The 60,948-nt window shown below is 38.5% G+C and overlaps 4 protein-coding genes across 10 annotated transcripts; 1 reads left to right on the top strand and 3 right to left on the bottom strand.

Moving 5' to 3' along the window:
• Window positions 1-610: 610 nt before the first annotated feature.
• Window positions 611-5,426, bottom strand: ppil3 (peptidylprolyl isomerase (cyclophilin)-like 3). 2 transcript variants are annotated; one of them, XM_048998539.1, is made up of 7 exons: window positions 5,322-5,426; window positions 4,981-5,055; window positions 4,797-4,890; window positions 3,054-3,121; window positions 2,789-2,907; window positions 1,510-1,671; window positions 611-1,247 (listed from the first exon to the last, which is right to left on the bottom strand). In XM_048998539.1, the coding sequence occupies exons 1-6, from the start codon at window positions 5,424-5,426 to the stop codon at window positions 1,545-1,547; spliced, it is 588 nt and encodes a 195-aa protein (XP_048854496.1). In that variant the 3' UTR covers window positions 611-1,247; window positions 1,510-1,544. The 2 variants fall into 2 exon arrangements, with proteins under 2 accessions (XP_048854496.1, XP_048854488.1); XM_048998531.1 differs by having other exon boundaries at window positions 1,515-1,671.
• Window positions 4,625-17,730, top strand: pomt1 (protein-O-mannosyltransferase 1). Of its 3 annotated transcripts, none has more exons than XM_048998520.1 (20): window positions 4,625-4,775; window positions 5,644-5,787; window positions 5,938-6,044; window positions 6,126-6,176; window positions 6,396-6,542; window positions 6,770-6,881; window positions 8,391-8,456; window positions 9,494-9,587; window positions 10,158-10,313; window positions 10,434-10,564; window positions 11,800-11,895; window positions 12,157-12,249; window positions 13,626-13,722; window positions 14,038-14,130; window positions 15,138-15,258; window positions 15,590-15,687; window positions 15,892-16,005; window positions 16,211-16,337; window positions 16,734-16,911; window positions 17,228-17,730. In XM_048998520.1, the coding sequence occupies exons 2-20, from the start codon at window positions 5,666-5,668 to the stop codon at window positions 17,400-17,402; spliced, it is 2,178 nt and encodes a 725-aa protein (XP_048854477.1). In that variant the 5' UTR covers window positions 4,625-4,775; window positions 5,644-5,665; the 3' UTR covers window positions 17,403-17,730. The 3 variants fall into 3 exon arrangements, 2 of the variants coding, with proteins under 2 accessions (XP_048854477.1, XP_048854467.1); XM_048998510.1 differs by lacking the exon at window positions 4,625-4,775 and adding an exon at window positions 5,382-5,521; XR_007386341.1 differs by lacking the exons at window positions 4,625-4,775; window positions 16,211-16,337 and adding an exon at window positions 5,382-5,521 and having other exon boundaries at window positions 17,228-17,364.
• A 6,771-nt stretch (window positions 17,731-24,501) lies between these two features.
• On the bottom strand, window positions 24,502-31,976 carry fgf5 (fibroblast growth factor 5). 2 transcript variants are annotated; one of them, XM_049004858.1, is made up of 3 exons: window positions 31,664-31,976; window positions 28,896-28,999; window positions 24,502-25,780 (listed from the first exon to the last, which is right to left on the bottom strand). In XM_049004858.1, exons 1-3 carry the CDS (start codon window positions 31,878-31,880, stop codon window positions 25,415-25,417), a joined length of 687 nt encoding a protein of 228 aa, XP_048860815.1. In that variant the 5' UTR covers window positions 31,881-31,976; the 3' UTR covers window positions 24,502-25,414. The 2 variants fall into 2 exon arrangements, with proteins under 2 accessions (XP_048860815.1, XP_048860824.1); XM_049004867.1 differs by having other exon boundaries at window positions 28,896-28,978.
• Window positions 31,977-38,043: 6,067 nt separating this feature from the next.
• On the bottom strand, window positions 38,044-42,567 carry LOC125727851 (PR domain zinc finger protein 8-like). 3 transcript variants are annotated; one of them, XM_049004838.1, is made up of 5 exons: window positions 42,328-42,567; window positions 41,922-42,003; window positions 40,437-40,664; window positions 39,914-40,145; window positions 38,044-39,404 (listed from the first exon to the last, which is right to left on the bottom strand). In XM_049004838.1, exons 3-5 carry the CDS (start codon window positions 40,653-40,655, stop codon window positions 38,158-38,160), a joined length of 1,698 nt encoding a protein of 565 aa, XP_048860795.1. In that variant the 5' UTR covers window positions 40,656-40,664; window positions 41,922-42,003; window positions 42,328-42,567; the 3' UTR covers window positions 38,044-38,157. The 3 variants fall into 3 exon arrangements, with proteins under 3 accessions (XP_048860795.1, XP_048860789.1, XP_048860803.1); XM_049004832.1 differs by lacking the exon at window positions 41,922-42,003; XM_049004846.1 differs by lacking the exons at window positions 40,437-40,664; window positions 41,922-42,003.
• Between the last annotated feature and the right edge of the window lie 18,381 nt (window positions 42,568-60,948).

The following is a 60,948-nucleotide window of genomic DNA, read 5'->3' as shown; positions in this document are numbered from 1 at the left end:
GAGATACCGGACACTGGAAATAATTTATTAATGTATATTTCTTGTATGTAATCCATATAGTTACATTATGGGTGACTGGTATTACTGCTTTTATTATTTATTTCATTTTGTTTGGCCTAAATTACTAAGTCACATTCCCCAAACTCTATGAGTGATCTAAAACAACTAAAATAAGTTGTACTGGGTGTGATGGATTCACGATCGTCCGACTCGCACATTTGATGCTACGTTGATTGGCAGCTACTGTACAGCATAGTCAAGTGACTATGGATAATGCTGTGGAGAATCTCAACTCAAATCTCCTATTTTTCATACTCTCATATTTTAATGTACACTGTTAGTGAACCTGAGGTTTTTCAGGAATACATTAATCTCATAAGGATGCCACCAGTTTGCCTCCCAAGGAGGCTGCTCAGGGCATATCTGAGTAAGAAAGAAGTCTTGTCCAGGGTGCTGCCATGGTGACAAATGGCGTGAACTTAGTTTCAACATTGGTAGAGACCAAATCAGCCGCAAACCCCCCACACCCCTAGACACCAATAATATTGATAGGGACATGCCCATACTATCTGTACCCAAATCTTCATAATTGATTACGCTCACCAGGAAATGTAGAAAAGGATTACCTTTATTTACATACATAGTGATACAAAGGCTGTCAGTTGCCACAAATATGCACAATGGTCTGTATGTATTGATGAAACAGTTATTGGCATTACAGAAATTGTGATAGGAAAAGGGGAAATTATACATCCCACTGGCAAATTAAGTACTATGCCCAGTGTCTGGATTTGTTTGTCAATTACGCAAAGTAACAGTGGTTTCTGATTTTGAATGATGAGTGACACATACAGTTGTTTGAAATAGGATTCACACCTTTTCCTGCATTTTTCATGAATTTGCATGTGTAATGTCTAAGACTTTGGCCTAGACAATCGGCATGAAGTTATCGATACATAGGTCCTACAAGGCAAGATCGAACAAATCCTGCAGGGAGAGGGTGGGGGCTGCCAATTCGGAAAATGGAAGCAATTTTTAAGACTGTCAAACCATACAGCCATCTTGTCTAATTCAAGAAAGGACAGCATCTTCATAGAAATGACGTTTTGGCAAGATCTCCCAGAGAACAGAATTTAAAAATAATCCATAAAGTCAATCCTAGATCGCCATCCAGAGATCTTTGGGTGTCTTGCTCTGCCTGTGGCCATCGCTTATGACGCCAAAATGGTAGGGACACTGGAAAAAAACTGCACATAAAGCAAAAAACAAGTCATACAAGTTAAGTTTTAGGCTACAAAGGGAACACAACAGGCAATATGAAGCACTTAATATTATTTAAAGTTACTTCTTGATTGATTCATGAATCTCTTAGAAGTAAGGCTTTAATATTTTGCCCACTCTGTATGGCAATCACCTTAAAACTACAGCAGCAAGCATGACAACGTCATTTTTTGTTTCAGGGTAACTGAAAGCAGCTAAATGTTCTGGCTTGTAACGACAGAGGTGTACCTTACTCTGCTATACAGAAGGAGTTTTGACCAGATCTAGGTGGCAAATGGGTTTGCATGCAGCGTCACATCTTTAATGATGACATCATTTAAAGGACGAAAGGTCTTCTCATTTACAGGCAGCTTCTCAAGTTCATCCAATGTCTCCAAACCATCTATTATCCTGTACAATCAAAAAAACAGCTTTCATTAGTTACGTGTATAGGAATAAAGAAATCTTCCACAAAGAAGTTTCATAAACACATTTTATCCTATGTAGACTAAATGCTTGAGCTTGGTTTTTAATTATCTGCAAAACATCAAATACCTGTGATGATTAATTCACAATTTTGGCCAGTCTGATCAAGAAACTATGAATAATTTAAAATGGCATATTCTGAATACCGATTTGCAAGTGCCGATTAAAAATATTTTAACCAACAAGAATGAGAAAATGCCAGTTGTCATGTAATGCCAACATTAATAAAATGTTTGATATCTTATCGGGCCTGCTCCTAACCACTATGCTGGTTACATCAGTCAGCACTCATGAATTAGGCTTCATTTAGCTATTAATGAGTCTGACCAATTCCCAAGATAAAAGATGGGTTTTTGCTTTACTAGTGGACGCTGTAAATAGCTATATTCTCCAAACCACCCCAGCCAAAGTGAAATTTCATTAGGGTAAATTTTCTTAACTGAGAAAAGCTTTTCATTTAATTTTAGTTCCAGAGGTGAGGGTTCCAATCCCCCCACTCCTCTCTGGGTAGGGTTTGCATGGTCACCCTGTTTATTCTTGGGTTTCTTCCCAAGGTACAAAAAGTTAAACTAGCATATTTAAATCATCCCTAATGTTTGAATGTGTATGTAATGGACTGTGGACAATATTACAACAGGAATGTTTCATCAAGCACGGACATATGCATAATTACAATGCTGTTTTCAATAGCTAAGCAAATTGAGTTTTACATTTCTCTTAATTATCCTGGACATGGTCTAATTCTACAGCCTCAAGTTAGTCTGTTGTTTCAAAGGCCATTTCCTTTACAGTGCTGTCTTTAAATATTAAATATTGATTTTGTTTTCATTGGTTTGATTGTTAGTCAAAAGACATACTAAATGAAAAAATGAAATCAGAAATAATTGAGAAGTAAAATTATGTACAGAGCCTACATGTTTCTGAAAACAACAGATTTAAACAATGCATTATTATTATTCTTCATTTCATGGAGATAGTGGAATGATTCCCTAAAGCACTGCTTTAGCCCCTTGAAGCTGTAGAAACAACGCTTATTACCTACTTTCCAAACACTGTATACTTCATATCCAGGTGAGGCTGTTTAGCATAGGTGAAGAAGAACTGGGATCCGTTGCTGTTTGAGCCATTGTTGGCCATTGAAACCACACCACGAGCATTGTGCTGCAATGACATGACGCAGAAGGAAGTTAGGCAAAGCTAAAAGCTCAAAAATGTCTGAAGCACAAAAGTTCACACTGATGTGGTTTTCTGTTTTACCATCAATAATTTATATATGGTAAGTCTGCAATAATTCCAATAGTACTTGCCTTGAAATGTTCACTGAATTCATCTTCGAACTTTCTCCCCCAAATACTTGTTCCTCCCTTCCCAGTACCTAGTAAAAAAGCATTTATAAAACTGTACTTTTTACTTGTAAAGTTAGTTCTCAGCTTCAATTCATTCCATAATATTGCTCATTAATTGAAAAGCCTTAAAGCAGGAGGTAATTCCCCATAGAAATGTTTTAAAAATGATGCCTTTGGTTATAGCCAAAAATATATATATATTTTTTTCTCAAATACACAAAAGAAACAGAAACGTATTACTACAAGTAACATTTAATAAAAAATAAATGCACATTTAAACAAAAAAATCCCTGAAGAAAAACAAAAAACATTTTGTTAAAACTGTAACATTTAAAGTCAATTTTGGTCACTCATTTTCTGCAGATGGGGTGTTTTTCTTTATGCATCCCATTCGGAGCTGGTGGAGATCACTTACGTACGTACGTACGTGAAATGAACTAGTAACGGGATCAGGCTGGGTTGTGAAACAAAGTGGTACAAATCGGACACCATCGTAAAATAGTCTGTAAAGCGTAATGCTGCGCATGCACAGACGTGTAGGTACAAAAAACGGACATGCGCAGTCAGATAATTCACACAGCAAGTTTATCTGAAAACTTCGGGTAAAGGGTTTTTGGCCAGCACGCCCAATGAGCCACCACAGAGCAGTCACCAAGTGTACTAATAATTACCTCCAGTTCAATTTAGCTGAAACATGAAAGAACATCACAGATTTTCAGCACTCACAGAATGCAAAATCCCATCTTCAACAATCAGCACGGAGCAATAAATGACTCATTTCAATTCCTGAGTGACTATATCTGCATATTAACAAAGCCACACAGACCACCTGATCATGCTTGGAGTCAGTAAAAAAACCTCACAGTCAAATTCTCCACAGCATTATCCATAGTCACTTGACTATGCTGTACAGTAGTTGCCAATCAACGTACCATCAAATGTGCGAGTCGGACGATCGTGGATCCATCACACCCAGTACAACTTATTTTAGTTGTTTTAGATCACTCATGTACAAAATCTCACAATATAAAAATGGCTCCTTCCTCATTGCTGTGGGGACACTCAACAATTAATGCATGAATTTGCTTTATGCCCTGTTATTCTGTCGGATTCATTTTGTTTCATTTGCCCAATGTCTATATTTATGAACCAATTATTCTTACTTTATTTCATATTCGAAGTGTAAAATGGCAAATCTGACATGTATAGTATTACGTTAATATAGAGATTTTTAGAAATCTTCTGTATTACATTTACACTGTAGCAACGATCCGTTATTTTATATTTAGTTTTGTGAGGTTATATCCCGATGTGCATTATTTATATCCTGCTGTCATTTTCTAACTGCTACTGTTACTTTATGTAGTCTGCTGTACAAACAAAAATTTCAAGCAGCACGGATGGAAAGACTCGGTTCTATACTTTCCAAAAAAATACAAAAAATATTAAATTCCAAAATGCTGTAGCGGACATAAGCTACGTATAAAACAGTAGTCTTCTTCCCAACTGAAAAGAAGGTTCCGGGTGTCTCCCGCATATTGACAGCAGTTCCCTGACTCCTGCGAATGATGCGCAATGTCCCGGAAATCTGTCGTTCATTTATTCAGCGTTGGTAAAATTACCCGACAAAATTTCTTATCGCTGCAGCCTCGCCCCAAATTTTACCACCAATCTCTAGCCCAGGTAAGCAAATTTTAAAATTACCTGTTGGGTCTCCGGTCTGCACCATAAACCCCTTGATGTTCCGATGAAAGATACAGCCATTATAGAAGCCGCTTGCGCAAAGAGCTAAGAAATTCTGCAATAAAACATAATCAATAACCATATTGTTAGTACTACTTTGAATGTACACTGCAACAGTGTAAGAATACTTAAACACAAGACTCACCTCACAAGACTTTGGAGCACGTTCACAAAACAGTTCAATTTTTATGTCCCCCAAGTCTGTATGTAGAGTCACTGCCTGTAAAACATGTGAACATTTACGTTATATGTAGCTTACTTTTTCTTGTATTATTATACTGCATTTAAGACGACATCATATTCCCCTGTTTCTCATGTAACTGGCAAGTATAAAAGAATAGTATTAATCGAACCCTGTTGGTTCATACGCTGTAAGAATAACGTGTAGAACAGATCTGATAAACTGAAAACGTGGAGAGGAAAAACAGGTATAGTGTTACGATACATGTATTTACTCAATAACTTTTTTGTAAATAAAAAGGTTACCATTATAAACGCGTGCAGTATAACCCGGAAGTATAACTCGATGAGTATTTGCGCGTGCGCAGTATAGGCACCGGTGAGTGACGTTGTGTGATGTGGGGTGCGCATGTGTGCTGCAAATCGTGCAGGAGCTGGAGATCGGGTCGTCAGAAATAAAAGTGATGCAGATCTTGTGCTTTCATATCCCTGTACTTTTGCAGTGGGTAGGTTAAGGAGCTTGTTTTGAAATCCATAGCATTTAAGTTTCATAGTAATATAGCATGTCAAAGCAGTCTCAAGTAACTGTGTTTATGCTAATTTATTTATGCTTTGTTCATGCTTACAGAACACGATATAAAAAGAAAATCATGCTTGAGTCCATAAAACTCCCCGTCATGGTGAAAGCCGAAGTGAACTTAGTGCTGGTTGCCTTGACACTTATGGGACTGGTAACGAGGCTCTGTGGGATTCATTTCCCGAAAGCTGTAGTGTATGAGCAATTTTTAAAATTATTTTTACTTATTTCTGTCTAGTCTAAAGTGTTGTATGAATTACTTTTTATATTTATTGTATTGCTACTGGAAAAGCAGTACTAACGCAGTTTGTCTTTATATGTGGTCTGTTGGTGTTTCTATTGTAGGTTTGATGAAGTTTACTATGGGCAGTTTGTCTCTCTCTACATGAAACAGCTATTTTTTATCGATGAGAGTGGCCCACCGTTAGGTCATATGATTTTAGCACTTGGAGGTGAGACCCTGCTGTTTAAAACCTTATTGATTTACTTTCCCAGTAAATCAATTTTAACGTGACTGAATCATTTTTATTTAGCATATCTTGGAGGATTTGATGGGAACTTTGTCTGGGACAGAATCGGTGCAGGTAGGGAACTGGATATAGATATTACACATTCTTCAGCTAAATCAGATTGACATTACAGTGTCCCCGAGACAGCTACATAGATTTTTCTCAGCAAACACGTTAAACAGTACAGTATATAACATATTATATTATCAGTAATGACCCAGTCATAAATTCAGAATTAAAAATAAATGCATGCATAATAATATGTACAACGTGCTGTTTTGCTTATTATGACAGAGTACACCAGCAATGTGCCAGTGTGGAGTCTGAGGGTGATCCCAGCATTGGCAGGGGCCCTCTGTGTGCCCCTTGGATATCAGGTGATGGTGGAACTGCGCTACTCCCACCTTACAGCAGTGGGCGCCACTCTGCTCCTCCTCTTAGGTATGCTTTCATAACACCAATGTCCTACACTTATCTCTAGATATTTAAAAAATATGTATACTTTTTTTGGAATGTATATACATTTTATGTGAGTATTTACTTTTAAAAATGCTTACCTTATTTTTATTGAATGCATTTTTGCATGCAATTTTTTTGTTCTTATTTGTTATTCTGGATGTGTCCTGTTCTGTATGTTATGGGTATTTCTGTGTCTGCTTCTAACACAGAGAATGCCCTGATTGTCCAGTCTCGCTTCATGTTATTGGAATCTTTGCTGATCTTCTTCCTGCTTGCGGCTGTACTGTTCTATCTGAGATTCCATAATGCTTACAGTTCCGGGTGAGTTTTTCCAAGACATGCAGTACAGTGGGGAAGCACATGGACTTCAGTTGTGGATGTTTCTCCGTACTCAGTGTATATACGAGGCACTTATTTTTCTAATAACTCAAGTTTTAATTTTTATTCACATGTTTAGTATTAGCCAGTAACATGAGGTTGTGTTGGTGTTTTTCCCCCATACCCATCATACAGTAATACAGGAAGTCCTTAGATTATGAATTCTACGTTGACTGACGGTGCCTGTGTGTGTGTTTGTCCATGTTGGGCATATTGTGGCCAGTGTTGTCATTGTAAACTAAAACTTAAAAAAAAAAACAACCAACGTCTTTTTACCATGTTTATCCACAATATCTCCTCATTGTTGAGCTGTCCCTTTTTTCACCATGGATTCAGCACTTATTGCTTCCATAATTTACCAAAACAGTCGCTTGTGCCGTGCTCCACCAATTTAATTTATTAAGCATAAGGATACTCCATATTTATACAGATTACTAGATTTTGCATCACGTTATACCTCTCATTAATATTTTAGGCTTACTACTAATATTTTTCATATCGTATTGTAACTTTCATAGAGTGCCGAAAAGCTGGCGTCCGTTATATAAAGCCCTTCAGCGGCATACAGTTTGTTGTTATCAAAACAAAGTTAGTTGAAATGAAACGTTCAATTTGATTTTCTGGAGCAAAATTAATTGTTTAGATTAATCGACTGATCGGTACAATAGTTGATAGATTAATTGATAGAAAAGCAGTCATCAGTGGCAGCCCTATTTGTTAGCAAAGAATATTGAGTGTATTTTTAGCAAATGTGAAGTGAGTAACATGCAAATGTACAAAAATCTCAGTATGTGTAAAAACGTTTTGGCTGGTTGTGTGTGTGTGTGTGTATATATATATGTATGTATATATATGTGTATGTGTATATATAATATATATATATATATATTAAAACCTTGGATTGCAAGTAACTTGGTTTGCGAATGTTTTGCAAGACATGCACAATTTTTCTATATATTTTAACTTGATAAACGACCAAGGTCTTGCAATACAAGTATTATGTATCTAGTGTTACGTGATCACAGCTGAGCCGATGGTTCTTCTCTCTTTCTTGCTGCGGGATTGTGGGTAATCGTCTCCCATGCTCGGTCTCAGTCAGCATCCCTCACTCGTATAGTCAAAATTCAGTAGAAAAGCGTCATCTGAATAAGGGTGTAGCAGTGCAAGCGATGAATCTGTTTAACGACACATTTCTGCAAAATTGAAAATGAGGCAAAAGCAGCTGTCTTTGAATAGGTTCCTTGTTAAAGCCGCACAAAAAGAAAGAGTCCAGTGAGCCAACAGATAGTAGTGATTCTGTTAGTTATAGTGAAAGTTGTCCTACAAAATAACCCTCCTCTCTCTCGTCTCTCTCACACCATCCACGATTCTTTTCAAAGGTAAAGTGCAGGTTAATTTGTTTTATGTATGTTTCTTTTTACTTTGTATTAATCATTTTTCCCTCTTGACCAGTGAGAGATCTCTTACTTTGTGGGTATGGCTGTTGATGTCGGGAGTCTCATGTGCCTGTGCAGTGGGGTAAGTGTAAAGCTCTATCTCAGGCTTGTACATCATTTGTACATGTGGTTGAAACTTTAAAAATGTTTTTTTTAAACTGCCTGTTACAGGGTGACATCTTTTGCTGGAGAGCTCTTGGGTGTTTTAGGCAAACAGATGCCTTTTAGTGTCTAGGATCATATAATCAAATTGCTTGAAGAGTAAAATCCATACTGACTTGCCATGCAGTTAGTTGTTTTCTTTAAGCAGTGGTGCTTTTCAATAATGGTAATTCTGATAAACACTTTGTACATTATAACTCACAAAATACCAAGAGGATTTAGGTTCCAGTAAAAATAGTCCTAAGTCCTTGAGGCAGGCAGGGTTCCGAATGCTTTTCAGCTAATGTGAACTTGTCATGGTTTATAAATAAGTAATAATTCCAGGGGAAACTTTGTCTGTGTGCCAAGATTTTGAAGGCAAAATCAATGACAAGGGCCTGATTTCAGTGTTTGATACTTTCAAAACCCCAAATATGATCAGCTGGTTCTATTTTATAAGTCTTATTTAACAAAGAGCAGTGGTAGCACCCTTCAGATGTAATGCGATGTAGTACCTTATTCTGTATTTGCATGCAGAAGTAGATATTCTACTTACTTTGTGGCATTTTCAGTGCTGAAAAGCTGTTGAACTGACAAATGAGTGATAAAATAGCTACATTTTTATTTCAAATACTATTGATGTTTTGGGTTACATTTTAGACTTAATGAAGAAAAACAAAAATGCTAATCTTTTATCAATATTTCGTCATTTTGTTGCCTGAAGTGCTTTAAAATGAGCTGGAATTTATCTTGATAGTTTATGAAGCCTCTTATATATATAATATATATATATATATATATATATATATATATATATATATATATATATATATATATATATATATATATATATATATATATATATATATATATATTAGTAAGAGAAAATACAAGTAATCTGAAAACAGGTGTTCAGTTTGTTAAATCGCAGTAAATTTGCAGTGGATAAGTTAAATTTGTGATTTTCTTACTGCGTAGGGTGAAGTATACGGGTGTCTTAACTTACATGCTTCTGCTGGGGATTGCAGTTTTTCACACCTGGCAGCTTATTGGAAACCAAACACTGAGCAATGTGAGTAGATGAAAGCTTATATATAGTATTGTGCAAAATTCAAGGGAAAATGCTTAAAGCAATTTGCCTGACTAGTAAGTGTATATTTGCTCAGGCAGGAAAAAGACACAATTTAACGTGACACAAATGAACAGTAACCAATAAAAACAATAATGTCCTCTGTTCTAGATGAACACCAGTTCAGTTCTTAAATCTCTCCTCTGGGCCACCCAGCCATTCCATGCTTTTGTTAATTAAGTGAGCTGATAGTGAAATTTAAGTTAAATAATTTAATGTGGTATAGATTACCCAGCTGGTGTGTGAGTGACTGACAGATGCATGTGTTTACGGGTAGTTACTGTAAATACTCGGGTGACTTTAGGAGAGATATTGAAGTTGACACACTTTGACAGACATAAAATCATGCACCAACATAATTTGCTTTAGTGGCTTAAAATTTTTTGCACTGTTTTCTCAGTTCTGTATTTCTGGCCAATTTTTTTCACATCTGATTGTTAAGAAACCTGTCGAATGTATTGTAATAGCTTCCCGCTGAACTTGGCATTTGTCGTGCTCTTGTTTTGCTTTCAGGCATTGGTGATGGTTCAAGTGACGGTTCGTTCTTTTGCACTCTTGATCCTACCTGTGTTATACTACTTTGGATTTTTCTATGTACACCTGAGCCTGCTGTGCCGCAGTGGACCCCATGATCCGATGATGAGCAGTGCGTTTCAGGCGAGCCTTGAGGTGACTTGGTGTATGGCATGCAGTGTCCAGATGTACTTCTGCAGTGTACAATTTTTAATGTTTTTTCTTTCTGTTCGTCCTGCGTCGTATTCTGTAAGTGATTTGTGTGCTGAATTTCAGGGTGGTTTGTCAAGGATCACACAGTGGCAGCCACTAGAGGTAGCTTATGGCTCCCAGGTGACATTGCGCAGTGTGTCCAGCAAACCTGTACCGTGCTGGCTTCACTCCCACAGGGTCAACTATCCTATAAGGTAAGTCGAGAGAGGCGCAATTCTTTCCTCATTGGATACTGAGATGTTGATATGATATTGAGGCCCATTTCAAATTTACACTCAGGTTTAACATGTGTGAAGTTACAACTGTTAATGCTTAAAATTTACACCACTATTCAAAGGTCTCAAAGAATGTTTTTGAAAGAAGTTTAAACTTTTTTTCGCAGTGGATTTTTTTTCCACGGACTATGGTCTTTGAGCCAGCGATTCAAAGAAAAATCCACATTTAAAATGAGCTCGGATAGCAAACTTCTGCCCTTTTCTAATAAAGATGAAATATGGAAGGCTGAATGGGGTGGAAATATTGATAGCAAGCTTTATGAAATCTGTCCAGTTTTTGGAAAGCTGACAAAAGTTAACTTTAACTGTTAAACATGATTTATTCTATTTTCCTTCTTTTAATTCCCGGCGGTGAAGTCACCATTTTACTGACCCTTCAAAAGAGATTTTTAGTAATGTCAAGCCAGGGGCTTTTTTAGATTTTTTTTATTTATTTGTGTAAATCTAATCGTAAGCTTGTTCTTTATATCGTTTTTACTGTTTACATGTTTTATCGTTATTTATGAAGCTGTTGCCTTTCTGGTTCTGTAATCAGTTTTATTACCCATATGCTCCTTCCATGAATATAGCCCTAGTTGCTGGTATTGCGTTAAGTATCAGCTTCACTAACTAACTTTGAAAATTAACAAACAAGAAGAAAATATTGAAATGGGCGAAAGAATAGCAAGGGCTGGGCGGTAGATGATTGGAAACATCTATTGTGGATGAATTTATCTAAGTTTGAGGTGTTTGATCAAAGAAAAGAATGTATTGGAGAGCATGGTGGAGGTGCTGTAAGAGCATGGGGCTGCTCTGGTGTACAAGGAGCACAGGGAACACCGAGCCAGCAAGCTCACCGCTGTATTACAAAGGCATGTTTCCTCATGCAGCTGGACAATCACCCCAACACTGATCTCTGTTATGATCATTTTTGATCAATTTAATGACTAATATTTTCAGTTATTTTCAGTGAAACATTGTTCATTATTCCAGACTTTTGAACAGTGGTATATAAATTAATAGTTAGTTTGATGACCTCTGTTCCTTCTGTGACAGTCGTATTGATGTATGATTTTTTTAAATGAAATTCCATCTTCATAATATTGATGAATGGCCTGCCTGGGGTCACCATGTGCTTGTTAGCCTGGCTTTAGACTGCCTGTGATGCTGTTCAGGTATGAAGATGGGCGTGGAAGTTCCCACCAACAGCAGATCACCTGCTATCCCTTCAAAGATGTCAATAACTGGTGGGTTATCAAAGATCCAGGCAGGTGAGTGTCACATGTGCTTTTATCTTCATTAGAACCAGGAATATCGAATTCGTAGGACCAGCACTGAGTAATGAAGCAGACTGATTTCCGTGGAACTTCTGGCTTATTATTTATTTGTTTGCCATTAGCTGTTCATAGCATTGAGTGTTAGCTTTACAATGCACTTGTTACATACAGTCAACATCTTGGATGTTGATGTTTTTTGAAAATGTTTATGTGAAAACACTTTTAACTGTTGTTAACTGAATTACTTTGCTTTAGGCAGGAACTGATAGTGAGCAGCCCACCCCAGACAGTTAAGCATGGTGACATCATCCAGCTGGTACATGGAATGACATCACGGTTCCTAAATACGTATGTACATTGCCTCAGCCACGGGAACTTTATAGTTTAGTTAAAATTGGATATTTTTGAATGTTTTAATGCAATATATGAGTGTTAATCTGCTAAGGAACAGTAATTGTTGTAAAGAAACATTATTGTAAAATGTTGAATAGATCAAAAGGAAAACGGGTTTGATAATATTTTGCTTGAAATGATCATATGTCTTCTGTGTCACCTTCCATCACTGTTCTGGGGTTTGTGTAATGAAGTAGGATTTCATGCTTAACCGGATAACTTGTCAGCTTTAAGGTAGCCTGGGCTAAATGGAAGTGAATGAAGATAAAATCCATTTACATCGGGGTACCTTAAATCTGACAAGTTATCCGGGTACGTAAGAAATCCTGCTTCATGATACAGGCCCCTGAAAGAGTCTCTTGGTATTAAAATCGTTTACCTATATGTGGCCATTTTTCCATGGATGTTTATTGGAAAAAATCGCTCAATTGCATCAGTCAATCATTGTCATTTTTAGTTAATTGAAAATGCCAGTGTTGGTGAACATTTGTTTGTTGATGTGCAAATATCGACGTACACTTCAAGCATGGTTATAATTAAATTCAGTCTATCAGCACTTTGGTTGTCTTTTCATTGCACAAGATGAAAGTGAATAGTGGCTATCCAAAAAAATGTGATTTAAGCAGTTTCAGAACCCTCACGGATCCGAAGACAGGTAAACGTTTGACACAGACGTGATAATACTGCCAACAAACAAAAAAATGCTTCACTTGAGATTTAAAAGGTGTTTTTTGGTTTAACTGAAAGTAATGTTTTGCAGTTGTAAATGTGCTGATTGGATGCTAAGAAAAATAAAAATACTGACACAAACACAATACTTCCTGTGATCATACAGTACTCCACAAAACATGAGCCTAAAGAATTCCTTATGTTGCCCAACACATTGAAATCAGTTTTAAACCAAATGGATTTAATGAAGGAAACTGGTATTTGTCTGTTAATCCATGGTTTGTGAACCACAGTAGTTGCTTAGTTGTTTCAGTGAGCTTTTCACCATTTATCAGAGTTGGAAACCACACCATTCTTTGTTTTAGTTAAATATGTTTTGTTTTATTTTTTTATATATTTTTTTTATATACCACTACACTCAACTGTGTCAGTCTGTAGTTTAATCTGCTACAACCTGCTTGTTCTTCCCTCCCCAAAACCATCTCACCAGCTAGATTAACCACCTAGCGAACCTTACCTTTTTCACGGTCCCTCAGCTCTTGCGTGTGCCTGAAGGTGCAGTGGCCATGCAGTGCTCAATATATGCAGGCATGATGCATCAGTGTGTTTTACCTTGAATTAACTAAGAATGACAATGACTGACTGATGTTTTTTGTCCACAGGCATGATGTTGCTGCTCCCGTGAGCCCTCACTTACAGGAGGTATCTGGCTACATTGATTTCAATGTATCAATGCCTTCCCAGAACCTTTGGAAAGTGGTGAGTTTTGTATTTTGGGAAATAGGCTCTTTGGTGCATATTTTGAATATGTCACAGTTGTTGCTTATATTTGCTTACTGTATAACTTCATTCATACATGAAGTAAATTCTAAGGCAAACTAAAGAAGTGTATTTCACAACCAGATAAATATGTGGGGATAAAATGGGTTTTAACCAACATCCAATCAAGTCATCCTTAAGCAGATGTGCAGTTAGGCGTTTATGTGCTTATCAGTTAATGATCCGGGTTCGAGCAGTGAATTCTGTTGTTCTGTTTTGCTTGCCAGGGAAATACTGACTGGTTGTCTTTTACAGGAAATACTCAACAGGGAGTCTGAGAGAGCAGTTTGGAAAACAATTTATTCAGAGGTGCAGCTTGTTCATGTGAACACCTCTGCAGTGCTCAAGGTTTGTAAAGTCTGGTTTGGCTGTACCAGTGCCTCTGATCCTCAGGAACCCCCATACAGTTCACATTTTTGTTCCCTGCTGGGGAGCAAAATTTGGACGGTCTGGCAGGGAGCTGGGAGGGAGCAAAAACATGAAATGTCTGGGTGTCCCCAAGGACTGGGTGGAGAGACACTAGGCTAGTCTGTTGTCTTCACATACAATAGCGACCAGTATTGATTCGTTCATATAATGGATATTGGAATAAGTCTATGTGGAAATTATGAAACTGTGAACAATGTGATATTTATGTTTTGGTTGAATTTGTACGGCAGAAAGAACGTGACAGCTGATTCTTTAAAAAAAAAATCATAACTGCAGAAGGAAGCTTAGCAACAACAGCAATTTTTTTATCAGATGATCTTCAAATATATAAGCATACAAATATGAAAATGATGGTTACGTATCCACTTGGCCAAATGAGGACTTAAAAATAGGCAGTTGAACACACTTCCAAAAATTACTCTGACACTCGCATAAGAGTACTACATGGGGTTGCTGCATCCACATAGCCTATGATGTCATAAATGATGGGGGCATAATGATTGTCTAGCATACTGTTTGAGTGAGAAGCTCTCAAAGGGGGGCGTAATGTAGAATTTTCAGGCATTTTCTTGGAAGAGTACATTAGGCACAGCTGATCTGATAACATTTTAGACTTTTACAGCCAATGTCTGCCCTCGTCTCAAAGCTGCAGGTGCCATATGAAAGTTTGGAAGTGGGACCCGAACGCTGAGTCGGCAAAATGCGTGAAGTTAATAAAAAGTTCTAAAGGCCATAGATACAGACGTAATACTTGAGATTTCTCCATAAGCTTGGTATAGGAGCGGTGGTGAATTTGAGAAGGTGACATGGGATTTTTTTCTCAAATTGGGTGATTTAATATGGAATGACACTATAATTGTTATATTTTGAGGAACTGCACATGCATGGTACCTTGAGAAAATGATTGTATTAATACTGTTATGCAGCTGAGTGGAGCATCTCTGCCAGACTGGGGCTTCAGGCAGTTGGAAGTTGTGGGGGACAAGCTGTCCAAGGGCTACCAGCAGAGGTGGGCTTGGAACGTGGAGGAACATCGCTATGGAAGGAGTAAGAGACCCCACTGATTGCTTTTAAATGTTCCTGTCACTCACTTTAATTTTATAAACTCCATTTTCTACATGATTAGTTAAAAATTATCTGAGTTCTTCATACTTATTGTATGATGTACATGCACAATGATATTCTAATTTAGAAAGGCACGTGCTAAAAAGGTGAACATTTCCGTTTTATCCAAGGGGAGAACTGTGCTTAAACGATACAGAAATGTAACCGGAGGGTTTCTACTGTAGCTTTGGGGCGAGACCTGACACCGTGTCCCTAAGCATCTTCAGAGTTATGCATTAATGTAATTGAATCACCACTGTGCCCCTGACTGCAGGCCTGGAGCAGAAAGAGAGGGAGCAGGAGCTGCATTCTCCCACTCACATTGACATCAGCCATAATCTCACCTTCATAGACAAGTTTCTGGAAGTACAGGTAGGGCAGCTATGAGTAGACCGGCCTTCTCAGGTGAGATGCTGTACATTTGAAGGTATACAACTACAATACCTGATGTATCGGGTCTCTTTTTGCAATGTAATTAAATCCTTCTGCTGTGGACTTGATGGGTGTTTGATGCCTAAATAGATCATTTTGGTATACAGTGACCATATTTGCATCTGTGATCTTCTACTTGTTTAGTTAAAGATGCTTACAATGAAAATTGAGGAGACGGAACACAAATACAGCTCCTCTCCTCTGGAATGGGTCACCATGGACACGAATATTGTGTACTGGCTTCATCCTTCCAGCAATGTAAGTTCTTCAAATCGATCAGTGACCTTGTACTGACTGATAATACAGTACAAAGTCCTTTTCCTTATTTGTTTCCTGCATGGTCTCTTACTTAATCGAAACTGTAGCAGAAATCCTGAGAATCCTGATGTCTTGCTAACTCTGCATGTTCTGCAAAAGCCCAGGATCTTCTCACCTTCTTATCTCTTATCTGTGTGGCCCTCAGGCTCAGATCCACTTGATTGGCAATATTGTCACGTGGACTTTTGCAAATCTGGGCCTTGCTTTGTTTTCTCTTCTGTTCATCTGGTACCTGCTGAGACGACGCCGCAATATACACGACATCCCAGAAGGTACTGGGGTCAGACTGTAATGCTGAAAGCTGCTTTTTACTCTTGGTGCAAGGCTCAAAAGGACACAAAACCTCCAAGATGTGTTTTAATCTGCAGCGTCACTATTAAGTACAATACCAGGAGGAAATTTAATTGGCCGCCTTTTCTGTGCTATAACCATATTTGTGCATGTCTATGTAAATAAAATACTAGTTGGTAATCATATGCAAAATTTTGTAAAAAGTTATCATGAACTGCTCCCAACAAATTGAACATTAATACCCAAAATTAACTTTTTCTGCATCAAAGAATATCAAAGAGCAGTGCCTCCTCATTGTAAGTGTTCAACCTAATAATAAATATTTGAGTAAAGATGCATTTTCTTTCTTTCTCTTTCCGATTATCATCTGGATTCAGAAACGTGGCATCAGTTTGTTCAAGCGGGTGCAGTATGTGCTGGTGGCTGGGTGGTGAACTATCTGCCCTTCTTCATGATGGAGAAGACACTCTTTTTGTACCATTACTTGCCAGCTCTCACCTTCAAGATCCTGTTGTTATCAGTGGTCATTGAGCATCTCCATGTTCACATCTTCAGGTAAATGGTAACAGGTGTCAGAATAGACATGGCAGGTTTCAGATTTAAAATATCAGGAGGAACTCAATGCCCAATCAACATTGCTCTGTTAAAATACATATGGCTGATAGGCTACTTTCGGTAAAAGCTCCTGCTGTGTTACAGTATGTGGCTAACATACCGCTGCATCTATACGTTTGGTATGGTAGAGGTCATCACTAAGTTGCTAGTGTTTAAAAATCACTTCAGTTGTTCAGTATAATTTAATCTCTATGTCATGTCTTCCTATTATTAACAGTTTTACTTATCCAGTTGCATTTTGACCTTTTGCCGCCAGGTCTTCTTTACAACGACGCTCTCTGGAGGGTGTCCTCCTTGCAGGACTGGTCCTGGTGTATGTATGTTATCACACCCTCAGTCCTTTCACCTATGGCTACCCAGAGCTTAGTTCTGAGGATATTTCCTTTCTGCGCTGGAGGGAAAGCTGGGACATCCTGATCCGGCAGCACTAACCAGTGGGGAGGTTGTATCTCCACTCTGAGGGCTGTGGCCTCATTTGGACTGCTGGGGCGTCACTGCCTTATGCACTGGCAGTATGATGTGGAAGGAGTTAAGGCAGAATTCCAGAGACTGTAGTAACTGATGCAGTGAAATGTTTTAATGTGACTGCAACTGTTTATTTAATTTTTTTCATGTTTTGCTAATTAGGTTTTGTGCTCATCACTCATAACAAAATGTGTGGCCATCAAATGGCTGTCTAAAAAATTAGCATTACTTTTTTTGTACAGGTAAAGTTATTTTTGTTTTGATCCTTTTAGGCAATAAAATTCACAAAAAGTATTTATTCATCTTCATTGTTCTTTTGGATAGATCTTCATACTACCAAATGTACAAATGAATCTGCTTCATTTTGCCAAGTATTTCATGTGAATTATGTCATTTCTCTTCTCATGTTTGGTCTTCAGAGGCACAGTGTCATAAGCCTCTCCTGCTAAAGTGTTTTCAGTTATAGAATTCTCACTGATTTTTATTTTATTTTTGTTATTTATTGCACCATTCACTGTATACTCTGTCTTGGGTGGGTGGCAATCCCAGGTATATGTGCATATTCCTCTGAGTTCAGGCTGCAGACAGCTGTCTGTGAAGGACATCTCCGCTGTGAAGGACATCTCCGCTGCCTCATGCATATTTTCATGGGACTGGCTGCATTCTGGTACATGCCTCTGCAAGGCTTGTGTTGGGCAGCCCGGCCTGCAGGATGTGCACAAGAGCAGGATCTCCCTCCCACACACGTGAGGTGTTCCTTTTTCTCTGGAGATCTCCATTAAAATCTGAGTAGCAGTGTATCTTTAGGAAAGAAGCAGCCACACTTATCGGAACATGGTGTGTATGTCACTGTAGATGGGCACCTTATGTGCTGAATTGGAGGAACTCTGCATGGATGGAGTAGTTCAAATTGTCACTCTGAATGAAGTGGAATGAACTGTTGAAATCTTAAATCCCTTTCCATTGTTCTGCACCAAGTCTGTTGTTCTACCTCTTCTGGTTACAATGTAACCAGAGTCCTCCAACTTCCCAGTATCCTTAATTGAATGGAATTGCAAAGGATCTTTTAGCAGCATGTATAGCCTGGGCATCCTTCTGCACAGAGTGTGAAGCAGGCTCTTTAGGCTTGCCTTCCAGACTAAACTGACAAGTTGCACTGTGTAGGGAGATGATGAGCGTTGCACTCATCATTCTGCAGTCCGGTTTTTATAAAATCATATATTTCTGCAGCAGTTACAAATGCAAGGTTTCATACAGGGATTGTGGAATTAGATAACGGCAATAAACAATAAAAAATTTGCTATCCAGACTATATGTCTATACATTCTGAAGTATTATGTTAGAAATATATTACATATACACAGGGGCAGTGCTAGGGTGCCCTGTTTGAGTTGGCACTTTCAGTCTGAAGAAATGTGGCTCCCACAATAAATAGGGTTTGCTGAGGGTTTGTGGGGTGGCCCTTGGTAGATTTTGCCCTGACAGTACATTTTGGGGCCCCATTAAAGCACTGGGCCCTCTGAGTCTTCCACTGTACATTTTGGGGCCCCATTAAAGCACTGGGCCCTCTGAGTCTGCCAGGGTACATTTTGGGGCCCCATTAAAGCACTGGGCCCTCTGAGTCTTCCACTGTACATTTTGGGGCCCCATTAAAGCACTATTTAAGCACTGCTGTGGTACAGTGTCTAAGAGACCCAGTGTAAGATTTTTAATGAAAAGTTCTTTACCTCTATAGAAAAGGTCGTCAGGCCTATCCTCCCTCATTACCCGGTAAGCCCAGTTCTCCTTTGTCCCCCTCTGGCCCCAAGGGCCCAGGTACACCTTGGGGTCCCTCCTTTTCAGGCCACCCACAATCTCCATTCCCCCTTCTGCCCTTCAGACCTGCAAGGTGTGGCTTTCCTGCAGGTCACAGGGACCAGCCAGGAGCTCTCCACACTACCTTATAGAATACACTCATCTCTCCTCAAAACACAAAATCTAAAAATCAAAAAAAAATCTGGAAAACGTACATTTTATGTGAGGTTCTTTAATAATAATATGTTTATCTGTAGTCATTCAGATATTTGTTGCAGAGTAACATTTTTCCCAATAGATACTATACTAGCAATTCTTATGTTTACCACAAGATGACAGCATGGTTTTGATTTCAGTTCAAATTCACAGAAAGTAAAAACTGTTCAGCTACTATATGTGTAAAATTACATTCATTCATTCATTTTAATTATTTTTTTTTTTACATTCTGCTAGAGGTTTGAAGTGCTAAATTTTACACAGGCACACATTACTTAAAAAATTAAGACAATGCAGTACGGTCCTTCTTAACGTGAGTTAGGTGGAAACAATTATGTTTCATGATGTATTGTTCTTGTATTTGCTTGTGTGTGGAGTTTGCATGTTCTCCCTGTGTCATCATGAGGCTTCCACCGGGTACTCCACTTTCCCCCCACAGTCCAAAAACATGCTGAGGTGAATTGGAGATTCCAAGTTGTGTGTGAGTGCCATGTGTTGGGTTGGCACCCCATCCTGGGTTGTTCTCTGCCTTGTGCCCATAGGCTACTGGATCCCCTGCAACCCTGAATAGGACAGTTACAGAAAATGGATGATCGCTAATTTATTGAAATGTTTTCTGCAAACACTGTAAAATACATACTTTTAATGTGCACTTTTGGGGATGCAGATCCATGTAGAAGACAGTTTACTTGTTTAAAAAGTCAGTTTTTAGTGTGACGGCAAAAAAATATATATTTATAAATATAAAAATAAACGGATACATATTATTTGAAACTTGTATCTACAATTCATTTAGTAAAAAGCAATTCACTTTAAATCTTAAAAATATGTATTTTTTTGTTTCCACAATGGAGTTTTGACTTTCCTTTGCACATTTTTCTTTTAATAGTGATGATAATGCACGGTACTGTATAAGACTCGTAAAATGAGAAGATATTTCTCCGTGCTCTATATACAAGCACATACAGTTCTTTAGTCTGTTGCCATGCTTTCATATATATGAGCACAGGTTGCACTGTAGTCTTCAGCAAATTAAATGCACTGCAGCAAGATCTGAGCCCACCATAACTTTTCTATTGAATCTTTATTGACTTGTCATGGGGTCAAATACAGTATAGCCCAGTCCCAATATCCCACCTAAGCCCTGAACCCTGACATATTTAATTGTTGTTCATCATTTACACTTCTGGGCTTCCTCTGGTAACCTGGTGTTTTACAGTACGTCACACAACTAAGAGCTGTGGGTAATTCCCACAGGTGAAGTCAGAAGAAAGGTGGACTTACGGAAAATGTGCATAAAAGGCTCGCAATGTCTATGAGAGAGCCCTTATGCACTTTACTATTTAACAGTGGGAGAGTCTAAGGTCCTCAAGGACTTAGTGGGAAAGCACCAAAATCTGTGAGTGCAGGAGTGTGGACATTGGCACTGGATCTATGTCTCGCTGCAACCTGCGGGCAGGAGTGGTTGGACATCCAACCCAGCCTACCGTACGTTACGTCACGAGCCAGTCAATCATGCCATTCATTCAAAAAGAACCTTGTGATGCTTGATTTACGCCAATATATTTACTTACTTCCATCCATCCATCCATTTTCCAAACCGCTTATCCTACTGGGTCGTGGGGAGTCTGGAGCCTATCCCAGAAGCAATGGGCACGAGGCAGGGAACAACCCAGGATGGGGGGCCAGCCCGTCGCAGGGCACACTCACACACCAGTCACTCACACATGGTACTCCTACGGGCAATTTAGCAACTCCAGTTAGCTTCAGCATGTTTTTGGACTGTGGGGGAAACCGGAGTACCCGGAGGAAACCCCACGATGACATGGGGAGAACATGCAAACACCACGCACATGTGACCGAGGCGGAGACTTGAACCCGGGTCCCAGAGGTGTGAGGCAACAGTGCTAATCACTGCACCACCATGCCGCCCCTTGATTGAATTGTAGTCTGGGGAATTTGAAGGCCAAGTCGACACCTTGATCATGTTAGAGATGCACTGATCTGATACCGATATTCGGTATCAGTCTGGTACTGACTCAAACAGCTGGATCAGGAATCTGTAATAATGGGATCGATCTATGGAACAGATTTATTGAATTCAGTTCTAAGTTATTGTATGTCTACGTCCGCAGTACACTGTAAACCCATGCATTTTTGCTACACGAAGAGATAACATCGCATGGAGGGAGCTAAGAAATCAGTACTGTGGCAGTATTGGTACGGCAAATTATAGGGCATTTCAACGGTATTTTAAAAAGCGACGCTATTGCAGTATTTTGAAAAACCCCAAGATACATTTTTGCTGAAAATAAATATCACAGTACGCTATGTTACCCTTATACCTAAATAGTAGTTCTACTAATAAACTCATCATCATGAAAAAAATGTCTTCAAGTACAAACATGTAAGCCAAATGTGTGATGACTGTGGTAATAGCGGGTTAATGCACTCCAAGACCCGCATAATACGGTGCAGTGCTTCTTAGGTAAAGAGATATATACTGATGTTGCTCCAGGATATCTTTGTACTCCGTCGAAACGCAATGACTAATATGGCAAAGCAGTCAGATACCTGGGTGTATCCAATGAAACAGGAAGCAGTGGTGATTTGAGGGGTGACTCAGATGCACCAGACAGGCAATGCACTTGTTGAAATCGTTCAATTTGGCAATGTATTTGTATTTGGATAAATTATTTATTCACGACCAAATGACCATTTCAGTTTTGTTCCTCGTTGGAGACTTTCAGGCTGAGAACTGAGAATCCTGATAAAATGACTGAGAGGTAAGGTAAATAAATATATTTATATAAATGTATTGAATTGTTATTTATCATTAAAATGCAATAACAAATAAAAATTCAGTAAATTTATATACAGCCTCTCCCCAGGTTACGACGGGGTTAAGTTCCGATAAACCTGTTGTAAGGCGAAAGTATCGTAAGGTGAAAATGCATTTTAATACGGCACACCTAACCTAACTAACATCATAGCCTAGCCTAGCCTACCTTAAACATGCTTAGAACACTTACATTAGCCTACTGTTGGGCAAAATCATTCTCACAAAACCTAATTTATGAAAAAGTTGAATATCTCATGCAATTTATTGAATGGGGGTGGCATGGTGGTGCAGTGGTTAGCACTGTTGCCTCACACCTCTGGGACCCGGGTTCGAGTCTCCGCCTGGGTCACATGTGCAGAGTTTGCATGTTCTCCCCATGTCATCGTGGGGTTTCCTCCGGGTACTCCGGTTTCCCCCCACAGTCCAAAAACATGCTGAGGCTAATTGGACTCGCTAAAATTGCCCGTAGGAATGCGTGTGTGAGTGAATGGTGTGTGAGTGAATGGTGTGTGAGTGTGCCCTGCGATGGGCTGGCCCCCCATCCTAGGTTGTTCCCAACCTTGTGCCCATTGCATTCTGGGATAGGCTTCAGAGCCCCCGCGACCCAGTAGGATAAGCTGTTTGGAAAATGGATGGATGGATGGATTTATTGAATGCTGTACTGAAAGTGAAAAATATTTATCCATCGTAAAGTCAAAATATTGTAACTCAGACCATTGTAACCTGAAGAGCATTTGTATATATATTTGTTGCATTTTGTTTTAGAAGTTAGGAGAGCAATGTTTAAGTCAAGCCTGATGTTGCCTTACACGTAAAAGAATTATCTCAGTCTCTTCCGCACAGTCCGGCATACAACTACTCGGCTACTCGGTACAATTCTGCTACTTGATATCAACCAAGAACAAAGAAGTTGGAATGGTACATCCTTAGTTCATGTTCCTCAAATCATTCCTGAACATTTTTTTGCAGTATTGCAGGGCACATTATCCTGCTGAAAGAGGCCACTGCCAGTGAGGAGTACCATTGCAATGAAGGGCTGTACTTGGTCTGCAGTACTGTTTCAGTAGATGCTACATTACAAAGTAACATCCATATCAATGCCATAAGCCAAGGTTTGCCAGCAGAACATTGCCCAGAACGTCACACTGCCTCCACCGACTTGCCTTCTTCCCATAGTGCGTCCTGATGTCATCTCTTCCACATGTTATCATGTTTGTGTTTCAGTATTGTTAAAATGATGATCTAATACTTGTCTGTCCAAATGTGTTGAAAAAGACTTAATTTTACATGTTGTGTACTTACTTTTTCACATGACTGTACTTCCCTTCAGTTGCAGTCTTTGAATAACAACAGTCCTACGTGCCTATTTTAGTCTAGCTTACCTCAAATAGCACTGTGGCTGCTTTTGCCCGTGCTGCTATATGTCTTTATGAATGCCAGTCATAGCTCAGCAGTAGGATATGCTCCTTCCTTTACCCCACACCAGACTGAACCTGGACCTTGGCCCCTAGACCAGTGGAGCCTGAGTTACCAAGGGCTGTAACATCTACTAACTCCACTGGCACAATGACACCCTAGGCTGATTCCACTCTAAATTTGAGTGCCAATAACATACATACTAAGTTTTGATGGAGGATGGGGGGAGGGGACATGGACCCCCAAAGTATTGTACCTATGACCTATAGATGGATAGGTTAATGGTCATTTCAATCTGTGATGCTAGTCTTGTAAAATCCTTTTAAGCGTGGTTTCAGTTTTGGGAAAGGTGTTATACTGTATGCAAGTACACCGAATTCCAAACAGTGTGTGTTATACCTGTTAAGGAACGTACAAATCCCAGACCATGGTCTCCAAAGGGAGAGTGATGCCACAAATTGTTATTCAGGAATTAGAATCTCTGATCTTGAGATAGCATGCGGTTACAACAGTAACCGGAAGTTCACCCATGAGGCGTCTGTAGGTCCCTTGGCCACCCACAAGAGTAATGACTGTAAAGTTAGTGCATGTGGTGTTCAGGATTCTCCTCAAACTCCCTGCTGCACAGAGAATCTTAGTCTGGGTCAAGAAGTCAAACTGAGATAATTGTTTGGGTCTTATAGAGGACAAAGTAGAAGCCAAGGAGAACACTGTCAATGTCAAAATGCCGTTGAACAATACACATCAAGAGCAAATGAAACAATGAAAATCGGAAAAATATGTACAGTACTGCAGTGTTCAGATTGATTGTTTATTTTATTAATCAAGTATACTGTCATCCTGGGTTGAAATAAAAGTGCATAATTTTCAGTTCTTGTGACAGGACGACTATTTTGGAAGTACAAAATTGCAGCATTTTTAAATGCATCGTTCATACAAAATAATACTCCTTCTGGCTAATATTCCAAGCCTACAGACAAAAACAATCCTCGCATAGCTGTATAAACACGATGTTTGATGTGCCAGCTATAGCACCACCTAGAATTAGTAGTGATACATTTAAGATGTTCATTAACAGTAAGAATGACAATAAACTTTAGCTGCCAGCTATTAATCCTGAACACCAGATCAGCAGCTTCCCTGTAGTTAATGCCCACAAGGTCACTCATAATGTGTTGAACGGTCAAATGGTTTTGGACCAAAGTAAAACAGGACTGATTAAGGAACAAAATGGTAATGCCTTTGAGGGGCAAAGACCTCAACTCTGAAAAAGCATGGCTGGACTTCAGTAAATCAGTGCTCCTTTAGAAATTAAACTCAGATTGATAGGCCTGTTGTGTGACTAGGAGCAGTCGAATTCTGCCACTATATATACATAAAATAACCACGTGAAAATATAAGTGGTAACAACGGGCTTTAAGCTCCTTATTCAATTTTGATATTTCAATTTTGCATTTTCATACATATATACATTTTTGTTGCTATGGTGGTTTATAAAAAAGAGATAAGAAGGTACTGACACAACAAAAACGCTGAAAAATTAGATGGTGAAGTGTGTTCATCAACAACAGGTACCTATGTGTTTGTAGTCCTTTTTTCTTCTTATTATAACAGCATATAGTTCCTGTCAAGAATAATGTATGGAATTCAATCTGCCCATTATAGCAATGTCCATGTATGTTATTCATAATGAATCCACAAACCACATTTTTACCCAAATCTAAATTTGGGCCAGTACTTCACTGTTCCCAAACGTTTCGGTCCGGAATTTATCCTAACTGCTGGTGAAAGGGGTACTGGCAGGACTGCTGGGGCTTTGGTCTTCTCTTTGCTATTTTCTGTGATGGTGAATCCTTGCTCACTTTTCTCCTGCAAGTTAAACCTGGGCAGGAAATGTGTGGACACATGCTGTGATTTCACACGGGTGCTGGAGCCCATTTTCGCCTTGCCCCGTTTGTTCAGTGCCACAAACCACTCGCGGCCACTCCGGCGGTTTCTGTGTGTTGCTGAGGCATATGTGTTATAGCTGTTCTCTTGAAATCTCTCCCTGAACTTGCAATCTTCTGTGAACTTTTCCTAAAAAGGTACAAAACAAGAGGAACACATAACTTTTAAGCAAAATAGCCGTTCACAGCCACGACTTTAAAATAATGTCATGGAGCACACAGGACAATGACCCTGACGTCTACACCAGGAGATGAAAGCCAAAACCTCGCACTGAATACTAGAAAGAAAGTGAATAAAAGAAGGGGAATGGTTCACCACTCAGTTGGTCTGCATCCCTTGTGTTTATGTAATAATGTTCTTACACAAAACAAATATGTCATCAAATGTACAGCAATAATTCATTCCACTATGGGTTTAATACAAGGCTGACAACATGAAAATTCTGACAAATTCTGAACAATAGACCAGATACTATTGTTTTACAATATTTCTTTAAGTAAGGAATTAGTCATCTGCCTAATTCTGCTAAGGTGCAAATGTGCTATTGGCAGAGGTTGAGGCTGTTCTCTGCTCTCTGGTTGCATTAATGACAGTCTGTCAGGAATCTTCATGTCACTGGCTGTCAGTGGTGGGGGTCGTGCCCATTCTCCGGATGCTGATGAATCATGCTACAGTGCACCAGCTTGTGTTTACTCAGCCGGGCTGAGGACCTTTTGAAACAACTCTGCCACAAAGTTGCTAATATATAAAACATCTACAAAGTAGTGGAGGTGCAAAGAAATATTTTAAAGGCATTAAATACCCCTTGGGGCAATAGTGCAATGGACAAAACACCACCCACAAAATGCTTAAAAGAAACCAGAGCCAGTCATAATGGGTTACATAATGAAATTTGCCTCCAGAAATACTGTAAACGGTACAAAGTTTGTTATCATAAGTAATTCAAACTACATGCTGAGGAAGATATATTTCAAGATATATTGCTTTGCTTTCAAAAATGTCACATTTACACAAAAAGAAATATTGCTTTAAGTTATTGTTTTAATTGGTGTGGGAATTTCGGACACATTTTTATTGTACACAATATTTCAGATAAAAGTTTTGTTCATAACATTGATTTTAAAAAGACCTTTGCCAAGTTCATTGCATCTAATTAGTTCTAAAGATATTTGTGGTGGAAAAACACACAAAAAAAATCTCTATGTTTCCTAAAATAGCCTTTAATTGCATTTATAATAAAAACAGTTACGCCTTGCTGACCAGTGCAACAAAGCGGAAAATGGTGGCATTATGGTACTTTTACAGCATCTCAGTTAGCTACTTGAGGGGACTCTGCATATATACTTGAAGGGGGATTTATTTGTTATTTGATTTACATTGTTCTCAATGTTTTTCTATCAATGCATGAGCAATTTATCTAGATTGTCTCCTGTTAATGATGGATACGTTCATTATAAAATATGAAGCATTACTATAATTTCCTGTAGAACGTGGATACGTACTTTTGAACTGTAGCCATTTACAGTACACCATAATCATTCACAGAAATATTGAGCAAATTCACTGTCCAGGTTTGCTTTCACAAATAAGTGGTCATGAAATATGCCAGGAACGAATGAGTTAGATGGTATCTGGATAAAAAGAACAATGAAATAATACATCTCTTTAAAAAATAGAAAAATGCATGTAGAAATTTCATTTGGTCTTTTTCTGGAAACCACAACCTCTGATCTGGCCTTCAGTGTAACACTCTTAGCCAGCAAGTTCTGAAACCCTTCAGGCACTTTTGAACAGTAGATGCATTAGTTTTATGGAAAGAAATTCAGAATATTTTGAATGATGGGAATGATGACAAACCTGATAAAGTGATGTTAAATGTAAGATCAACTGTGATCCTGCAGTTCCTCAACATTACTAAGCAAATTATTTTGTCTTTTTTTACATCGAATGTTGAATTTGTAATGTAATTCTTTCTTCCCAGGCTCCTAAAAAGTGTCCCTGTAGAAATGCCATCTTTCAGAGAGAAAAGGAGTAAAGTACAGACGTTCCCTGGGTTACGATGGGGTTTCATTCCGATAAATCTATTGTATGGTTAAAATATCATAAGGCAAAAATGCATTTTAATATGGTAAACCTAACCTAACAAACATCATAGCATAGCCTAGCCTGCCTTAAACATGCTTAGAACACTTACATTAGCCTTCAGTTGGGCAAAATCATGAACACAAAGCCTATTTTATAACAAACTGTTTAATATCTCATGTAATTTACATGCTGTGATTAATCATATGCATCGTAAAATAGAAATTTCGCAACACGGACCCCTGTAACCTGGCATAGTCTGTATATATACAGTAACAGTAGCAGCCTATTGAATACATACGACTTTTTTATCCAAAAAAATGTCATGAACGTTATGTTACCTTTGTTAAACTAACAATAAGACATTTTCTAACATATCACATTTTAATGTGGCTTTCGATTCTATCTAGCTATACATTATTAACCAATGATTTTATAGGCATGTCTTAGGGTGATATATGAATTAGAGCAGTAGTTCTCAACCTATTTGCACCGCGACCCAATTTTTACCATGCCAGCTCAGTCGCCACCCTATATCAAGCATAAGTTTAAATTAACGATATGATCAATCATGCAGTGCACTCTACAGTCTGATTGGATGTGCCAGTGAATTTTAAATTAAGCATCTGTGGTTTGGCTTCGTGGATAGGTTGAGTGTTCACTAGTTTTGCCCTAAGCATTTGCAGTCCCAAGACCTGTTTATATAGCTTAATTCTAGGATTGGGGCTGGGAAACCTGATCATGTATCAGCACAGCAGCTTCCTGGTTTTAAAATGCTTACATTTACATCACTGCCTTGTGGGTTAAAAATCGGCAAATTAGAGAGTATTCTGTAAAAGAAATGTGGTTATATCCCCTCACTAGTTCTTCAGTCTTGACTATGTGTTGACTGAAAATGGATGATTCAGTATATTTAATGATTCAGCTTTAAATTATAATAGTAGACCTACCTTTACGATTTTAGTGTGTCTATATTGGTAATGGAGTTAATGAGTATTACTCATATTATTTCAAACTAAATATCTGCTACCGTTACGTAGACACACATATATTGTTTACACAAATATTTAAAATTGTTGTTGAAGTAGCAATTGTTTCTATTTATTTGTGCATTATTTCCCAGTTTAAAGTGATTTCAGAATAATGGTATGCTCATACTTACAATAGCATGCAGTCTTCCCCGTTTATTCATTGCTAGATATCTCTTGCTGAAAACTCCTCGAATGCCAACAATGCCCTGAGAAACTGCAAAGAGTTCCAGCACACCTGGATAAGTAAGCACATTCCAAATCAACACAATTTAGTTAACTGGGGATGAACTGAGCATTTAAAAAGTGTGACTTAAATGGATGTAAAAGTGGCATTTCAGGAAGAAGTGTCAGCCATCAACTGAATTGCAATACTTATGCAATCATAAAACATTAAATGGCATCTACAGCAATAATAAATGAAATAGGAGAATATAAATTCCCAAACGGGAATGATTAACATGTACCATTTATACTTACCAGCATCACATATGCTTTACAATTCTTAAATCCACCCATCCATCCATCTCCATCCAACCATCTAGTTTCTGACTACTTATTTAGTAGAGGGTTCCCAGGAGCCCATACCATAGATGGATGGCTGGATGGATAAGGCAGGAGAATACCTTTGAAGGGATATATAGAAACTCCACACACACAGCATGGAGGTCTGATTCAAACCTTCAGCCCTGAATGCACATTATTAAAACCTGATAGACATCTGTGGGTAGCTCAGTGGGCTCATACCTCCAGGAGACGGATTTGGGTTTCTTCCTGCTCTGTTGGTGTGGAGTTTACCTGTACCTGCAGATACCCTAAATCCAAAAACATGCAGCTACAGTATATGAATAACTTGTCCTTAGCGTGTGCCCTGAGACGCACTGACATCCCACCCGCAAAGCCCCCTGCTTCCTGCTTCTGCCCTCTGCTTAATGTGATGGGTTCACCATCACCCTTTACTGAGTAAGTGCTTATGGAAAAAAGGATGTATGGTTCCTCTGCAGTCATACGGTACAGCAGAAGAACAAATGAATTTCCTTTTCATTTGCACTGTAATACTCAGGACAAACTAAGATCAAGAAGAGCTCAGATCAGTTCCCCTACTTAGCTCAGTGCCTTCAGTTTGTCCATCATTCAGAAAGGCCACAGGGTGGTGTAACACTTTCAGTGTTATTTTTTTATATATATATATATATAAATGAAGACACAAATATTTACTTTGTGTTCAACACTCCAAGTTTCAGGACCGGCTTTGGCATGATACAATAATAAAGCTGTCCCACCCGTACCTCTATAGTCCACCATCTTGTATTCCTATTTGGCTAATCATCCCTAGTCCTCTCCTTCCCCATCCACTTCAATGCGTCTCACTCCTGTAGAATCTTGGCTGGTAAAATATTCGTCTTTCTCCCCTTTCCACCAAAGTCGCAGGACCTGCTGTTCCTGACCGCTGTTGCGTTTCCTCTCGTGCTTCTGACACCAGTATTGTCAGTATTAACTAATGTCTAGGACTCCCCAGTAGAAGAATAGTCCTTACTTGGGGAACTCTTCTCCAGTTGTACATGACATCACTTTAAATTGTGAAAAATCACCTCAATCACAGCATGTATTTGTACATATAAAAGCCTGAATCAAAAGTATCCATTCGGTCCTAAATGAACTTTCTTTATTGAAGTCTCCATTTTAACTTCTTACTCTATGTCCATATCGCACAATTGCCGACTGCTGCCTACCAATACTTGTGCAGTAATAAGTATTGCAGTTCTGTGGGGGTTGTTCTTTGATAAGATAAAAGATTGGTGTGAAAAGCAAATTGTTGCTTTTTAGAGGAAGCTGACAGATCATTAATGTAGAGTGATTTGTTCCTACATAATAGCTTGGCATCAGTGCTGAACACTGGTGGTAGGTCTCAGGATGTAATGTATGCTTCATATCTATAAATGTGATTTATTCTATAACGTTCTTTTCAAGTATTATTGATTGTAAGTTTTCAAGAATGTATTTCACCTGACAGTATGATTTTATGGTATATTACATGTTTATCTAAGCTATTTTTCAAGCAACGTAAGAAATGAAGTGGCTGGTTCTTTAGTTTTGTTTTATCTCCTGCCCTGTCTTCGTGAGATCAGCATCCTCTCCCCTCGTTCATATGGATTTCTTGCCGAAATAGTGTCACTAAAGAGAGTGGTCATGGGGTTTTGTGTGCGATCCTGCCTGGGGGGGGGGTATGGGGGGGGCTTGCTTTGTTTCCTAACTTACAGGGATATGGTTCAGTCTCTCTGCATCACTGCTCTGGATAAGTGGTTGGAAGACATTGGAATGGATGGGTATTAATATAACATCAGGCAAAAATAAATAAATATACACTGCAGTAACTTGTTACACTATTGCACTGTTACAAGAAACTATAAGGATTATCTTCTCAGTACTTGCAACTGATGCTTGGTAGTAATACATACACAGTGTAGTGGGTATGAAGACCAGCAGGGCTACTTATAACGTCACTTTAGCCATAAGTATAACTGAATACATTAGTAAACACGGAAGTTTCTTTGTATAAAACCGTAACTTCATTCAATAATTCCCAAAGCAGAATTCTGTTTCCTCACATTTGCAGGCTATTTTACCTCAGTAAATATAACTGTATTTATTTCCAAATGGGCAGTAAAATTTAAAAATATATGAAGCGATATATTAATTTCGGTTATTGCCTTAGAACGATGAGTGTACATTCGATTGCTAAATGGCAATAAAACAGTATATGTAAATATGTCTACAATTAGGAAATTAGAGGGCGATCCGTGTTGATAATGATAATGATATTTTGACGAATAATATTTCTAATTGTTATTTTCTTAACAGACGCGATGGAAAAAAATGCAAGCCGTTTGTAGAAACTTACTCAAGTGGTCTGGCGCATGACTGCCGTTGATTCTACCATCCGGGTGAATTTGCAGATGAAAGCCAATGCCAACCCTACAGTACAGTGTGCCAGTCCTACGCCCCGGACTGCTACCTCCTTCAAGAAGTTTATCGTCCACCAAAACCTGTTCGGATTCAGCTGACGCGGCTGCACAAATCAAAAGTAAAACATGAATAAAGCAAAAATAAATGCTCATTCTTCCAAAACGGGACTCTTTGTCTGTTGCTAGAATGGCTCTAGCATGCTGTCGTTCACGTATTCCGTGCACGGGGGACTGTGTCTGCACAGATGTAGTTACAGCCCTTGATGGGTATAACCCGGGCTTCTGTAGCTGGAGTAGATCTGCTGGCACGAAGATATTTATAACACAAATGATCTCACTGCTTGATGCGTGCCTGAGTTTTCAAGGTCGCCGTCTCATCTAGATTTTTCGCTTTGAAAAGTCCTGCCTAAGACTGATTGCTATGTAAAAAACCAAAATAAGGAAACTAACAACACACATTACCTGGAGGTAACACGGAACAAGAACATGAAGTGTAAACTGATGGAAAAATTAAAGCCGAGTAATAAGTCCAATTTTAACAAACATGTTAAACATTTATTTCCAAAAGAATTATATATTCTACAATAATATCATATTCTTTATTTAATGGCAAAGATAATATGAATTACTTTGACACCAGGATATTCATGGATGCAAAAATTCGTAAAAACATTTAATAAAAATGATCACGTCTATTCTGTACACTTTGGGGAACACAGAACTAAGACCTACCGCGGCACTGATGTGAAATTGCCATGCAAGCACACATTTCTTAGTGTTAACGTTTTAGTAGCTTCCCCTAAAATACATTTATTTAAAAAGGATAGGGCAATCATTCACGTTCTCAAATAACCCCCAGCACGCTACTGCGGCAGCACCGTCAAAGCTTCGCTTGTTTACACACCATATCTCTCATTTCTTCTGACCAGGGTAAGGATTTTCAGATAACACGAGGACCCCGAGTGTTTTCAGCTTCATTTATGTTTGCAGAATTACATATATTCTTCATTTTAATGAATCTTCACTGAATAGGGTTTAAACCCGAAAATTAAGGAATAGAATTTTGTTTTTCAGTTGTGTTATTCAGTCAAAAATTGCTTTTCAACTTATCTTCAGTACAAAAGTTCTGCACGGCAGCTATTTTGTGATTAATGAATTTTGTACAGCATTGATATGCAGAACGGCGCAAACTCCACCAGCTCCCACACTATCAAAATATAGCAAGAAGAGCTTTTACTAAACATATCTTAGACATGGTGTGATATGTACACAGTATATGGTTTTTTTAAAAAAAAGTAATGAGGTGTCCTGTTTCGCATTTTTCTGTGAGTGTATGAAATATTGTCTATGTGTGTCTCTTCCTCATGATGGAACGCCATTCGATGCATGGCGTCCCTACTTTGTCCCCTTGTGCTTCCTGGGATAGGCTCCAGGCTACCTGCAACCCGCTCCTGGATAAGCAGTTATGGACTAGGGATGGATGGATGGATGGATGGATGGATGGATGGATGGATGGATGGATGGATGGATGGATGGAATATAGGCTGAAGGATTTTGCTTTTGACACCAAAAATAAACCCAAATGATGCATCTGCCTTTAGAAATAATATTACAAAATAATATTACAAATAAGCTGGTCAATCAGATATCATTGAGTAAAGATATTGTATAAAAACCAAATCTTTAATTTGAACATGATGCATTAATGGAATTTTAAAAGCAGAAGGCAGGAATGGCAGCCCTATGTGGGCCCAGTGCTTTTTTCATTCTTGTTCAGCACTTGATGTATTATCTTTAAACAATCATTGCTCTCACATTACATGTTTCTTCTGACCTGACACAAATGCAGCTTTATTGCCATCCATGGGCTAAAGCGCTTTATTCAGTCTTCACCGGCTGTGGGGTTCATCCAATCAACTGTTCAATCAAAGCTAATTAATTAAGAACTCAGCTGGAAGGAAAATCAGCCATCGAAAGCGGCTTTACTCTGAGACACATGTAACACATAATCAAGACAGGATTATGTTCAAGAGGAGCAGTGCATTCTTTATTTAAGACCTACTAAATTCCCCAAGGAGACATATAAAACACATTTATTTTACCTTCCATTATATATATATATATATATATTTTTTTTTTTTAAATTAAAGACTTTGAAAAAATGCCTTTATTGCTTTTGTCTATTCATGCTACTTTTGATTACTCATTTTACCACACTGTTCTGATTTCTTTTTCAGTGTATCATTATGCGATAAAATTATATTGCAGCTTTTAAAAATTATTTCAGTCCTAACCTTTCTATCCTGGACGTCCCAAGGTCTTTTAAGCAGAATTTCTCATAATTCTGCTTTATGGGAGAGAGACATCCCAGAATATGAGTGTTTTGTACAGTGGGAGAGTTTAGGTCATTCCACACATCAATGAAGCATTTAATCACTAAGCCAATCTAAACATTTTCTTAAGCAAGAAGTCTTGCCTTTAATTTGGGGGATAATGGTTCATTATTTTGCACGCTGGCCTCAGTCCATCTTGTGACAGACAAAGAAACTCTGGCTTTGGGTTTAGGGTAACCCTAACCTAACCCTAACCTAAGCCTAACACACAGAGACCATAACTACTGAAAACATTCCGTTAGCTGATTCTCTTGTATAATTCTTTTGTCTAAGGAAAATTAATTATCACATGCCTCAAGAAACTAAGGTTTCCAAACTACAGACGTTAATGCCCGTCATATTTTAACAATAAAATTACTCTGCACAGAGTACCTTTATGAAAGAATTAGTTATCATACTTTAAGACTTTTTGCTGCATTTCAGTGGAAAATGTGCTGCAGTTTTTACTACACTGTTTGGGGCAATAGGACGTCAGGTTACCTCCCGAGAGAGAGAGGGTCAGGTGACCAGCTTTATCTGTTTTGCCTGATACCACCTGTTTCCAGATCTCTGAAAATATATATTGTGATGCTCCCCTGTTTTCTTACTTTTTTGTTGTTAACCCAACTTCCGCATTTTGTGTTTATGCATGTGTCATGTTGGCCCCAGTCCTACCACATTTCCATCTGTCCCCGAAAAGGGAAATTGCTATAATAAACCATTCCTCACTGCCAAGTCTTCATGGCAAACGCTTCTGCTCGCCTTTCTGACCCGAAACTCTTCCACACGATTTCAGACTTCTTCTTCTCTGAAGGAGAGCGCATTTTCTTTAGCTTATTTTTTTTTTGGGGGGGGGGGGGGAAGGTTCATGCAACAGCTTGTACACCATATTCCATTCTCCTGATCTCACGTAAATTACTGCTCTCTCCAAATCACGTGAACATACATGAGCTTAAATTCTCAGCTTACATTCTTATACTTAAATTCTGATTTAATGGACAGCAAAGCATCCAATCGAAGTAACATTTTTTCATTGGAAGAAGACCTATAAAACAAACATTTATAGAAATGGTTCGATACATAATATTCGGCCCAAGATTTTTATTTGTTTTTATTATGCCAAGGAGTGCCGGTTGATGGTGTGGATAAGAAACATCCGGCCATTCGGACCTTGTGGGACTATGTGAATTGTGCTTACAGAAATAAAGTTAGAGGTGATAAAAAATGTAGGCATTTTTCCATTTCCATACGTATGTTATTTGTGCAATGCCGTTGGCTCATATTTAAAAGTTGTCATAATTTGTTATGGTAATGCCATTTATTTGCACAATCTTATGCCGAGATATATAAAATAATATGCGCTAAGTATGTAGAGGTATGATGTATGGTATGCTATTCTTATATATTTTTATACACAGAGACCTATACTGCATGTATACAGCTGTGGCAAAAATTAAGAGATGACAGCACATATTTTTGTTTTATTCATGTGTCAATTTATAGGTGTGTGTCTCTGAATAATATATATTTTTTTGCAAACTGCAGCCTGGTTCTTTTCTGTTTCTCATTAATGAAGGACTTCTAGCTTACTTTATGGGATTTGTGTCTTGAATCTACAGGAGTCTGATAACAACTGTCCTAGCAGTGCACTTCACACCTGCACTTAACGTTTCCCGTTCCTTTTGAAGGTCAATTGATGTCATCCTGCGATCCATGACGAACTATTGAATAAGTTTAACGGTCATCTCTGGACATCTAATGTCGCTTGCGCCTTCTTCCTGGCTGCTTTCTGGTGATATCCAGTGTCTCTTGCTTCACATTATTCTTGTGTACTGCTGTCTTAGAAAATGTGAGCCTTGAAGCAACCTGCTGCTCAGCGTGCCTTCTGCCAACAGAACCACGATTAAACCAGGATTTAAAAATGCAGATTTGCCTATTTTTTTCCGCGGCTGTATATATATATCCCAAAAATAAGTGCGTACATTTGAAATTGACTGATTCGCTGGGTTAATTTACAGTACATTCCAGTATCACGTACGGTCGAAATTACGCAAAACGAAAGCTTGGGGTCACTGTTTAGCTGTTTTTGGACAATGTTATCGATTTCCGCATTATCAGTGTTCATGTAGGGCATACGTAAGTAAACGTATTTAAAAACTAGATTAAATACTGTACGTACGGAGATACATGTAAATAGGCCTGTATATATATATATATATATATATATATATATATATATATATATATATATATATATATATATATATATATATGCATAAAGGTTTCAATTTCTGAATTATAAAAATTAAGATTTTAAAAGGGAATTCCGCGATATTTGTCACAATCGCCTCCAGTTCACTTGAATTAGTAGGGGTAAAGTGATTAATTGGATATATTTGTGTTTAAAATTTTTGTAGTGAATAAAAATAATAGTTCATGTTGAGGTGATAAGAATGAGCTGGCGAACAGCCAGACTGTTTAAAATGCGTTTGGCTGAAGTGCCAGGACGAAAACAAAAGGTAAGTATATATAGGCTGTCTACACGTGGTACTGGTGGATTACATTTAGATTCTGTTCATAAGAGAGATTGAAGTTATGTCATATTCGGCACGTTTGGCAGGTCTGTTAAATTGGTCAGATTAATTCCTCTGAAACGAGTCAGTGGATAGGCCTATATATTTTTTTTACATTATCATCTTCATCATCATCATCATCATCATCATCAACAACAACAACAATAATAACAATACTATTACTACTACTACTACTACTACTACTAATAATAATAATAATAATAATAATAATAATAATAATAATAATAATAATAATGGTTTCTCTCAGTTTCCATTTTCCGCTTCAGCGCGGTACTGCCAGTCGCCTTAGTCGCATTAATTTGTTCACGATCCAAACGAATTGTACTGAAAATTGTTCTGTTCAAAGAATTGATTTTATATTCGGATACAGGCCACACATGATTCGGTGATACAATTTATGTAGGTCAATGAAATGACAAATCAAATATGATATTTCATTTGAATATTGATCTGGGAGTCTAATCGCAACCTGGTTGAATTTTATTATTATTATTATTATTATTATTGTGCTTTGTAGACGGAAATATTTTGGTGAAGTTGAGCATGTTATTTGTGAAGTCAATATGGAATTTACTTTAGAGCAGTTAAACACTACCGCGAGGAAAAAGTTAAGCAGATATTATTGTTGTTTTCTGTATGATTCTAATATTATCGTTTAAAAACTCGCAGCTACTGAAGATGGTAGATGTGCCTTTATATGACATTTTATATATTGAAACATGTGAGCAACATCTAACTAAAACCGAACGTACAGCTTCTCCCCGCTGGATTTGCAGTCGTTAACCGATAATTTTGTTATTGCTTATCCTTCCATGGTGATTCGCGTGAGGAAAATGTTCCGGATGAGCAGTCAGACGAACAGTTCAGTTCAGTACAATTATTCAAAATTGATGAAAATAAAGCTATTTTATTGTGAAAGCATTCAACATGATTAGATAAAGTATCATGTAGTAAATTTCAGCAAAATGAAGAAACACTGAAACTATACCACACACACAAAATATTACACTTTATATTTGGAAAACAGGGAGAAAAACTGCTATTTACAATGTTTTTATAGACTGCATATTAAATCAACCTATTTAATATTACATGCACTCGCATATAATCAGACATCATAATCCAACATATTTCAATAATTAACCCTTAATTAATAACATGAAAAAATATCCAATTAAATGCACCTCCACTTTATTTATTTTCTGTAAATATAAAATACAACTTACATCTACATACATAATTAGCATCTCATTTATTCCCAAAGTAAGTGCTTAGTTTTTTTCCAGTGGTCAGAATGCTTTTGCATATGCTGAAAACATGACATTTGAGGGGGGGGGGGGGGGGGGGGGGGGAACCCAATATCCGTTTGAAATGAAGAAAATACTGTGACTCCATTTAAACAATAATCCCATTTTGATAGTAGCCGCGAATAATGTCACCGAATGAGCATTTCCACAAAAAAAGCTAGTTGTGAGACGTCATGTGTCGCGAGAGGTGGTGACGCTCCCTGAACGACTCGTTGCAGATGGGACACTTCAGCTTCTCCTCTCGTCGTCGCTTTATCAAGGGCTCCAAGGCGTATTCTTTTTTGTGATGGGACCTCATGTGGTAAACCAGGTCAGAGGTCATGCGGAAAGAAGCGTTACATTTGGCACACCAGTTCTGGGCAGGGAGGCAGAGCGAGGTGAAGGAGGGTGGGAGGAGAGTGAGAGCAGAAGTCATCTGCAACTGGATAGGTCCAGAGGTCTTTGGCCAAAACGCTGTTGCATAAAGAAAGGGGCTCTGTTTGGGGATACCAGCTGGAACCGGACAATTGCTGCCTAGCTCAGAGCTCTGGAGCTTAGCAGTCAGGTGTTCAGGCTGGTAGAGTCTGTTGGAGGAGATGGTGTCCTGAATGCTTGGGTGACAGTCCACAGGGGGGAGAAGCTTCGGTGTCATGACCAGGGGCGATAACTGCGAGAAGGATCGGGCTGGCTGGCTGAAAGCACTCTTCCTCTCCGAGCTTCCGATGGGCTGAGACACCGAGGTAAAGGCACTGGCCAGTGAGGAGCTCTCCATGCGGCACTGCGGCTGCGTCTCCATCAGGACCTGCCTCATGTTCAGCTGCTTTTCCGACGGGCCACTGCTTGGCCTTCCACTGCCCTTGTTTTCGGTGTTGGAGCTCAGGTTTTTCGCACTGTGTTTTAGGGTCTGCAGTGCCTTCTTGACCTCGGTGAAAGCACTCCTTTTGCCTTCAGGAGTTTCAAGGTTGGAGTGAGAAAATGCCTGTCTGTTCCCTTCCAAAGCATATGCCCCTAGGTACTGTTGTGCCGAGTTCACTAAATCTTCCTTTGACTTGAAAGGCTGCGACAAGCTTCCATTCCTGTTCTCCTCTACATCAGAAAATTTCCTCTTGTTGTTGCTCTCGCTCCTAATTTCGGCATCTTTATCGTGTGTCGGACTGGTCCTGTTGTTTTCAAGATCCCTGGCTAAGTTGTGGAAGTCCATGGAAGGTTTACCATCCTGTGAGGTAATGGAGACCTCCGACCTGGCCAACTTGGGGTTCGACCTTGCAAGAGCCATGTTAGCTTGCTCACAATTATGTTTGGAGTCCTCATTTAGGCTGTGGATGCTTTGTAGTCTTTTGGTGCAACAAAATCTTAGATGAGCCAGAAAGGGAAACTCAAACTGGAATCGCTGGTTGCAATCTGCGCACACAAATGGAGGCGATCCTGAAATACAGATGATATAAACAGTAGGTTATTTCCAAAGAAAATACATTTTGTCGATAAAACAAAAAACAATTCAAACACTGACAGCATTGTTGGCGTGGCAGATACAGTTAATATGGAATTTATTTGTTCATCAGTTCTGTATCTATAAAACTGCTCACACTTTTTTGCTGTAATAATTGTGCACCTGTTGTAAATCGAGCTAATGTTCTGTTAATCTGATTAAGGTTTTGTTTGGAAGGCCATTTATTTTTCAAATTTTTAGTAGGTAATAATCAATTTAGATATGGAAGTAAATAATTCCTTCAAGCGTGAGAGATTGTTGTTAATTTTAGTACAATCATTGCTTCTATTGTAATAACATTAAACATTAATGTACGGAAAATCTGTACATTTCACCTATAATGTCCATGTTGCCTATTGAGAGGTGTAAGATTAAAACCGATTAATTTGCAAGATTTATTTACAAGATTTAATTGAGAAATGTGCTACTACCTCTTTCACCCTACCTTTGTTCTTTGCTTGAGCTCTGCTAAAACTGAGCAGCAGGAGATTGATCAGGTCTTTCCCATACCAAACCAGTAACTCCTCATCTTTCTCAATTCGCTTCAGGGATCTATAGAACAGCTGACCGTTCTTCACGTAGGCCTCTAGGTTTTGCTCCTCCTTATCCCTGGCAGACTGGACCAACCGTAACCACATGAGACCATCGGAGGGGCAGCTGGCTGTCGAAGTGTCCACCTGCACAAAGCAGTCATTAGACCGGTGTCGTCGTCACCATCATCATCATCATCTGTTGTGATTCAAGTAGAACCTCACTCAGTCATGAAGGACAGCACTTCATTTTAGTTAATCTACATACACACAGATATACAGTATGATTTGTTAGCTATTAAGTATTTTCTAAATACTTAAAATAGTATCAATTAAATAATTAGTTCAATGACTTCAAATACATAACACTAACATCAACAATAATAATGCATACATTGTATAATAATTGTAGTAATTTATATTTTAATAAATTCTCACCCTAAAAATGTAAGGCGCAGTTCGCTTGTCTGTAGATTTGAGCGCAATAAAAGCGATACTGTCGTACAACGAAGTGTGGCTCAAAACGCAAGGTCCAAAAATGGCATTTTCGGGCACGTCGCAAGTCGTGTACACGCTGGTTAAAATATCCGTGAGACACTGCTGGACTACCTTGGCATCTCCATCCCACACCAGTTTCTGTGTTGTGGATTCCTCCATTATTGCCTCCTAGGAGATTAAGTAAATAACCATTCGAACGTAAGAAATCTGTGTCAAAAAACAGTTTACGTAATTTTTCGGAATTCTAAAAAGTCGAAGATCTTAATTCACACATTTTCCCCTTAATGTTTAAGTCATGTGTATTATGCCATAGATATTTACAACTGTGATCAAGGTGATTATTATGATAATAATGATCATTATTATTATTATTATTAGTAGTAGTGGTGGTAGTTGTAGTAGTAGTAAGAGCAGTAGTAGTACTACTAGTAGTAGTAACAAAAGCGGTAATAACACTACAAGGTTTTTGTCCGTAGTATCCACGACTTGCATTTAATATCGCATTACAATTTAAGCGTGTGGCCACTTGGGTTTTATTTATTCGAATATAACACAGTCTGAGGACATGAAAATAATAAGCAAATAAACCAAGGCCGCTCGCAAAGCATGTCGAATGGATTTCAAACGGACTGTCAAAGTCACTGATCTCATGACAGCTAACCTTTAACTCCACTATACAGGACGGAGCGTATGTCTCCTCATTACCATAATCCACCGCTTTCCCTCTGAGACCTTAATTAAAGCAGCACGCCTATCAGTGGGTTAAAGGCAAACGAAATGTAATATAATCTCTAAACGATTCATACGAATTAGCCAATAGGCCTAGGTAAAATAACGCGTCAGCTATGAGGATTCATGTTCCAGCAAACCTAAAATACATAACAAAATTAACGTATAGCCGAAATACCCACAATGTTGCTACATTTTAATAAAAATAAATATCAATGTTTACCGTATTTTAAGTTAATTACAAGTATTAAATATCAGTAAATAATTTTTTACATGTCATCAAATATTTTTCAAACTCAAAACAGATGTCAACATGTCAGTTTAACTTTGTTAAGTTTTGAACGGATCAAGCGCCAATTAATATAAGAGCGTACGCTGTCGTGTAATGATATGCATGTCAAAGACGAAATACTTGCACAAAATAAAAACATATTATTTGTGTAAATGCAAAATTATATAGCAACTATATAGAATATAAGGTTTCAATTCAGTTTGGATTTAAAATAAAAATAAATACAATAATTTATATTATTCATTTTTGAAACTGTACCTTCTATGTCAGTTTTATTTAGTACAAAACTAGTGGTATTACTAAAATACTATGTAAATACGCCCCAGGAAAAATAAGCACTATTTAGAGTACACCAGAATCGTCGTTTTGCAAAAAATGGCAAAAAATATACTAACATGTTATACCTAATGTATTTGGCGGTTCGACATAATAAAAGTTGTACATGTTCTTCTTTTTTCCTTCTTTCGTAGAAAGGTCGCAATATCACTGGGAAAAACCAGACGAAAGGTCCAATAAATATGTATTTTATCCAAGCGAGATTATTGGACACTTTCCTATCTATAAAGTAATGTCACATTCATATCACATTCAAGTATATATATATATACTAAACTTATATAATCAGTTATTTAAGGTGATATTTATTTTAATGCGATTCCGAGCCTAGTTGTAACTAAATGTAGAGTGTAAAGTTTTGATTATAACTGTTGTATTTTGTATATTTCTCAGAGCACCAAATAATAGTCGCGATTGACATGTGTGATACCTCTTACTACAGAGCAGTACTAAATTAAGGCGAAGGCTACTCACCGTTTTGTTGAAAGCAATACAATCCGCAGTGTTTGAATGATATGCCTGAAAAGCTAGATCGGATCGTTTTTTTCTATCCGTTTACTCAGTACATCTTGCGAGCTGGAAATGACAGCGCCTACGATCGTCCATTCGTTATGGGACGCAAGACAGTACAGATGGACTCGGCGTACTGGCTGCCTGGCACACAGATACACACTTTTTGTTAGCTTCGCATCATTTGCCCAATGAGGCGCGTCAGTGTCTGTCTCCTCCCTTTAACTCTTTCCAAGCCGACTACCATTTGGTGAAATTTTACCTGCAACTTGCAAAATTGCTTTGCAAAAGGTATCAAAACGGCAACTTATTGAGCTGAAGACCAGTAGTTTGAGGTTTGTGAAACGTCCCCCAAATTTGATTGAATTTTTAGCCGGTTTAATAAATTGATTGCTAACTATTTTATTTTGTATGAGCTTGATAAATTATCTACTGTGGATCCAATACGAAATCCCTAATGCATTTTTACCCCGTAGAAATAGTTGTGCGCATGTGCGCTTCTACATAGTAAACATTAAGTAACATATTAATACGAAAAAAAAGTTCCGTTAAATTTTGTTGCACATGAGCATAGTTATAACTTACATGACAAAATCTGAATAAAGAATTTTTTGGAATGCGGACAGAAATGCATTTACTTTCAGAAAAACATAACGTACTCATGTACTGTCATTTCCTTATATGATTTACTGCCTCCACGAAGCTTCGGAATCATCTGGAATCCTCTTATTGGTCCCAGTATTACTGGACCACTGTTGTTTTTCACATCACAGAAAATAAGGTAAATTGCAGCTCTCTTCCAGCTGTCTGACATATCGTTGCAGAAGCCTAGAAAAAGTAGCATAACCCGCTTTTTAAGACATTATGTCTTAAAAGTGCTGGTTTCCATCCTAACAGTACTGGTCATTACTTTGTAATTACATTGTAATTACCCTGCAGCAATTAAGTAGTAGTTATAATCCCATTGATTAATAATTTGACCGCCTGCAATGTGCAAATAATTTGGTCACAGTCTAACTGGCTTTAATTATCAATGCAATTGCATAAAACACATAGCAGTTTATGATAGTAAATAGTAAGCAAATCTAGTTATGTAAACATAAGCTATATTGAACATAATGTAAACTGCCATTTTTTTGGAATATAAACCAGTCTATCCACTTTTATAATAAATGACTTACAAGATCAAAAATGTCAAATATGCCATGTGTAAAAAATGCTTATTTTTCATTCTCGTTGGGTATACTTGTGTCTATAAAACAACATCCTCCGTGCATGTGATCTGCCAAGCACAGAATGATGAGGATAATTTCCCATAGAGCAGTAAGTTCCTCGCAAAGCCTTTTAGGCAAAGCAGACTCATCGCCGCTTATGACAAGCATCAGTCATCCGTTCCAGGCCTGATCACTGCATTAAGATCTGCAGTATATAACTTTGACTTTTTAGAATAACCATCAAACTATTTTTTTTATTGAACGATGATTGAGTGCATTTGTTTACTTTCACGATACATATATTTCATTTCACATTTGAGATACAAATGTAATTATGATTTTGGCTGATTTAGCAGATAAGCAATAGAAATACAATTTAATGGCTATTTCAGTTTGATATTGGTTTTAATTTGGATAAATCTACTTGTTTTCTCTGAGAATTTCAGTGTGTTTGGTAATATATTTTACTTTTAATTGCTGTTATTCAGTATAATAAAGTAATTTAGATTTGGGCCAAACCATAGGGGGCTTTTACAGAAAATATCTTGCAGAATAAAAACGTGCCTTCAGAATTTTCCAGAATTAAAGTAATGTGTACATTTCATATTGATAAAGACATTGTGTGCTACTTTCCACATTTCAATGGGATTATGGGGGAGAGGAAAGGAGATGTGATTTTATTGGTATCTGCGACTGTTTTCATTTATCTATGGCATTTCATGGATGCATATTTCTGTGTTGCTTTAATATATTGTGTTCAGCATCAGAAGTGCATGTAGTAGATTTTAATTCTGCAGATTAGTTCTGCAAACTACTACCTACGTTGCGATAATTATCAAGTCTTTCGTAAAATGCAGAGTAACATCCTTTTCTGACCATTTTCATTTTGCTGTATCTTCTGGGCACTTCCTCTTTTCGCTTATATGAAATAATCCATCCATCCAAACCACAGATTGCATTTTAGGGAATCAAGACCTATGTACCCGCTGGGAGCCCATTGGGATCACATGTTAAGCAAAAAAAAAAACTCAAAAAAAAAAGTTTACTCTGCTCTCCATTTATGAAGTTTAACCTTTATTTTACCTTATTTTTTTCCTTTTTATATTATACATAAATGTATTTTGTCAGTTGAAAATAAAAGTTGACCCAAAATTGTGTTGTGCATGATTATACTGTGCCTTTAGAATTTTCCAGAATTAAATTAATGTACATATTTAATATCGGTACATGAATGAACGTACCAATGTCACATTTTAGTCATCTGATAGATCAGGAGTCTTATTTTTATACCAACCTCATGTATTGGCTGCCTGTTTGTACAGTAAATCATGTTTTTTTAATTAGCTGTAAAATTAGGCACATCACCAGAAAAAGAACCATATAAAGATTTTAAATGTAACGTATGCATGTATAATATGTGAATATGAATCTGTCATTTATACATTTAGTTATTTGCTTGTTTGTTTGATTTTTTTGTTGATCACATGACGACTCCATGAATACAGTTTATCCAACGATCAATCCATCTTCAAAGAACTTATTTTGGTCAGGGGTTATACATTTTGTATAATATAATAATTACTTTTTAACATGTATATTCAGTGTACTTGATGTACCACATGATGTATTAGGAAAATACAAATACAAATTGAAAAGTCCACAAAGACTACCAGCTGAAGTGCCACTACTCAAGCTGGCTATACAATTGCATTTATTGTGCACGATAAGGTCGTATTGTATAACTACTAAGAATATATGTACCACTGGCCCCGATTAAGTTTGATTACTGGTAGGTCATGCAAATTTGTCATGGTTAATTTCAAAGTTAAACTTTACACACAATTATATTTATTTTTTTATGGTATTCCAAAGAATATGTTAAATGTATTATATTTGTAAATACAGAATATCTGACAATGTAAAAATATTTTTTGCACTGGAATTTCAGTCTACAACAGGCTTAAGGTTTGACTGTGTTAACCGATATTGGGTGTCTTCTCGTAGGAATTTGGTGCATTGAAAATATAACTGAAACCAACAGTTCTTTTAAGAGTGAATTGATAAAAATTAAAATTTACATGAATTTACATTTACTCTCACAGGCATCATTATTTTGCAGTAAATATTATCATAAAAAATACATTGGGTTTCACTTCAGTGTGCAAGTATCAATAGTTTATGTATGTAGATGGTCATGCGGATAAACAGTGTAACCTACAAAATAAAATTTGTGATGGATGATATTTATTCTGCGTTGAAATGGCATCGCATGGATGAAATGGATTTTGAAAGTGAGTTCATTTCAGTGTGGAAGTGTCTTCAGGTACCATAAATTTCTGTCATCTTCTAAAGCGATAATCTTCAAATAAGTGAAAGCATTATTTTTACAGTATATTATTTGTAAATTTAGTTGAGGAGATATCAGCTGAAATTATAGTAACACATGAAGGATAGAATAGGAGAGGAAAGGCAGTATGTTACATTTTTGCGTCTTGCTGCAGTTTAAATAACTCTCTGAAATCTCCGCTACTACTCACAGTGCATATTAAATTGAGTTACTGCAACATATTTGCATGCAATAGTCCTTCTGGAAAGACAAGGAAAGAACAAATTAATAAGAAGCCACTTTTATATCAGATCCAGCAATTATACAAATGGAAACAACAGCCAAAAATATTCTGTATGGCATATGGCACTTTATCTGCCATATGTGCTGGTTTTCACAAAATTACCACCAAGGAACATGATGGTCACTTGTAACTGCCAATAACACAGCAAGGGCCGTGCAGAAATGCTTCACTGCATAGATGTCTCGCCACAGATAATGGTGTGCAATCAAAAAGTGCAGATTTCACTGAGATAACACATCGTCTGCACACCCCAAGTAACCCCTTAGGGTCAGTATCAGAACCTAACTTTATAGTCTTCTCTGAGATGGAAATTGAAATTCCCGATAACCAAAATGCAATATTGTTTTGGCTGAAGAATGCCTCCGAACCGTAATTTTAAAAAAGAAAAATAATTCATCTTTGCGTTGGTTTATATAGGAAAATTCACTTTACGCGCATACACTTCCTTTTTATAATTTCTTTCTTGATCATTACAAAAAAAAATCCAGAGACTATGACCTTTCTTTTCAGATGACTGACACATAAACATTTGAGATTAGAGAAATTTGATACATGTTTTGTACCACTGTGATCCGCTGCCAATGGCGCTGAATAATGTAAACATTCTGTGATCGTACCTCGATCCAGTGAACCCCCCCAGGTTGTACAGTGTACAGAGCACTGTGGATCACGGCAGACTCCCGTAACCTGGCTGTCAGACTAGTTCAGGATCTAAAATTGAGCTGAGTTACCATGGCGAGGCTTAATGCTCCAGGTTTTTCTGCCTGTGGTGCATCTGCTCCTTTTCTGAAGAGGATGGAGAACGTCGGATTGGAAGGACCAAGGCTGTCTGGGGAAGCATCAGAAAGGATGCCACACTGTGCATGCACTGCTGCCATCTTACTCTCTCAGACGCATTTTAGCCTGACTTAGTAGTCATAATCTCTCAAAAATAGTAATTCCTATGTATTGCTGCTGAAGTGTTTAATTAAACTCCCTGTTTAATTCTTGTGAAGACACATATAACTAATAATAAGGAACATATATGCAGATTTTTTGTTAGTTTATTGATTCAACTCAATTTTATTTGTTTAGCGTGATTTCATAACATTATATTTTCTCAAAGCACTGTGCAGCATCCCCCCCTAATGCCCCAGTGAAGAAGAGAGAGGCAACAGTGGCAAGGAAAGAAGGAAGAAACCTTGGGAGGAACCAGACTCAGAGGGGGAGCCCATCCTCCAGGGGCCGGCAGAAGAAGTCAAATGAGCAAGATGGCAAAGTTCCAATTCACATTGTCCCAGTTTTAACATTTCAGTCTCAAAGCGGGGGGGGGGGGGGATGGGTTAGGCAGGTGATGGCAGTCAGTTGCTGATGCTGCTTCAGATGGCAAGAGGCAGGAAGGCACACAGGGAAGACGTCAAAAACAGGAGGGCGAGCAGGTCAGAAAGATGCCACAGGTAGTGGAGACGTCGCAGGCAGCAGGGTAGGAAAAAAATAGTGAAATTTTGGGGTCTCCAACCAGCACACCCCAGGAGGGGTAGGGAAAATACAATGTGCAATTAGCCATTGCAGGGGAGACTAGAGGCAGTGCAAGTAGTTAGGTGAGTACAATATGAAGTGCAATGTGCAAACTCCGGCAGATATGGCTATGGCAGCATAAGTAGGACGGAGACGCAGGTGGGAACGCAGGCATGGGGAGTCCCTGAGTGTCAGCACTCTGTGAAGCTAGAGTGACAGCACTGACAGTTCAGCTTATCCAAAGCCAATGGCACCGATCCCCACCCAGCTCTACACCTCACACTATAGATCTGACTGGGAGTGAGGAGTTAGCTAGAGCGAGAACTAAAGTCCCTATAGGCTAGACTAAACTAGTGTGTTTTAAGTCTAGACTTGAATATTGAGAGTAAGTCTGAATCTCACACATTTGCTTGAAGACTGTTCCACTGCTGAGGAGCTCTATAAGAGGGACCATATTTTCCCCATAATGTAATAGAAATCTGTTATTTTAACACTGAGGGGACCATATTTCAGGTCCCCACAAAAAATCTGTGACTGCAATAAAAAAACTAAAAATACCAAAAGTCTCATATTTTGTCATGTTGGGATTAGAGTTTTCCCCCATATGAATGTGTGTGCGTGTGTGTGTGTGTACGAGAGGGTATACCTATCCTTATGGGGACACAATGTCCCCATAACGGGATAAATATCCATTTTTTTCCCTTATGGGGACCAGTTTCCTGGTCCCTATAAGGGAAAACTCTATTTTTATAAAAAATCAGTGACTGCTATGAAAAAACTAAAAATGCAAAAACTCCTGTAGGGCAGAGTGGGGGTTAAGGATGTCATAGTTTGTGTTATCATTTTTCCCATAGAAGCGAATGAGCGGGCCCCATAAGGATAGACCCTACATGTGCGTGTGTGTGTGTGTGTGTGTGTGTGTGTGTGTGTGTGTGTGCGCGTGCGCATGTACGTGCGTGTGCGTGTGTGCGTTGTGTGCGTGTGTGTGTGTGCGCGTGTCTGTGTGAGTGCGTGTGTGTGTCTGTGTGAGTGCGTGTGTGTGTGTGAGTGCGTGTGTGTGTCTGTGTGAGTGCGTGTGTGTGTGTGTGTGAGTGCGTGTGTGTGTGTGATTGGGTGTGTGAGTGCGTGTGTGTGTGTGTGTGATTGGGTGTGTGAATGCGTGTGTGTGTGTGTGATTGGGTGTATGTGAGTGTGTGTGTGTGAGTGTGTGTGTGTGATTGTGTGTGTGTGTATGTGTGTGTGTGTGTGAGTGCGTGTGTGTGTGTGATTGGGTGTGTGAGTGCGTGTGTGTGTGATTGGGTGTGTGTGTATGTGAGTGTGTGTGTGTGAGTGTGCGTGTGTGTGTGTGTGATTGGGTGTGTGTGAGTGCGTGTGTGTGTCTGTGTGAGTGCGTGTGTGTGTGTGTGAGTGCGTGTGTGTGTGTGATTGGGTGTGTGAGTGCGTGTGTGTGTGTGATTGGGTGTGTGAATGCGTGTGTGTGTGTGTGTGTGTGATTGGGTGTGTGTGTATGTGAGTGTGTGTGTGTGAGTGTGTGTGTGTGTGTGTGTGTGTGTGATTGGGTGTGTGTGTATGTGTGTGTGTGTGTGTGTGATTGGGTGTGTGTGTATGTGTGTGTGTGTGTGTGTGTGTGTGTGTGTGTGTGTGAGTGTGTCTGTGCACCTGGGGCATCATTCATAGGTTTTAGAGTTCAGCAGACTTACAGGTAGCGAAGATCCTCTTTTATGCACAAAACCAACTACTGAAAAAACCTGAAAATCTAGCAATTAGATTATAGAAGTGAGAGACAGAACAGAGCGTGTATAAAGAATGCAGTCAGACTGGATTTAAATATAAATCCCAATAAAACTATTACATTGAAAAAGTAGTTTTTTAGATGAAGTGTCAACATGTCAACTCTGCTTATTTGCTTTACAGAATGGCTGCTGACATTCTATGGTGTGTCAGTATATTTAATCAATACGTACATCTTTTAATACTTCACTAAATGAGCCCTACTCTGAATCATCAACGCAGAGGTACCCGTTTCTCTATAATGAAGGTCAAAATAAACATTAAATTTTTTTTTTATTAAAAGAGGTTTTCCTATGGGTTTTGGTCCATTATTGAAAAAAATGTCCCCGTAGAGAATACATTGTTATTACAGTTCAAAAATATGCTAATTGGTTTAGGTTTAATGTAAGGTTTTGGCTTTGTTTTATTAACTATAAAAGTAACATGTATTTTAACCAAATATACTCCTCTGGTAGAGTTTACACAGCAGGCCTGTCAAGTGGGCTATGTAGACCAGGCCTGTTTTACAGCTCAGGCTTCTTGAATGTTGCTCTTGCTTTCAGGTTCACCACAAAAGTGAGGACAGGCCTTAATTATCAATTTAATCATTAAATCAACAGACAGGGCAAAAGAGACAATTTAGCTCCATTCTGTCTGGATATTTCCTGCAACCAATGAAAAAGATGGTGATGGGATGCTGATTTGAGTTGAACTGGTGATGCTATTTCACCTGTAGTCATGTTTTCTTAACGTCATGTTGCATTTGTACCTATGAGGAGGCTTTGCATATGTTTGGTAACAAACTGTATTACTGTATGACTTATACAGTAACTTCATTAACATAAAGTCATGTTCTGCCAGCCATCCAACAAGAGATCAGCAACTTTATGGAGAACAGAAAACATCTTCCTATTTCTTAATAATTGCATAAATTCTGATATTACTGTGATGGGCTGGCCCCCCATCCTGGGCTGCTCCCTGCCTCGTGCCCATAGCTTCCGGGATAAGCTCTGGACCCCCCACGACCCAGAAGGACAAGCGGTTTGGAAAATGGATGGATGGATGGATATTCTAATATTAAATTGTGCTTTTTTTAACATATAAATATTGTCTGTCTAGAAAAATAGTAAAGAAATGCTTTTTTTATTATAAGCCTGGAATATGGGAACATCATGAGTGAACTTTGCACCATAGACCACATCTGCTTCCGTACTGCTTATGTTCCTTGGTCATTATATGACCATGCAAAGCAAAACCCCTGGGCTCAGTGATTCTGTAAAGTAGTTCCCATACCATTACTGATGTCCCAAATTGAGGGTGGAAGTCATATATAAAGTCCCGTAAGGATATACTTGATTCAGATTCAATTACTTTTTCCAGGGGCTCAGGGATTCAGGCTTCATGCTCTTTACACCTGGTTATGAGTCTGTGTACAGCCACTTCAACAAATGTCACATTGTGTTAAGCTAAATCGTACAGTTTAGATGCAACAAATCCATACTTTCCTTAATCTACATAGAGTATTTAAAACATTTTTTTGTACAATTTCAGAATGAAAAACTCAGGAGTACTAAAAAATGTTTCCATAAATTAAAAATAAGCAACTGCTTGTCACGACAGTGGGCGAGCAAGGCGACGATCGTGCGGGTCGGCTGGTAAGGAGGCAGGCAAACAGGCGGAAATCGGGGCTGAACGCGGGGTTTATTGGGGTAAAGGGAGCAGGAGACATTCACCACACCGAATACACAGCAGAACCACAATGACGGACAAGGCAAACAGGAAAGACCGGGACTTAAATAAGACAAGACTAATCAAAGTAATCGGACACAGCAGGAGACGATCAGGGAAGCACACGTGGGTAATCAGGGGGCGTGGCACACACGAGGAGCGGACGAGCAGGGTATCACACTGCTATAACTATGTCTTGTTAAATATAACATCATGTAAACAATCACATAAATAATCAGTTGCCAATTACCTTCAAGTCCATGTATTAACTTAATTGTTCAATACCTGTGTGGAGTCACTGCAGTTGATGTTTACTGTAAGCTGTTTATTGTGGTCTTTCAGAATGCAAGTGCAGTCACACACGTAGAAAGCAGTATGGGTTCCGAAGACCTTCCAAAACAATTACAATGAAGTTATAGTAGGGTATATGTCAGGTGATGGATACTAGGATTTCCAAGGCTTAGAAGAAAATTTAAAGCACTGTTAAGTTGACCATTAGATAGATAGATAGATAGATAGATAGATAGATAGATAGATAGATAGATAGATAGATAGATAGATAGATAGATAGATAGATAGATAGATAGATAGATAGATAGATAGATAGATAGATAAAAACTTTATTAATCCCTCGGGTAGTTTCCTCTGGGAAATTCGGTTTCCAAGAACACAAACGTGGAAAGACGTGGAAAGTGCGTGGCATCACCAACAGTGGGTCAAAATCAATTGATCAGAAAGGAATTCAATGCAACCCTGAAAAACCTAGAGAGTGCAATGGCCAAAAGAGGAAAAGATATGCATCATACAATAATATAAAACATATTGCACAAATCTGCACACATATATTGCCTATATTTGAGGGTGGCAAGAAGAAAGCCATTTCTCAGAAATGTTTATTGAGTCTTTCGGAAGGTGTTGATGAAGCAAAAACAGAACTTTTAAACGCATCACAGCCCGTCATCAAAACAGCACCATCCCAACTGTGAATCATGGTGGTACCGGCATAATTCTGTGGGGATGTTCCTCATCTGCAGAGACAGGGGAACTTATCAGGACAGAAGGGAGGATGTGCGCCGCTATGTACAGGGAGATTCTGGAGAAGAACCTGAAGAAGTTTGGAATGACTTGGAGGTTGCTGTTCATCAGCAAAACCAGTCTGCCTCTCCTACCTCAAAGAGGAAAGAGTTCTGCACATAGGAGAAAGGAAGATGCCAAAATCCAGATGTGCCACCCTGCTAAGAAGCTACTCCAAAACACTGGTAGCTGTAGTTGCTGTCAAAGGTGCCTCTGGCGAGTGCTGACATAGGGGAGTGTGTGAGTCACACATTTCAGTTTTAAACACTTTTTTGTGTGATTAAAATGGTTACACTGCATTCATGCGCTTTGTTGTGTACTATGGCTCAGGGGAAAACGAGGCATTTAAAATCATGAAATTACAGATCGTAATACTAGAAAATGCAAAATCTTTGGATCCACTGTATTCCTGATGACGAGCTTCAATCTGTGACGACTGTTCATTGCTGATGTAGTTTGTCTAGTTTTGGCAGATGCTTGCTGTGATTTTTGAAACTGTTCCTGTTTGAGACATTAAGGTCATTTTGCAGTTTTATAACCAAAGCACCTGCACTTCCAGTACTGATTGTATGACTTCTGTGGAACTGCGTTAGTTGCCTCAAAATAAGCTACTTTGAAAGCTCACACATCAGAGTCCTGATTTTCAGCCCTCTTTAACAGCTCTGCCAATTTGCGTTCAAACTAAGATGACTCACCTTTGTAGCTGGGTTTGTACTTGTGTTTAACTTACTTTAAAGTCTTTTTTCATGTGGCGGTTTCATCTTTTTGTTCATTTCCTGCATGTAGTTAAAATCCTTTTCACGAATCTGCTGATTTCACTATAATGGCTTCAAATACTAATTAATTGGTCGTACCCAATCTGATTCTGTCTTACTCTTTCATTCATGCAATAATCACCCTTTCCACATACTGTACAGCTGAATTCTATGGAATTTAACATTTATGCATCATAAAAATATGTGAAAATCTGTCATGTCACCACCATCATAATCAACTGCCAGGTTTCAAGTTAAATAATGTAATGATGATTTAATATACCATATGACTGAAAGCAATGGCTTTGAAATAACAGTGCAAACCTCAGAACAAGCTCACCGCAAATTCTAGGTTTATGCATTTTTTTCAGTGCGCAATTAAGAACAGACAAAAAATAGGCTCCCAAAAACTAGCGATAATGCTATTACAACATTTAGAAACTGAAAGTCCACATACAGCCTAAAGGAATTACAGGAAAAGAGCTTTCTGTGATGAGTTTGAATTTATGTAATGTTGACTCAATGTGTGTGCCAGTACAGATGGTGATGACCCAGCCAAAATAAACTGATTTTCTGAGGAAAATAGCAGTGGTACCAGGTGGGAGTGGGTGGCACAGAGGATTAGTCTTCTGGGCTGTGAGGATGGCCAATTGTACTATGGGATCCATATCAACACTCTGAGTATATGACGATAATGTACAGAAAAGATCTTGCATTGTATCTACAGGCATTAAGCACTCTCCTCTCTAGTAGTGTCAAATGATCATTCAATTTTTTTGCATATATTCAACAATTCTACATGAAGAAGCAACCTGATGCTGCCTACAACAAAATATCCGTATAATAAGCAACAAGGTAAATACTCTCCACGGTGTCAAATACCTGAATTTTAATAAGAAAGCTCCTCCTGTGTCCTACCAAAATCAGTATAGGTTATTTTATGAAAAATATAGGGGAAATGAATGAATGAGTGAATCAATGAATGACTGAATTAATGAAAGGAGTGCATTGATTTCTTTTATAAATGGTTTTTGTGGGTTGTGTGTATATAAGGCTGGACTTATTTAAAAAAATAGTAACAAGCACGTTATGTCATTATATTTAATCAGTCTGCAAACATTTTAAAAGATCTGTTACTGCTCTTTATCTCGTTGCATTGCTAATTGCTAAAATTTCTCGAGAAGGAGCGTTTCCGTGAAGAGTACGGCTTGGATTTCCATCAGATGGTTTTCGTTTCACTCTGGTAAAATAAAAAGGGAAACATGCCTGACTGTTCTCATGTCCGCAGAAGATGAGATGCCTTAGCTTGTTCTGAACAATCTGAGGCTGAAGTCAGGCTTTCATGTTCTTTCCCTTGGGGCTGGTCCACCTGCAGCACAAACCCTGATGTCATCATGGCTGGGTGTGTTTGGGCCAAGATACATTAACATTTGTTCCTATTCATCTAATCCATTTCCACCCACAGCATGGCCAGTCTGTGCTGTCTGTGTGGCATTCACAACATTTTGCATTTTCACTCTTTGCATCCAGAATTTTCCCTCTATTTTCCATCTATTTTGACATGTTTTGTCCTTGCAGAACACAGGGAAAAATATTCCCAAAAAACCTAACCAAAACTAATCTTAATCAGGTTTACTGGCCATGTAAGTCTGGCTTGAGATGGTGCTTGCTACATTTTCATACCAAAACACCAACAATTATTGCATTTTCGAATGTTTCCTCCAGTAACAACTACAAACAAGATCTCTTCATCACTTATGTCTAATTATAATCAGGCACAAAAGTTTACATATGTTGTATATACATTCATATTACAGTTTGGGGAAAACGATCTATCTGTTACTTGGAATATTGCTATTTAACTCTCTGGTGACAATAGTGGTGTACATTAATATGTTTTTAAAATGTTGTTATATTTAAACAAAACATACACGGGAATATTATTTGCTTAAAGCACTGCTACAAATCTGCTTTATGCATCGTGATTCCTTCCAAATTTTCATACTGACACATCAAACCACACAATGGTTGCAATCAATACCAATTATCTCTTACTTCCCAATAATGAATCATAGATCTACCTCATACCACCAGATAATGATTCGCCCATTAACTCATAGCATAATTATCTCATGCTTTATTCATTATACATGAGAGATGAGAGTGATGAGGCAGGTAGTCAAATCTGTTATCTGTATTGTTTGCATGTTATAATCTTATTCTATGTATGTTTGTTGAAGATCATGCACAATTATTCTAGGAAAATCTTTCCTGCCACAAAAGACTAAACAGAAAAGCCAAAATAATTCTGGAAAACACTGTGTCTTCACTCCAACACTGAACTCCCACACTACACTTTTATTCTTTGGCGAACCTTGTTGAAGTAAAACTAATAAAAAACAATTTTGTGGGTATTTCTCATTCTAGCTCAATCAGTCCTTTATAAAGTGTAATGTTACAAAATCGGTTCTATGGGGTCCAATGAACTACAGGAAGAACACGGACAGTTTGGCGAGTAAACCTTCCCAGGAATGGCCGTCTTGTGAAAAAGAGCAAAGTATAAATTCACTCGGGGAGTTACAATGAATCACTGGAATGTACAGATCTCCCTGACCTATGCTGGAGTCAATTGGTGTTCATGCCAGTTAAAAAACTGAGATTCATCCTAGATGAGCTGCACAGAAAGGATCACTCATGAAGGAAAGTCTTTCATTGTTTCAAGCTAAAATCTACCCCAAAATCTACATCTTACAATTTCTAAGTCTTTATACCATTTTGTCTAGTGATAAGCAAGCATTCCACAGAGCCTCACAGAAATATCATGCTAATTTCATGGGTTCAGACTGTTTCGCCACTACGTGAGAATCTGGATGATTTTTCATCATCAAAGGAACCAGGAATTCTGTCCAGAACATGTTAGTTTGTGAGAGTAATTGAAATCTACAGCGAGGCCTAGGCTCATTCCCACAGCACATGGGGTGTCAGGTTCGCGGTTGCGGACGGGCAGGCGGGCAGGAAGGGTGCAGGGAAGGACGAGGCAGGCAGGCAGAATACGGGGAAAACTGGGGATTTATTAAGGGAAGGAAGACCACGGATAGAACGGGACATAACTGACAATACCTAACATCAATGATGGACAACAGGCAGGGCAAGACGTGGACTCAAACAGACAAGACTGGGCGAAAATAATAGGACACAGCTGGGTACGATCGGGGAGGCACACGTGGATAATCAGGGGGGCGTGGCACACACGAGGATCGGACGAGCCGGGCATGACATGGGGCAGTAATAAACAAATATTTACAGCATATGTAAAGAATTAAAGTTATGTTTCTTCGCTTCTTTTTAAGGAACAATATTTGCAAAACAGAAAATTAGACGATACTCATTCATGGTACTATCGCTGACGTAAGTGATTCGGGAGAGTGTGTGCAGCCGATGCATTCGATTGCTTTTCTGTGCTTGTGCCGACATATTTTTACCTCACTCCTGCAATCAGGGCAAAGAATAGGCAAAAGAATTTGAATCTATGTTTTTTTTTATTATTATCTACCTGACATGTTAAAGCTCTGTATACATTTTAATCTCTTTTTAAATGAGAAGCCGTGTGTCAGTGTTGAGCCGCAAACTAACATCTGCGAAAGGTTTGTACAATGCCCATGTCTTTAACCCAGGGTGGCCCCTGGGTGCATGACGCTATGCTCATTAGGATCCCTCATGTGTGGTGACAGCTGTTGTGTCAATCAAAAGCCCTGGCGTCTCTCCCTGACCCCTATGAGCCCCCCCCCCCAGCCCACCCCACTGCTCACTAGTTGTAAAGGTTAAGTGCCTTTGCTCCAGTGTTCCCATGTCCTCATCTGCGTTTTTACGACAACCGTGTGGCAAGTAAAATAATCTAAGTGAGGACTAGACCAGCATCTGCCAACATGCCAGGAATGCAAGTATGGCTCATAAGTAATCAATCAGTCAGCACTGGATGAGCACTATGTTCAGGTTATTTAGATGCTGAGGTGCTCAGGGGGTGCTCAGGTACTGTGTGCACTTTCTAATGTGTACTTTAATGCAGAGGCAGACCAGGAGCAGTGCAAACCACTGACAGGCCTATTAACACGTTACCTTCTGTGAGCTTCTTCATTCTCTCAGATGCTCTGCATCATGCTGGCAAGTTCTCTTCATGCTTTCCTTATTCCAGTGAATTACAGAACTAAGTACTTGTATTAATAATATATCCCACATTTAATCACATTTAATCGAATGAATGAAGTATTCCTTTATTAAGTCTATACAAAAAATTGTATAAAAATCAAGTAAACAGGTGTTACTTGAATCTTTTGTAATTTCTGTATTGAGCCATTTAAGTACAGTATTCTTGTTTCTTATTAAGTGACAAGGCCCTATGTTGACAGTACCAGTTACAAATATAAGTACACCATAGTTATACCGTATAAGCTTTGAACTTCTATACATTTATTCAAATGTCATGTATTGGAAATAATACTGAGAGGGTGTGAGCTTGAAGACTGAATGTGTGGAGACAGTGTGATAGTTAGCAGCCGGCTCGTTGGTAACAAAGTTGGTGAACCTTAACCTAAATGCACGGCAATCTCAAGTAACGTAGCTATTATAGAATACTCCATTCCTACAGCCCTTTTTCTGCATGATAATGACCCAGAACTCACCTCTAAATTCTGCTGCAACTATCTGATGAAGAAAGAAAGTGAATGATAAGTCAAACAAATGATCTGGACTGACCAGACTTCAAAACTTGATGCCATCGAACTTGTACAGAATGAACTGGACAGAAGATTCAAGGCAAAATAGCCAAAAACCCACACACACACATCTCTGGGAATTGCTGCAGAAGAACTGGGAAGACATTTCGGATGATTCACTGCTGATACTGGGTATCCAAATAGTTCATGTTTGTGAAGTTATTGTCAAGGCAAAAGAAGGATGTTTCAAGGAATTTTAGAGAAAATGTTTCATTTTGTTGAACATTGCTATGGTACTCCTTAATTTGTTTTGTATATTTTAATGTGTTTTCACTTATTATTGCATATTTACCAAAAAAAATGTGAAACGTGTGGTAAGTATACTCAGTACTCAAAATAGCCACTTATGTATACAGATTGTGTATTTTTCAATCCCAATTCCATTGCTTCCATTTGTTTATTGCAGTTAAGATTGTATTAATTGTACGTTATCTGTTGAGATTTCTTATAAAATGGGCAAAAATGTATGTCATCATTTGGAATGATTTTTGGGAACAATCTACCATATATGATGGGGGGGGGGGTGGTCATTATTTTTTTCTCTTACATTGCTGACATACTCCCTGACACACTCGCCTTCATGAGTTCAGCTGTGATTAAAGTTTTAATTTGTTTTTGGGTACCACTTCAATATAGGGCTCCCCTTTGCCACTTATCAATGGTAGTAACTCATTAATAATAAAAGCACTGTTCTAACTTGTTTATTATTGTCTATTAGTGATTAGTAATGTTTTACATTAACTACACCTTTAAAATGCCTTTATAATGTACTCATGGAACGTTCATTGCACCTTCATAATGCATTCATAAGCAGCATGTAAGAATACTATTACATTACAGTATATGATAATACTGACATTATAATCATATAATGTTTGTGATTGATGTATATTAAAGCTTTTAGGATATGTTACAATGTTAATGTATACTTACATGCTGCATATGAATGCTCTATGAATGCATGATGAATGCATTATGAAGGTGCAGTTAATGTAAAGCGTTACCTAATGTGTTATAAAGTGTTACAGTCTAATTAATAAGCTGCTTATAAATTATCTATGAATAAGGATCGTCTTATTGTAAAGTGCTACCCATTTTTGTGGTACCCATGTGACTGATCGACTTCATGACTGTTCCGAGACCACAAATGTGTGACCACGACTGGGCCACGTCGGGCAGGGTCAGTGCTGCCCCGAGGGTACGACAGGCTCCGCCCCAACTGCCGGCAGCAATAAACTAAGGAAATGTTGATTCAAAATACCAAATAATATGACTTGAAGATGATATCATTTTATTATACGGTATACTATATATGATAATTTTTGCATATAAAATAAAGGGCTGAGTTATGACTAAATTGACTAAATCGCAAACGATCGCGATTGTAAGTCAACGACCTGTATGTCATATGTAGCTTAAAAATATGCCATTTAATTGTGGTTAAATGTTGTTTATAATTTTGTATTCATTTGTTAGACATGTTTATCTAGTGACCTACAATTGAGAAAGCATGGTTAGCCAATACCTGAAGCAATTAGCATTAAGGGCCTTGTTCAAGGGCCCAACAGTGACACCACTCTGTTAACCCTGGGATTTGAACCTGGGATTTTCCAATCATAGGCACAGCATCCAAAACTGTTTAACCACAACCTGCATTGCATCACATGCACTGTGCTCTTTTCCAAATTTAACACTGTTAAATTATGAATTTCCTTTCGGCTCTTTCTGATAGACTTTTGATCGCAGCTAGTAATTTCACTGTCAGCCACTACGGGATAAGCTTAAATCATGTTAAACATTCACACATGTAAATGACTGCAATTAAATGCAAATTCAGAAACCGCTTATCAATATAGAAATATAGAAATTGGTGCCTTGAATAAACAGCCATTTCCCCAGGAAAAATAACAGCATAAAACAATATCAGTTGTTGGAGGGCAGTGGTGTGGTGATGTTTTTTTTTTTGGACCCTGTTAGTTGTTTTAACTAAAATGCTTCTGAAAGGAGATAAACCAGTGCTCACTGCAGCCGTGGTGACATGTGACTGAATAATTCATTGAGCACAATCCAGTGTCACAGTGGACTAGAAAAGGAGAACTGGGCCTCCAACAGGTGCTTCTATTCTTTAGAGAACTCATGCATTGATTACCAAGGCCTTGAACAAGTAAAGCCTTGTGCAAGCATAACATATCAAAGCTGGAGGGGTCCGTGCCAGGAGCTGAAGACGCGGCTTGGCAGCCCATAGTGAGAGCTGCACATGCTCCAGCAGAGGGGCCTTTGATTGTGGACAGAAACCCTCTGGGGTCATAAATTTTTCAGTTCAAGATCCACAGGGCAGCGAGGATTCATACAGGTGTAAGGAGGCAGGTTGTCACTGACATCTGTTCCACAATGAGACTGCGGGTCTCCATCCGCCCACAGCCAGGCTGCTGGATTTTCAGCAGATGTAGTTCAGAGCGGCAGAACAGTTGTGTTCGCATATTTGCTGCCTGAAGGGCTTCAACACCAAAGGTAGAGCAGGGACACAGCTGCACAGCCCAACAGGCCTGGGGCACAAATAAAGAGATCTAATGTGGTTTGACTGTGTTGTTTGGGAGGTAGGGGGGGGTCAGAGAGGTACTTCGGTGCCAACGTAGCACCATAACATCTGCTGCGGTCTCCTGGCAGTAGATGGAGACAGCAGGTAGAGAAGGAGGGATATGGAGGCAGATCCCATTACAGACCTGCATTCTATGCAATGGCCTCTTACCATAACCTGCTGGTGCACTCAGTAGGATTCTGTATTATTTTACAAAGCATCTGCCGGAAAAATGTTCTAATGAGCCACTTTATAAATGATGTATCACCAAAGGTAAACCCATAACCCTCAGGTGTTTAGAAAAGGGTGGCTTATAGAACACGGTTTGTGTGTTTGCATGTCGATCCCCCAGTGAAACAGACTATTGAAAGAGAGGATATTCATTTACTTACAGTTACAACATTCAGGATGTCTAATTCGAAGTATTTTGTGGTTTCATTAAATCATTTTAAAACGAATGAAATCAAAATAAACATAAAGAAGCAATGAATTGGGCATCATATTCAGAATAAAAATAGATTCTGGTTATTGTTTATGACATGTGAAGTTATGTTGTTGTAATTCTTT

The sequence above is a fragment of the Brienomyrus brachyistius genome, chromosome 2 (assembly GCF_023856365.1).
Source record: "Brienomyrus brachyistius isolate T26 chromosome 2, BBRACH_0.4, whole genome shotgun sequence".
NCBI classification, from domain to species: domain Eukaryota; kingdom Metazoa; phylum Chordata; class Actinopteri; order Osteoglossiformes; family Mormyridae; genus Brienomyrus; species Brienomyrus brachyistius.
This window is presented reverse-complemented; position numbering and strand designations above follow the sequence as displayed.

Excerpts from the sequence above, each read along its gene's own strand:
- ppil3 (XM_048998539.1), bottom strand. The coding sequence starts at position 5,426 with ATGCGCACCCCACATCACACAACGTCACTCACCGGTGCCTATACTGCG. Across the intron at positions 3,122-4,796 it reads GCAGACCGGAGACCCAACAG|GTACTGGGAAGGGAGGAACA; the intron begins GTAATTTTAAAA and ends CTTTTTTACTAG. Across the intron at positions 1,672-2,788 it reads AAGTATACAGTGTTTGGAAA|GATAATAGATGGTTTGGAGA; the intron begins GTAGGTAATAAG and ends TTGATTGTACAG.
- pomt1 (XM_048998520.1), top strand. The coding sequence starts at position 5,666 with ATGCTTGAGTCCATAAAACTCCCCGTCATGGTGAAAGCCGAAGTGAAC. Across the intron at positions 12,250-13,625 it reads ACATCACGGTTCCTAAATAC|GCATGATGTTGCTGCTCCCG; the intron begins GTATGTACATTG and ends TTTTGTCCACAG. Across the intron at positions 15,259-15,589 it reads GGAACATCGCTATGGAAGGA|GCCTGGAGCAGAAAGAGAGG; the intron begins GTAAGAGACCCC and ends CCCTGACTGCAG.
- fgf5 (XM_049004858.1), bottom strand. The coding sequence starts at position 31,880 with ATGAGCATTTATTTTTGCTTTATTCATGTTTTACTTTTGATTTGTGCA. Across the intron at positions 29,000-31,663 it reads TCATGCGCCAGACCACTTGA|GTGTGCTGGAACTCTTTGCA; the intron begins GTAAGTTTCTAC and ends TTACTTATCCAG. Across the intron at positions 25,781-28,895 it reads GGGGAAGACTGCATGCTATT|GAAAAGTTCACAGAAGATTG; the intron begins GTAAGTATGAGC and ends GTACCTTTTTAG.
- LOC125727851 (XM_049004838.1), bottom strand. The coding sequence starts at position 40,655 with ATGGAGGAATCCACAACACAGAAACTGGTGTGGGATGGAGATGCCAAG. Across the intron at positions 40,146-40,436 it reads CTGCGCCTTACATTTTTAGG|GTGGACACTTCGACAGCCAG; the intron begins GTGAGAATTTAT and ends TGCTTTGTGCAG. Across the intron at positions 39,405-39,913 it reads AGCTCAAGCAAAGAACAAAG|GATCGCCTCCATTTGTGTGC; the intron begins GTAGGGTGAAAG and ends TCTGTATTTCAG.